At 32.0% G+C, this 57,888-nt stretch overlaps 1 protein-coding gene across 1 annotated transcript; it reads left to right on the top strand.

The window, feature by feature from the left end:
• Nucleotides 1-1,070: 1,070 nt before the first annotated feature.
• LOC143053940 (PAS domain-containing serine/threonine-protein kinase-like) lies at nucleotides 1,071-37,458 on the top strand. Its single transcript, XM_076226752.1, has 20 exons — nucleotides 1,071-1,130; nucleotides 5,628-5,730; nucleotides 12,012-12,261; nucleotides 17,087-17,289; nucleotides 17,886-18,056; nucleotides 19,057-19,197; nucleotides 19,734-19,868; nucleotides 21,913-22,036; nucleotides 22,762-22,916; nucleotides 23,567-23,678; nucleotides 25,241-25,394; nucleotides 25,989-26,998; nucleotides 27,566-27,738; nucleotides 28,109-28,273; nucleotides 28,823-28,948; nucleotides 30,038-30,172; nucleotides 31,036-31,235; nucleotides 35,813-35,946; nucleotides 36,552-36,692; nucleotides 37,352-37,458. Exons 1-20 carry the CDS (start codon nucleotides 1,111-1,113, stop codon nucleotides 37,450-37,452), a joined length of 3,753 nt encoding a protein of 1,250 aa, XP_076082867.1. The 5' UTR covers nucleotides 1,071-1,110; the 3' UTR covers nucleotides 37,453-37,458.
• The last annotated feature ends 20,430 nt before the right edge of the window (nucleotides 37,459-57,888 follow it).

Here is a 57,888-nt window from a genome sequence, read left to right as displayed (position 1 = left end):
AGGAAGTCATGATATATAGGAAATGCAAGTACGGGAATATCGTATCAATTGGGAGATATGTACCCTATATGCAGGTGCTGCTGGAATGTTGCTACTTATAAAATTTAAAATGGAAACTGTTCATAATTGGAAAGCTGAAATCATCTCTTTTGTCGTAAAGTTTTGTTTTCAACTGACCCTCATTGCCAATTTCTAGATGAAAGTCCAGATATGAGGCCGACTTAACTGTATCTGTTGTATTCTTTATCTCTAGTTCGATGGGATAGATGCGTTCAACATAGTCACCAACTTTTGAATTATTTAGTGAAAGAACATCATCTATATAGCGGAAAGTAGAGTTAAAGGATATTAACTTCTTATCTTTTTTTCCGAAGAAGTTCCTGTATGAAGTTAGCCTCGTAATAATAAAGAAACAAGTCGGCAAGAAGAGGGGCACATTTGGTTCCCATCGGAATGCCGACAGTCTGTTGAATTAGAAAAACACGTCCCCGAACCCTACATGTTCGCACCCAAAGTCCGTTCGCACCCTACATGATCGCGCCCAATTTTAATTGGTTTTGTGTTTAATAACTTTGTAATCAAGTTTTGGCAAGTGTATTCTTGCATTATTATATGTGTTGTCATTGTCTCAAAATAAAGTGAGACAGAATCTGTTGGTTTTTTTTTTTTGTGTGTTGAATAAATCTTAATCATGTTTTGGTTAGTGTATCGCTATAACTTTGTTTCATTGACTTGTTTCAAAATAAAGTGAGGTTCTGACTACGTTTTTTTTGTTTGTGTGTTGAATAAATTTTATCATGTTTTGGTTATAATAGTGTATTGCTATATTGTATTGTTTCATTGTTTCAGACTCAAAGGGACCAAGCTGTTGTGTTTTTCATTTAAAATCTTCAATGTTATACTTTATATTTTTACTGTCCCTAAGGATCAAATCACCAACGTAATTTAAAACAACAATCATGATTTTCCAATTATTCAACTGGAATATGAATTAAAATTGGACGCGAACGTGTAGAGTGCGAACGTGCGAGGTGCGAACGTGTAGGGTGCGAAAGTGTATTGGGCGCGAACGGACCTGATACCATCACGCATGCGCATTAAACTCTAAAAATGGCGGATGAATTGAACAGGTAAATGACACTGAACCCAAACAAAGTGTTTAAATCAAATATATTATAATTTATAAAGTTTAACCATCTTCCCATTGAAAACACATGGATAAAACTAGATGATTCTCCATTTATATTCAACGTTTGATCCTTAGGGACAGTAAAAAATAGGTGTCCTCGACACCCGTGACAAAAAACTTGTTGGAACAGACACACAAGTTGGCAGTGAGATATTCCTTCTTTTACTTTAGTGGTCACTGTACTTTATAGTGGATCTCCTGTAGTTGGTGATCGTAATACTGGTATAAAAATTTTGTACCAGTATTGTAACTTTTTATAAAAAAAACCAGCATTACTGATAGTGATATACCAGTATAATTTTGTAGTTGTATTGTTGACTATAGTCGCCGTCACGTAAAATTGGCACCATGTTTTTTGTCAAAATTTTCTTAAATATCGACCGGGTTTACTAAAGATCATGTTTTTCAATTAGCGGAATCAAATATCATTCCAAAAATCAACTACTGTCCTACCTTTTATTGTGTTTGTACTGTATAATCCTGACCTTCACATAATCCAAGTTTAATTTGTATGGTGGAATCCGACATTGTTATTACCGGAAGTGTTGCCGTGGAGTTCCACGTGCTCTCCATTTTCTTGTGTCCTCGGAGCTTTTCGTCATCTTTACGTAAAAAGCGCGGGAAATTGTATCATCAATGACAATGATATTACCGGAGAGTAACGAATGTTATGGAATAAGGGACCCTCATAGAAACTAAGATGGCGGTTATACAATGTAAATAATCTTGAAAAATGTGAAGGTCAGGATTATACAGTGCAAACACAATAAAAGGTAGGACAGTAGTGGATATTTGGACAGGATTTTACTTCCGCTAAAAGAAAAACATCATCGTGAGTAAACGCGGCTGATATTTAAAAAAATTTTAACAAAAAACATGGTGCCAATTTTACGTGACAGCGACTATAGACTATATTGAAGATCAAAGGGAGATTAAAGGAACAAGGAAACAAAATCTAATTTGTGCAAATAGGAATGGGAAGTATTTAGAAGCAAATAAACAACTTCCAAATAAATTTGAAGTCGCCTTTGAAGGTTTTGAAGGACTATGAGAGCAATCTTGCACGGGTCTCACTAATTAGCGACAACAAGAATTATATTAGCGAAAACAAGCGACAAGAAGACTATTTAGCGACAAGAAAACATTTTTTTTTTATTAGATATAAAGAAATTTGTATTTAATGGTTTTTTGAGCTTCTTTTTTTTTATTTTTAAATATGAAGAATATGTACAAGATAATGTATGTATCTGTTTTCATCAAAGTCAAAGTATGAATAAACGAATGGAGATATATATGGAGCAGGCATAATGGAATATAATATTTTGATTCATTTGCTTAATACTATGCTCTAAGTGCACTCTTGTTATGTCAATTCGATACTTTATTTATAGAACTCTCAGCCACGCTTTGCCATCTTTATTATTTAAGCGTGTTTCCAGTCCCCACGACGAGGACGTGGTTCTACCTTGGGGTCCAGATATTATTTTTTTTTTTTAAATTATTTTTAGTCATTATATAGTCATGATAGTAATATGTACATTCCTATCTAAATATTTATACATTTTGTACATGGTGGTCCCATTTTGATAAGCAAACATGTGGAACATCAAATGAGATTAACGAGTCGCATGTCCCCTGTTTTATTGCTACAATAACATCCAATTAACACCTTCAACTTTGTACACGCATCAGACTATACAATTACACGCGCCAGAATATACAATCATTGTAAATAATGAACACCTGTTGAAAACTCAAGATTGTCATTATTAATTTCCTTTCATCTTCAATCAATATGCATAAACATGATAAATATCGTTTAATGAGGCAATAAACAAATAAAAAGATGAAAACAATTACATTTCAATTTTCTTTTCCTCCTGTTTGATTTCAGTTCTTTGTATTTCACAATTTGTGTCAATATTTTCCGGACAATGATGCACAAATAATTCATTTTGCGAGCTTAATATATATTGCACAAAAAGAGTTTTAAAAACAAATTATAAGATAAATAATATGTTCTAAAACACAAGGAAAAGTAATCTCATAATACAATAATTAAACGTAATACTGGCTGTTATTCATAATAGATAAAATATTATGTAAATAATGTTTCATTTTTTTCTATCAATTTTAACTTTCTTGTCGCTAAAATTGTTTTCTTTTGCATATTCTTTTAATATTTATTGCAATAATTAATTTTAATTAAAAAAAAATGTTTTCTTGTCGCCAAATAGTTTCTTGTCGCTTGTCGCTAAAATAATTCTTGTTGACGCTTGTTGTCGCTAATTAGTGAGACCGTCTTGCACAGATACCCCATACCCATGGGTATTTTGAAATGTTGGCAGGTAATACCTGAGGTACATCCAAAGACTCGTGCAGATTTTCATTTTTCCCATACACAATAACTCAATGGAATCTTTTACAAACTACAGTAGTAAATACACAGACAGTCGAGATGTGAAAACTGTCAAAAAATGAGAAAATAAAGGGTGACAGGTAGGTGAAACTTACATGAATGAAGAGATAAATGAAAAATGAACAAATTGATACCCAATTTATATAACTCCAAGGCCGTTAGTTGGCACAAGAAGCGACGAAGCAGCGCATCTATTTTGGACGGGCAAATATCCAGTTTTTGATATGGGACAAGCTCTGACGTCCCACGGCCCCAGCTTGTCTGGCAAAACAGCCGTCAGACGTCAGAGTAATCTCGGACTAGTTTACACCATGAGATTTTCTCTGAGTGCAGACAAAAAAGTGTAATTTTAAAAGATTTAAATTAAAGCCTGGCAGCACCTAGATACATTAAAGTTGTATTCATTTTCTATTTTAACATGAAAAATACTGTTGTGGATTTTGCTAAACATTTTCTTTCCTTGCCACAGGTAGTGTAAAATAAACAAAGTCATGTGAAATCTTTGAGATGGTCCCCTCAGGTAATGATTGTATTGTATCATATTGCTTGAAATGGACAATAGAAATCTACTCACAACAAAGGTGATTTAAATAGTGTAAATGAGTGGACTGTATCAAAGAACACTCAGGTGTTTGTTTATTTCACCATCTTCTGTGCCAAGGAAAGAAAATGTTCATCAAAATCTATAAAGTGTTTTAACTTTTTAAAACATAAATTGGATGCAACATGTTTTCTCTAGGTGCTGCCAGGCTTTAAAACTTTTAAAATTACACAGTTTTGTCTGCACTCAGAGAAAATCTCATTTTGTAAACACAGCTATTTTTGTTAAAGTGTATAGATCAACCTTCAATAGCTTCATCTCCTGTACATACATGTAGTTTTTTTTAATCACTACATCTGTTCCTGCACCGTTTTGTATATAACTAAAATATTAACTAGTTTTAAATAAAAAGGCCACATATGCACCAGTTATTAATCATCTTTATTCAGATGGAAAACTGGAAAACTTAAAGAAGGTATGTAGATTGAAGCTGGTGTGAGGGTTTATAGTTTGGTATAGCTTTAATTAGATTGATTTCCTTGCAGTATTTAAAAGTAAACTGAGATTCACATCTTTAATGCACCTTATCGCTAATCTTCGAAATCTGTGCCGTTCAAACTATTGCTGTCATACAACAATCATGGACAAATAGCGATCAGGTGTATATCAATAGTGTCCTTGGAAAGAAAGTATAATTATCATTACCATTATATTATATTTCCCACTCATCTCAGCTATGATGTTGGCTGATACAGATTTTTTTTAACTTTATTTGTACTATATTTGACCTTTATCATGATCTTTTTCACTTTATTATGGCCCCGCAACGAAGTTGTTGGTGCCATATAGTTTTACCCTTGTCCGAAATTGCGCAATTCCGAAATTCCGTCATTCCGCAACAAACCATTATACAGAGTTTTTTTCTAAATGCCTTCAGATATTGGGCTGATGTTTGGTATGTGAGTTAACCATGATGAGTTACAGATTAAGTTTCGTTCCGTTCCACTAATTTTTGCCGAAATTACGGGCTTTGGACTTTGAGAAATTGTTGAAAATCAGTTATACAGACTTTTTTTCTAAACGCCTTCAGATATTGGGCTGATTTTTGGTACATGAGTTACAGATCAAGTTTAAGTTTCGTTGAAATTACGGGCTTTGGACTTTGATAAATTATTGAAAATCACAGTTATACAGATTTTGTGTCCACATGTGTTATTGAAATTGCAGATTTTTCAACTTTTTGGGACGGGGCCATTCGTGTCGCTTTGACACATCTAGTTTGTACTATATTTGACCTTTATCATGATCATGTTTGTGTACATGTATTACTGTATATACAATGTATAATCTTCTTTGTAATTCAGCTCTTTACCAACATACTGATGATAATGTGCGAGACACTGATTTTACTATATTGCACATGGCCATGACATGGCCTGACATCTTATTTCTTTACAAATATTATTTATCTTTTACAGAGGAAGCTATACAGATGTGTACAAAAAATATGGAGTTAATCGTGAAATTTTAGACACAGATTTTAATCCTACAAGAATGACTACTCCTGAGGTTTTACCAAATGTAAGTGTGTAGAATGTGGCTACTACACAATTTGCAAACACAAACACACTTAAGCTTGTGTGGATTAAAGGGAAACTTCGCAAAAAAATCAAAAATTGATATTATGTTCATTCTGTATAAAAATGCTCAAATTCAAAGATATTAAAGTTTTATTCCGCTAGATAAGCGATCACCATCGATTTTAAATTTAGAGTATCAATTCTCTGCGATCCGCCATTTTGTCTTCTTTCCCGATTAATAAAAACGATATGTCTATAAACCACAAAGAAACAAAACTACAGTAACCGATGTAGTCGTAATTGCGTGTCGATATCTTGTCAATCGTACGGTTGTTTTATCCGACTAACTAACTTGATACGAAAAATATTCTTACTTTTTTTAAATTACCATGGTCTGTTGTTTTTAAACTGTTGATATTGGAATTAGGTGAAAAGTCAAAGTTGAAATCATAAATAAGTGTTCCGTGAAAATTGTTTTCGAAAATCTAATTTGTTCATAATTCTTTAAAGTAATAAACAAATATATTTTGATCTTCCCTCATCTGATCACCAGCATGGCTAAAGGTATTACTTCCAAAGGTATTGTGAGGGGTGTGAGGTGACACGTCCAGGTATTCAAGCGATTTCCTGTCGGGCTTGCAAGTTCATGCATCGTTTCACTTCTGCAGGTATTGATCAGTGTACACGGCTGATAACTTATAACTTATAACTTTCCATTTTGAAATATCAGATGAATAATATACAACTCTGTCTTACTTGTCATTACTAAACTCATACGCTTGTTTATAAATAACATTTCTGGTGTAAAGAATATAAATACCCAAAAAATAAGATTTGATGAAATTAAAATCTATTTAAATATTTTTTCCAAGGGTGAATTTGGGAAAATGTAATATATAGTCATTGTCAATAGTGAAGGACAGATTGGAACAGACCAGAAATATTGATTTAAAAAAATGTACGCACTTGCCGACGATTCGTTAATACGACTGGATAGAAAGTTACGGAACTATAGCGCAATTTAAAATATATACATGTATACATTGAACATAAGAAAAAAACATATATTTTGAATAAATAGGGGTAAAAGTGTTGTAAATAGACTAGTCCACGTATGCCAACAGTATGTAATCATCGAATGTCGATAGACTATTGTATACCAGAAGAAGAAGAGAACCAATTTGATTTAAATACAGGTCGATGTATAACTTTTGCTTTGGTTCATTGAAGCTGTGGACCTAGTAAAATCACAGATTTATATTTCAATAAGATTGTTCTCGAACAAAGGAAGTAATTCGTCATCACAATTGTTATATATGCCACTGGACGAACACTAATTATCCCCAGGGAATGTGAATATTTTGCTGGGAAACTTTTGAGTATCAAAGTTTCAAATTAATTTCGGGATTTATTTTCTTTCTTGGTATTCAATAACAGAAAAAAGAATAAATTACTTGTTCGCTAAATAGGGGTATTCTTGTCAGATAAAAGACTTTTAGTTATATTTAAAAAATAGGGAAATATGACATTAAATTGGTTCTGTCTTTTTTTTAAACATCGTTAAAAAGATGTGTGTCTAAGGTGAACGCCACAAGAACCCTGTAATACTAGTACGAGAGTATAGCATGTAAACATTCCTTCTCAATAATATGGTTGTATTGGAAATCTTTTCATACAGATTGACAACTCATTGTCCGATATGCATGTAATATTTGCCACATGACGCCCATAGTTCTTTCTACCATCATCATCTTATTCTGTGATATTGCTGTAAACATCGATGGTTCACACCCAAACAAAATGGGAGTAATGGACCTTCAGAGCTTCTCCGTGTTATACACTTGTGAAATATATAGACGAAATTTCTGTATTGAAATGAATCTACATCTCACAAACAGGATTTTCAAATAACGATTGTGAGTAATCACCTTACAAACCAATATAAACGTATGGCAAGATATAACCATGAAGGAATTTAGTTTTTGTCAGACGCAAGAACTCATCACTATATATATCATAAACGTATGGTATATATATGCATACAGTTTCAAATATTAAGAACAAGCGGTCGATGTCGATAGTCTGTTTTCTAACTGTTCAGAGTTAGACATGTCACTTGTTCATTCTTGGAAGCCTTCATATTCCCCGTCTAACGATGGGAACTCTTTCTGATTGTGTTGACTATAAATGCTCGTATGGTAATTCTGTCGTTTATCTGTACAAGCGGTTGCATTTCCTCTCCTTTCCCAACAAACAAACGAACGAAACGCCACTAGTCTGATTTCTCTGGAGCTCATCCTCAATGGCTCTTATACGTCAGGAAACTTACATGTATACTAATAATGATTGTTTCAAGAACAACGATGTATGGACGAACTATTATAAATTCGTCAATATCAGCTATGCATGACTAAAATATAACTTTTATTACAACTACTGTATTACTTATTTGGATTAATGACGGCTATCATGTTCAACATTGCACAAATATTATCATAGAATTTTAAAAAAAATCCTCAAAAATCCTCAAAAGAAATAATGCCTTAGCTTAGATAATTGATATTCTTTTCACAAAAAGTTCGTGTAAATAATTGTCAAATGAATTTAATTATGTAAGAATAAAATGTTAAAAAGAAACTAAAAAAAAATCATGCATGTTGTATGTTGTATTTTTTTGTCAATTAAAAACTTTAAAATTGCAATAGTTTTATTAGCATTTAAACACAGCCAGATTTGAATACAAGTTAAGAAATTCCGGTAAAGTCAATGATATCAAACAGATGTACAATGGTATATCAAATTGGGTAATATTGCATTTAGTTTTTATAAAAGATTAAAACTACTATTTTTTGCTTCATATTTGAATCTTTACGCCAATTGCCGCTAAGAAAGTAATCAAAAATTGTTTCCTTTTATTTTTACACACTTTCGGAATTACGAATCTGAATTTTATTTTCAATTAATTTACACAATTTAATTATTGTATCTTTATTCTCATCGTGTATTAAATCTTAGTGTATTAACATCGTGACAGCATACTCTTTCTAATCCTTTCTGTTTATCCTTTCCAAATAACAACATTTATACCTGTGTACGCTTGAACTCACACCTGCGGCTAAATAGCTACAAGGTAAACGAATTGACCTCAAGCCGAGAAATATACAGTGACCTTTACAAAATAATATACACACTCTGCTCACACATTAGTTGCATTGACATGATTATCAAAACAATAACGGTAAATAGAACTGAAATATTTTCAGTTCAATATCAGTAAAAATGTTCAATAAATATTTTATGAAAAAAATCTCAACAATAATTAATTAAATTTATTCAAAAACATTTACTAGAGATAATTTTATAGGAGTTTAATTCAATCAATACAAAACGGTATATGCATATTCATTTTCGTTCATTCTTATATTGTGGTTAATAACTTCGACCATTCGTCAGCTGTGCGCTTTTAATTACGTATATTGTCGATAAGCTATAAGAGTTAAACAGATTTTATTTTTTCCCAGAATTCAATAAATCGGGCTAATACGTCACGACCCACTCGAGAATTCAACCAAAAAAGTTACAAATACTTGATTTTCTCCGTTATTAGAAGGAATATAAATTTAAAACTTTGCAGATGTGTTTTTTATGTTAAGATGAACATAATTAGATGATAAGTAAAAAATCGCGGAATTTCCCTTTAAGTTTTTTAACAATCTGACATGATTGGTTGTACTTCCACAGGATGTCCACTAAGGATATTTGGCCATATTGAGTACAGCAGTGAGAAGATGGAATTTTATTGCAATACAATTTGTTATATTTCAGTCAATAAAGAGCAAGAAAAAAATTATTTTATTAAATTTTGCTAAATAGTCATTTGATAGTGAAGATATCAAAACAAAAATAACACACATTTTACAATTTTGATGCATCTTTCAAACTTATACAAAATGCTTATTACCATAAAACTTAAGTGGCATCACTTGGTTCTTGAGATATGTCACTTTGTAATGTTATATGCAAGCAGGGGCAGTCTGCGACGTTAAGCGGTAGCCCGAAGCCCGTGTCTAGTTTAAATAAGCTCGGACTAGTTAACGTACACTGCCGATAGTCCGACCAGTCTAGTGCATATCTGTGTGCACTTTTTTAATCGTTACCGCAAGGATTTGTATAGTAAGATTGTATACAAATCCTTGGTTACCGTAAGTTATATTAACGCAGAATGTCACCCAACGCCATCGATATTAATAAACTGATACTCTCTTCCTTGCAAAAATTCCGTAAACCAGTTTTGACGGTCTCCCTAATAACCGATTGTTCAAAATAAAAAAGCGCGAAAACGGTCAGTACCACGTGTTTTGAAAATGTCAAATTTTGGTAATTATTGATTGATTTACGCTGAATAGACTAAATAAAATATAATCATAACAGAAAATAAAAAAACATTGAACATTTTTGCGGCGGAAGATATTAATTCGTAACTGTCCGCTTGACATCGTGTGTATTTTAGACGATTGGTTATTAGGACGACTTCAGTGACTGGTTACCGTTAATTTTATGAAGAAGTGGAACCAGTTTTGTTTTCACTTCGAAAGTACACATAATTTTGGTCACAAACATCGTTTAATATACATGGCTTCACTGTCGGAAAGTGCAAGACCATGAAAGGCACCAAAAAGTCCGTCTCGCAAGTCCGACCAAGTTACGGAGGCTAAAAAAATACGAGGATAAACGGGTCCGAGAATTTAAAACTCATTGGACGGACGGTCGTCCCTGACCCTGGCTCCAGTACGAGAATCTAGTTATGTTTTGTAGCTACTGTAAGGAGCAGGGAAAAGGAGTCAAATTCTCAGATCCGGACATCCTGGCATTTAAATTTTTCAAGGGGTGATGCAGATAGGATTCCTCTAGATTTTTCATCTATTTGAAGGTGATAACTGATTATTTATATTGTTTTTTAACCAGAGGATATAGTATGATAAAAATCAAAATGGAGATATTATATAGTGTCTTTAAAAATATTAAGTGGGTAAAATTACTAGATTCAACTGGTGTCAATATATATCAATTAAATTAATTTGCATTGAAGTCTATGGAAAATCAAGAGGATTCTTATCCGCATCACCTCTCAACATTGTTTATATAACACAAATTCTAATCATTGATTGGTCAGTTACATGTTGTGATGTCACTGCAGATCTGAGAATTTGTATCTGTATTTGTATTTGAACAGGAGTTGTTCAGCAAATTGAAAAATAATATGAAAAAATATGAAGAATAGAATTTTAACTTATTGATTTTCTTCTTTTCTTGGTCTGCATCAGAAAAGATGATCTCTTTAACTTCCAAAGTCAAATTTGAATGAGAAATTTAATTAATTTCAACAAAATGTGATGGCAAGGGGTTTATAAATATCTACATGTATATATTTATTTTACATGTATGTCTTAAATTCAAAGAAAAAAGTCTTGAACAGTCTTGTCAACAGTTTTAGAGAAGGTTTTTTTTTTAACGAAAGTAGAATTTTTTATATTACATGGAGAAAAACTCTATATTTTTGAAAAGTTATATACACTTCCAGATACAAAAATGTAACCTCAGAATGCAGGATTTTACATCTAATATTCCAAAATTTTCTTGGGGGGGGGGGCATGCCCCCAAACCCCCCTAGCTGGTTTGGATCACTTCGTGATCCTCACCGGTGACACAGATTTTATTCGGTCCAGTACATATAAATTTGGGCTAGTAATTTTTATTTTTTACTAGCCCATAGGGCTAGTGCTTCAAATAGTTTTTGGCACAGACTGCAGGGGTCCGTGGACAACATGCTCCATATATTTTATTTTTAAAGTTGAAGGTTGAGACCAATATTAATACTTACTGTTACAATGACTATATCATTCTTTGAACATGTCGAGGGGAAAATACATATATTTGGTTGCAAACTACATAATCATGAGTAACATCTGAAAAAAACTTCATAACAGTATAGAAATTAAGATGAAATATATAAACATATAGATTATGCCCTGATTGGTGATGATCTAGACATATTTTTTACCCAAAAAAATTGAAGAAACAAGCAAATATTGATATTTAGTTTTATTGTAATTTTTGACCTTTTTGTCATCTTTGTTAAATCTGTCACTGAAGTTTTGAGGTTTTGATCAAATCTGTCTCATATTTTCATGAATCATTTAGCATTGTAGCACTCAAGATTACAACTCAAATATGTGATAGACAAATTAAAAGTTCATAATTTGTTGGGTTTTTTCTCTTCAGAATTTTAACCATAACTTGCATATCGACAAGGCAGGCCTTGCAAGTAAAAGATTGACATTTGGAACTCCTTCATACCCTTCCCCTCTTGATAGGATAAGAGGAGGGAGAAATGACAGAGCCAACCAGTTTGGTCTCCTGGTTGGAAAAGAAGCATCATTTGAAGGCAACCAGTCTTATCCTAAAATAAACAGGGGCCAGTTATGTTTGGATGAGACCATGATGAAACCTAAAACATCCAGAATTATTCAAGGTCAGTTTTCTTATTGAAGCACATTAAATAAATAAGTCATACAATAAGTCAATTTATGGAAAAACATGATCAGTGTTCTCCCCAGGATTTTTGGATAGCGCTGTGGTAAGCGCGTAATTTTCGACATTTCTCAGTAACTTTATCGCGGCACACGGTTTGTTTGTAATTGATTTGTTAAGTGTTTTTATTATGTCATGCTGTTGATCTTTCCTCTTGTTATGATGTCCTTGTCATGCTCATGGACGTTACAGTGTCCCTTAATGATGCTTTGTTTGTTAATGTTATTGTCTGGATATAGAAGTCTGAAGAGTCTTTTTTTCTCCATTGTAAATTCATATATTAAATCCTCATACTATCTATGTATAAAACAGAAGGAAGAGTCTTTTTATGCAGTTAATCTGCATTATGCGAGCACCCTAGATTTGTGTTCTACCCAATAAATCCTGAAATACTTGCCATTGTTATTATCTAGCTTGTTACTATGTTATATATAACTAATTGAACACTTTTTTAATACTTTTTATTCTGGATTACAAAAAAAATGACCAGAAAAACCTTAAATGATCGTCGATTTATCCAAAAGTTTTAAAGTTACACATAGGAAGTAGTGCTTATTAAAAATCCTTGTGTAGTTCATTATGACTTGTGCTTTTAGCTAAGATGTCAAAGAACAATTGTATGAAATATTTAATCGCCGAAAATTTCTTAAGACAAGCAGTTTAGATTTCCTAAATGACAAAAGTCGTAGGAATATTGTTTGTCATCAATACGTAGTACAACTACGTCAGTAGTCTATTATATAATTCAACTGTTCATGCTGTTGGCGGCAATTTCAAATTAGAAAAAGAAATTTTCGTAGCTTTTCAATTTGGAGGCAGGTGTGCAAATTAGCAGTGGTCCGAGACCTTCCACTTTTGCAAGCGGAATTTCGACTAGGATAGTTGGTTTCTAGCTACGCCCGACGTAGTCGCCTTACATTTGAAAGAAAATAAGAAATTACTTTGCAAACCTTTTCACCATGTTCACCAAAGTCTCCAATTAAACGAGCTAATAACTTATTTTTATCATTATTATTCATGACGGCGATGTTTATTTTGTTCAACCGCTAGCTTTATACAGAAAATTACCGACAAATATTGTATAAATTCGAGTAAAATCGTATCTGATTGACAAAAACAACATTGTAAACACATAACAATGGCGGCCGTGAAGACAAAATTTTACAAAATCGGATCCGATTCCGGAAGCGGATAAGGGTAATTCCGGGTTTGACGATCATTTACAAAATAAATCCAAGCAGGTGAAAAAATACATCTATGCATGGTAAATGAATATAAACACTAGTATTGTAAACCAAAAGATATATGTAAAAGAAAGAAACAGCAGAAACATATTTTATTCAAAAACTAAAAATTACTTTTTGATAAATTTTAATTTAAAAATCCAATACAACGTGACAGCTGGGAACAGTATATCTAACAATATACATGTTCATGGTCACAGTCTAAATTTTCTTTATAAATGATAAATCATGATAATGCATGTGAGATGCTTTTAAAGTGTAAACATATTACTGCAATTTCGAGGGGCTATTTGTTTTTTTCTCAATTTTGAAGGGTCAATTAAGGTAGCTGAAAGTTTCATTCTTTAGTTTCACAAATAATGCAACTATATTATATATACCTTAATGTAAGTAAATCATATGATGGCATTCTTTAGGCCACTCTACCCCCTCCTGTTTGATAATTTGGAACAATGGCGGATCCAGCCATTTTAAAAAGGGGGCTTCCCAACCCAGAGTAAAGGGGGGTGGTTCCAACTATATGCTCCCATTCAAATGCATTGATCGGCCAAAAAAAGGGAGGGGTTCCAACCCCCGGAACCCCCCCCCTGGATCCGCCACTGTGGAAACGTTCGAGCTCCCTACCCCTAAACCATATGTGGGGCAGATCCAGGATTTTAGGTTAGGAGGGGCGCAAACTTAAATTTTTGCTGAGCAGAGCGAGGCTAAAAAAAAATTGAGGTAAAATTATCGGAATTTTCTTTATTAAGCTGAGAAACAACCCATGCTTTGCAAATTTAAGGGGGGGGGGTGCAAGCCCGCAACCCTCCCCCGTCTAAATCCGCCCCTGCATATATTCAAGTATAGGAAAATATAATAAATAAAAAATGAAATATAGGGGGAGTCCCTGGAGTTACCCCACCCTCCCTGTTTGAGAACTTGGAAACGGTCGAGATCCAACCCCTTAACCATATATATTCATGTTTGTGACAATATGAAAAATCAAATGAAATATAGGAAGAGTCGCTAGGGGTCACCCCACCCCTCCTGTTTTAGAATTTAAAAATGGTCGAGATCCCCATCCCTAAACCATATATATTCATGTATAACAATATAACAAATCAGATGAAAGATAGGGGGAGTCCCTGAGGTCACTGTTCACGCTCCTGTTTGAGAACTTGGAAATGGTCAAGATCCATACCCCTAAACCATATATACTCATGTATGGGACAATATAACAAATCAAATGAAATATAAGGGAAGTCCCTGTGGTCATCCCAACCCTCCTGTTTGAGAACTTGGAAACGGTCGAGATCCCCACACCAAAACAATATATATTCATGTATGGATCAATATAACTAATTAAATGAAATATAGGGGGAGTGCCTTGGGTCACCCTACCCTTCCTGTTTGAGAACTTGGAAACCAATGAGATCCCCACCCCTAAATCATATATATTCATGTATGGGACAATATAACAAATAAAATGAAATGTAGGGGAAGTCCCTAGGGTCACCCTACCCCCAGTGGCGGATCCAGAAATATTCATAAGTGGGGCCCACTGACTGACCTAAGAGGGGCCCGCTCCAGTCATGCTTCAGTGATTACCTATATAAGCAACCAATTTTTTTCCCCAAAAGGGGGGGCGGGCCCCCTGCCCCCTAAATCCTCTGCCTACCCCTACCTGTTTGAGAACTTGAAAACCGTTGAGATCCCTACCCCTAAATTATATATATTCATTTGTATGGGACAAAATAACAAATCATTTACATTTACTATGGGCAAGTCAGTCAGACCTCATCTTTGATCCCTGTTGTAGTGAACATTTGTCTGATTCGTGTCTCATAACTTTTGTACTATAGAACACACACTCAGTTTTCTTTCCAGGGAAACCAGTCCATTCATACTATTACATGTTCATACTACGTAAAATTGAACTTCTAGCAGTCAACTAAAACCAAGGTTAACTACCAAGTAGAACAACTGCAATCATTGGGAACTTGTACCACTGCAGACTCACCATAAAAAATATACATTGATATATGCATTGCTTTTGAAACCATGATAACATATAAATTATTTGCCTTAATAAATAAATCATTAGATAAACATGAATGTACTATATATGAATGTTTAATGTTGAGGCAACATTGCCACAGTTTTCATAATTACGGTTGCCTTGGTTTTTGGTTAACTGCCTTCAGCGCTTACAGCGCTTTGATTCTATGATGGATCTACACCAGACTGCCTGTGCCAAGATTTCTTAGCACCATCAGGTAATGTTGCAGAACATGTAGGACCAACAATAAAGTCATTGTCAGCTTCTGTTTGGTTTTGTAACAAACTGTAGCAGTGTACTGTTTACCTTACGACGTTTGACAGGAATTGACACATTTTAGCATAAAGATTTCTCATTTTTATGACCTAAACGTTTTATAATATTTAAATGGCCTCATCCAAGCTGGACATCGAGAAAGTAAAATTTCTCAAGTCGTATCAGCTTGGGGTTTGTTTTGCTAATCATATCCTCTCAAATTGTTATCAAATGGAAGAATTTCTGACTAAATTATAAGTTCGAATAGGGGATAATTAATATTTAAAAGACTTGGTCATTTTCGGGGTTCGTATGGATAGTAAACCCGGCAAATAATTTGTAACAAACCCCTGTGTTTGATCGTTTTTAAAATCATCGTTTGTTCAAAGTTCGTAAAACAAGTTTGTGAGTGACATCGGGAAATGCGGTCAATTCATTTCATCACATTTCATTCATATATGCCTCTATATTTTCTTTAAATTAAAAAAATCGATGTCAATGTTGAAATCTTTGTTTATTTTGATCTTCCAAAAACACCATTTTTGTAAAATTTATTAGACTGGTCCAGTGAAGTTACTTTAATACAAAGGAAATAATTCATTCAAAAATTGTAAAACCAGTCGATCACGTGATCCGAAGTGAAAAATAAGCGGGAAATTTGAAAAAAATTGAAAAATACGGAGAAAAAATATAGCGACGCGGTTGCATTGGATAGCGCTGCGGTCAGTGCAATAGGACAGCGGGGAATTGCAATAGCGCTGAAAAGCGCTGTGCTAAAACGGCCTGGGGAGAACACTGATGATGATTTGACTAAGTACCACATTAGGCATGAATACATATATTGTCATTTTATTACATAAAAATGCATTGTAACTGAGAAAAAAATTCACATTAAAAATAAAAGCAAATTATTGTTCTTTATAATTCTGTAAGTTTAGAGTAAATTGTTTAATGTAATTATTGTGGAATCATTTTTGTTTTAATATGTATTAATTAAATTAATGTCTTGGTTAATATAAAGTTAATGCTTCTATGTAAATATTTTGTTTTTTCTGAGATAATATATTTTGTAGGATCAGCTTGTACTTAATTGCATGGAAATAATTAAAATTTGAAAAATCATGGCAATAGATTGATTAAAACTCTTGCCATAATTATTATATGTTAGTTCACCAGCATCTTGCTTAATGTTCAACTATATATTTATTCCTTGCTTTTATATGTTTCAGGTTCCAAGTTAAATGATGTGAGTTACTCACCAGCTAGGAGTAAAGGATCCTTTCTGAGTCCCCATGATTCTAGTCTGAACATGTCCAATCATGAGAATTGGTCATTCTATAATTATCTTGGTGGTCACTCAACTTCAGCATTCCCAACAACAGTACGGAATCCAAACAAAGCTATTTGTACAATAAATGCTAAAACATCAGAGGTATGTTCAATGTTTTCATAGATAACAAATTTATACTGAATGATGATCAGTTGAAATTGAAGAAATTTTTAGTTTTTGAGTCAAATGTAAAATTGTGTAAAAAAGTATAATTATTGAATTATAAATGGCAGGTTGGATGAACATTTATGAGAAATAAAACTAACAACGCAATAACACTAAAAGAAAAACATTCCTAGTTTTTGATAGGACAAAGTTATGAAACATTGCTTCATAATTCACATTTTATGCACTATGTTCCTTAGTAATTCTCTTTTGATCTCTTCACATCTTTAAACATCTTATACATCCTTGGCTTTCTAATATTCGGCTTTAAGCATTCCTGATGTTTGGGATGCATAAAATTTAAAAAAAAAAACAACGATTTTTGTCCTGCCATTGTTGATATAGCTATTAGAATTAGTAAACAAAACAGAAAAACCCATGAAAGATAAATTATCTTTTAAGAAAATACTGTTGTTATTACTTGTCACAGTTGATCTAAGTTCTTTTATTAAATTATTAAAGTGAACGAAAAATTTTGACATCTATATTGATATTTGTGTCTTTATTTCATAATTTGAGATTGTATATTTTAGATTTTAATTGCCAATGACATTGCCTGTGTTTTGTTTGGTTATGAGTTAGAAAACCTGATTGGAAAGAATTTGAAAGATCTGATAAAGTTAAAACCAAAAGATCAGGCTACCATTAGTGAATCACATTTGGATGAGGCCTCTGGTGAAATGGTCTCAATTTCTGGAAAAGTGGTAGGTAACACTGGTGCAGAATTATGGTATCTCTTTTGCTTTTGCTGATCTAGTCTTTTTGAACCAAGTCTGCATAAAACAAACATTAATCAATCAATCCGACTTCCTACAGTTCAATTACAAGCTAGTCATTTGGAATCAAATTGAAATTTTAATAAGAGTGAGGTTTAGGTAGATATGGTGCCTTTTCTGAGCATTCCTTCAAACCATGTACCTTTTTAAGTTAAAAATAGTTTTACAAAGTATCATTCAATATACAACAAAATCATCTAAAGTTAAAAAATTCAAGCTACAAAAAGAATTAACCCTTTCACCGATTGCTGCCCAGACAGAAGCTACTCTTAGACGATGGCTTCCCTGGCTACTATTACTCAAGTGGGAGATCTTCATAATAAATGTCAATAAAAACTTGTCTGTAGTTATTTGTGTCTTTATTTCATTACCTAACACCCTGTTCACAGTTTTGTTCATGTTTTGATAATTCTTCATAAAATATTAAAATTTTCAAATTTTCGGCATTATCTAGATGAAATTCTCAGAATTCTACTCTTTGACCCAAAATTGTAATTTTTTAACCCAAAATGGCAAAAATTTAATGAGGCTGTACAAATTCCTTACACTGAACGATGTCCATTCCAAGTGTTTTGTACATAAAACGACATTTTATGTCAAAAAAAGTATACTAGTTTGGCTTCAATTCTTCCATATTCTTTCAAAAAAATGTTCCCTCATTTCAAATTCTCGTAAATTCCGTCAATTTCCTCTGATTTTGACACGGTTTTCAACAAATGGAAGTGCCATGTTTACACTTTCTTCCGGGTATTCAACAAAGAAAGATAACTCATGTTTGCACTGTTTTGAACCGGATATATAAAAGAGGTATTCCAATCCTGGTAAAACGGTACTCATCGTCGGCTGTCTGAAGCGTGAATTCCGGTAAACCGGGACTTATCGCCGAAAGGGTTAAGAGCACTTAAACATGTTTCTCTTTTTTTTCTAGGTTGATGCCTCTGACAGTGAAGGTATTGTCATGCCTGTTTCTATCTGGGTACGAAAGTTAAACTGTAAAACAGAGCCAAGGTGTCTGGTGGTTATGGAACCAGTTGAGAGAACTGTTGCCATGGTTACATTTAATAATAAGGTTTGTAGAGATACATGTAGATGTTTACTTATAAAAATTGGAAGATGTGGTATGATTACACATGAGACAAATCTCCACAAGAAAACAAATGACACAGAAATTAAGAACTATAGGTCTCCATACAACCTTCAATGAGTAGCTTGGTAATAAAGAAAAAAAGAAAATAGCTTTATTATACAGTAATGATATTTTTGTGTGGATTAACTGCATACAATATTTTTCATTCAATTACTATATGAGACATAAAAAACATAAGAGCTTTCTTTAAAGCCTGTAAAGAAAGCATTACACCGCTGTACTTTGACCTATAACTGTTTAGTTAAAACATTGTGACTTGGTTGGAGAGTTGCCTCATTGGCACTCATACCACATTTTTCTAGCTAAAGCATGTGAATTTAGTCAAATACATTGAAATAAATGAAAATACATAAAAATTACTTGAGCACTCAGATGTTATGCTTAAAAAGTTTGTAAAGTAATTTTTTAGCTTTTAAATATAAAACTCTGGGGTGTCAATATAATACATTTTATTTTAGGGTGTAATTTTATCATGTGATCACCAGTTGGCATACCTTCATGGTTTTGACTCTCCTGATGACTTAGAAGGTCTGGATATGACACAGTTGATACCATCATTTAATATACCTATGACAGCATCATCTCTCACAAAGGTTAGTTAATGTGGAATAAAATTGAGAATAGAAATGGGAAATGTGTAATAGAGACAACAAACAGACCAAAGAGAAGAAAAACAGTCAAAGGCCATCAATGGTCTTCAACATAACAAGAAAATCACGCTCCCAGAGGCGGACTTCAGCTGGTCCCTAAACAAGAATGTGTACTAGTTCAGTCAAAATGGACTTTATACTATAGTCCAACAAATATAAATAAACTAAAGTTAAAAAAAAACTTACATGAGACTAAACAGTGGCCAGAGGTTACTGACTTGGTACAGGTGTTAAACATTTGATAGTGATCTCAACCCTCCCCCTATACCTCTATCAAATGAAGAAAAATAATATACATTGATTTGAATATTATTTTAGTATTATTTCAGAATTAAAGATATAAAACCAAATATGATTGGTTGCCTGGAAGTCAATAAATGCAAAACTCCTCCCCAAGGAAGCATACTTTAATTGAACCAAGCCTGTGTGTTTTATCAAATAAGTTCTGTTTGATAGATAAATAAACAAAACTAGCTAAAGATGAATATGTATTATAAAACAAGTATGATCAATATCATGAATACATATGTGTATGTAAAGGAAATCAAGCTGGATTATATATTTACTTTTCTATCACTTTGCCAAAATGTAGATTTTACCGTACTATTTTATAAGCTTCAAGCCATGCATAGATTATTATTAAAAAAAATCTACGAGATAAAATTTTGAACTAAAATATGAGACAACAAAAAGAAGGAATGATGGCACTAAAATTTGTTTTCTGTACACAAGTAAAAAATGAAAATGTCATAAAAATTCCATTATAAAATTTTAACAAAAGAGTTATCTCCACTTGTATGGCTAAATTGAAAAAATAAATCCTACAAAACAAATATTGTGTTTAAGTATAAACAGTGTAAAGTTGAAATTTTAGAGAATTGTAAAACATTGAAAAGAAAAATTAAAACTAACAATTCACCTATAGAAGTTAATATATATTACTTATGTCTTTAAAATAAGTATAGTAACATTTTTTGTCGAGCCTTCGACTTTAGTCAAAAAAGCGAGACTAAGCGATCCTACATTCCGTCGGCGGCGGCGGCGTAAACAAATATTCACTCTGTGGTTAAAGTTTTTGAAATTTTAATAACTTTTTTAAACTATACTGAATTTCTACCAAACTTGGACAGAAGCTTGTTTATGATCATAAGAAAGTATCCAGAAGTAAATTTTGTAAAAATAAAATTCCAATTTTTCCGTATTTTACTTATAAAAGGACTTAGTTTTTCTGCGAGGAAACATTACATTCACTCTGTGGTTAAAGTTTTTAAAATTTTAATAAATTTCATAAACTATCCTTGATTTGTACCAAACTTGGACAGAAGCTTGTTTATAATCATAAGATAGTATCAAGAAGAAAATTTTGTAAAAATATATTTCCACTTTTCCGTATTTTACTTATAAATGGACTTAGTTTTTTTGCCAGAAACAAAACATTCACTCTGTGGTTTAAGTTTTTAAAATTTTTATAATGTTCTTAAACTATCCTGGATTTTTACCAAACTTAGACAGAAGCTTGTTTCTGATCATAAGATATTATTCAGAAGTAAATTTTGTAAAAAAAAAATCGTATTTTACTTATCAATGGACTTAGTTTTTCTTTCAGTTAACATTACATACAGTCTGCAGTTAAAGTTTATACAACATTTATTAGATTCATAAACTATCCTGGATTTTTTACCAAACTTGGAAGCTACTTTCAATCAAAAGACAGTATCAAGATGGAAATTTTTATTGATGTTTTTCTTCATTTTGTTGAGTCTGCGATTAACAGCAAAAGTAGGCGAGACACTGGGTTCCGCGGAACCCTTACAAATTTTTTTATAAGTTGTTCATCTGACTGTTTTTGGATCTAAAAAAATGATGCAACTTTGAATTTTTTTTGCTTTTCCTACAATGATTTGATTCCTGTCCAATTTATTAAGATTAAGGATAAGGAATCTTCAAATGTTTAACAAGTTTTGATATATTTCTTTATATTACACAGGAAATTCGTAAGCAGCAAGCAACAGGCAGAACAAAAGATGGAGTACCTTTCCCACTGAGTATTTCTGTTAAAATGGCGTCAGAAATAGAGGATGATCCAAGGAATATACCACCGAATCAACAGGGTAAATTAACTATTTTTTCAAAAATAAAACTGAATTTCAGTGAAAAATATTAACAAAAAGACTGAATGTGCTAAAATAAGAATCTCAGCAAAATTAAATATCTTGGTCTCTTGTTTCCATGATTATATATATCAAAGCTAACTATTCATATGATATTTTGACATACTTTACTTAGGTTGTGGAGCTTGTTAGAATATAGTTCATAAACTTATTCATTTGTTCTGCAAGACACAAATTTGGTCCAAAATAGCTCTAAAAATTTACAGGTCTCAGGTGTACTTGAAAATCCTACTTAAATATAATTGACACCTATAAATTGTGCCTATGGGTAAGATCCTTAAATTCTTGATCAAGACAAAAATGCTTCAAAAATGTAAAGTTATTTTTGCAATTAAGATTATCTTATAACACATGTAACAGTGCCATCATTCAGTTCCATGTCGGTTTCAAGAATTTATTAGTAACACACTTTTTTCCCCAATCCTTTCACTATATGACTGTATTTGTTTATTAACATGTATTTGTTTTTTAAATGAAATATTGTTTATACTAAGTATGTTAAAATTTAACAGATAGATCTGTTATTATTAGAAGAAATTTCTTCAAAATTGTGAACTCTGAAAATAAGATATGTAATTATCAAACTAAGTCAAACATATTTATGTTCTTAATCTTTTTTAGAAGTTTTTAGTGAAAACAATAGAAATTCTTTCTTTCTTTTCCAGATGGTTGCTATGACAACATCTACCTTGGGATTGTATGGGTATTTTCCAGCATCAGTGGACTGATTACATTTTTTCCTGACGGAAAGATACAGTCCATTAATGAGAACTTTTCTCGTTTGTTGTTTGGTTATAGTAGTGATGAACTTATAGGAAAGGTAACTTGTTTTTACAGTTTAGTTATAGAAATAGTTGTGGCAGCAACGTCTGCCTTAAATTATTAGGCTCTAGTAAATTAATAAAGACATTGTAAAATGAAATATGACAGTTAAAACAATAATTCAATGAAACTATTTTTGTTTGGAAGCATTCAAAATCAGGATATAAAGCAATTGAAAAAAGGCACTTTTCATATTATATTATATCTGGTGCCCAAATTCTAACGCTTGATTAGGGTGCCTTCAAAGGGACCATAAAGAAATAAAAAAGATATGGTTTGATTGCCAATGAGACAACTCTCAACTTAAAACCAAATGAAGATTTATTTTATCTGGAAAAGCTCTTGGAGATTATCAATTGAAAATTGTCTGCAATATGAAATATTTACAAGTGGAAAATCTTGAGGTAGTTTAAGTAAGAAATAAAGTTAATATTTTTTTAGTCTACGGTTTATATAAAAATGTTAAATTTTTGATTTTCATGTTCACAAACTTTTTTATCATGTCGCTGTCTCATTGAATGGATGTTAGACTAATATATTTCTATTTGTGACTTACATGCAATTGAAACCTTACATGTAATTTATGTTACATTGTTGAAGACTATTTTTAGATTTGTTGTTGATCCCTTGGTTGTTTGTTTCTTACAGAACATTTCCATGCTGATTCCTGAAATAAGTGAAATCTTAGAAGATAAAGGATTTAGAGCACCTATGGAAGATTTAGGAGAGGATGAAAGTGTTCATATTAAAAAGAAGAAATGTGAGTACTGTGCAAAAGTGTAAGGAAGATCATTTTATAACCTGATACTAAAACAAAATATTAATACAGCAATGCATTCAATAGACCACTTTCGAGTTCATCCGTCACCGGAAAAAACTCGACAATTATGCACGCCTTTATAAACATTTACCAGATAGAGGGGCTCGCCTGTATCCCTGCACTATTCACGTTCATCAAGCGTCTTAGTGATCGTCATTGTGCAGGATAAACTAGAAATAATGATTGTTCTGAAGGTACCTAATGACAATTCCCTATTGACAGCAGTGCTGATTGTCAATTTTGAAAATTCAATTTGTCGAATAATTTGTACAATATAGAATTATAGTTTTCCAACCACTCGCTCAACATTAGAATGGAAGTGACGACGCCCCTAAACGCACAACTAACGTTCACTAAAACCAGAGTTTTTAACGGAAATGCATCGAACTCGAAAGTTGTCTTTTATGACACAGTTTAACCCTTTTGCCGATGAGTCCCGTTTACCGGGATTCACGCTTCAGACAGCTGACGATGAATCCCGTTTTACCGGGATCAGAATACCTCTTTTATATTTCCCACTCAAAACAGTGCAAATATGAGTTATCTTTCTTTGTTGATTACCCGGATGAAAGTGTCAACATGGCGCTTCCGTTTGTTGAAAACCGTGTCAAAATCAGAGAAATTTATGGAATTTACGAGAATTTGAAATGAGGGAACATTTTTTTTGAAAGAATATGGAAGAATTGAAGCCAAAGTAGTATACTTTTTTTTACATAAAATGTTGATTCATGTACAAACACTTGGAATGGACATCATTCAGTGTAAGGAATTTGTACAGCCTGATTAAATTTTTTCAAAATTTTGCCGTTTTAGGTAAAAGAAATACGATTTTGGGTGAATTTTAAGAATTTCACCCAAATAATGCTGAAAATTCGAAAATTTGAATATTTTATGAAGAAAAAATTTTCAAAACATGAACAAAACTGTTAACAGGGTGTTAGTTAATGAAATAAAGACACAAATAACTACAGAAAAGTTTTTATTGACATCTATTATGAAGATCTCCCACTTGAGTAATAGTAGCCAGGGAAGCCATCGTCTCAGAGTAGCTTCTGTCTGGGCAGCTATCGGTGAAAGGGTTAAACAACAAATGAAACCAAATGTAAAATATCTTTAGAAACAAAAAATAGTTATTGCTCTATCATCCCAATTGTTCTACACATGCTCCATGATTCTGTGTGGAGTTTTTATCAGGGGCACAAAAACCTTGAAAAACATTTACTGAATAAAGTATTTTTGTCAATTTTATGTTATGAGTTAGCAAATAGTTGTCAAAGGTACCAGGATTATAAATTAATACGCCAATTGATGTTTGAAAAAAAAATGCACCAATGACTTAGTGAGTGTATAAGCATACTATGGTTCAATTATTTCCTTAGCATCATAATAATTAAGAGATTAATTTCATATGAATTTTAAATAAGAATTAAAAGATCAATATTTCTATAGCTTTTCCTCATTCAACACCCATATATATTTATCCTATTTTGTTGTTATTTCAGTGTTTGAGACCGACAGTAGTGAGGACCAAGGAATAGGTAGTAGCATTGTATCTGGTCTGGCTGGGAGAGTTGACATACCAATGGAAGGTCTAGGTGATCTTAAACCAGGTGTCACATCTACACCCAATAAAGTCAATTCAGAATCTTTTCTCAAGTAAGGATCTTTCCAATAACAAGTGAGAAATATTGAGTGTTGTCATCTTGCAACAAATATATGTAGATGTATCAAAAGATAAAAACAGCTTGCTATATTTGGACAGCTCCCTCAAAAAAAAAGAGGCAGAGGCTCCCAGGAGGACATTCAAAACCCATAAGTGAGGAGAAACTGGCAACACAATGGCAAAAATTTTAGTAGGAAAATATTGTAAATTCCTTACACACTCACCATAATTATTTTCAGTGCTATTTGAACTTACGGTTTAAACATTCACAAGTTTGTAAGTTGTATATTTGTGATTTCTACTTATTTTAACACTCCCAAAATGTCCTAGAATCATTTACAAGCATTTTCAAGTTCTATATGATGAAGATCAAATAGGTTTTTCTATGAAAATATGGCAAATGACTACACATGATTTGAAATTACTTCAGGTTTCAATAGACATTTTCTAACAGTTACAAAAGGGGTGCAAACTATACAGGGCTGATAAGAAGATTTTGGTGTTCGTTATATTCGTTTCAATGTTGAGCTTAATGCTTAAAATACTTTCTTAGTCATTTTAAAATTTGTTTTTATTTTATTTTACAGGAGAGCTCTTGAAACTGAAAATAGTAAATCTATCAAAAATATTTCACCTTTAGCCGAATCTGATTCAATAGCCATCAAATTAAACCTGGATTCTGACAGTGATAGTGATGAAATTATTAAGCCTCTTTATAAATCAGATGTCAGGTCACCTGTACGTTTGAGTGATGTATCTACTTCAAGTGCAGAAACTATACCCACTGCAAGGGAGGTGAAGAAATTCTTTCCTCCTATTGTGCCTGATGCTGGGGGTGAAATTCCATCCACGAACGATCGAAAATCAGTGGAGGTTGAAACGATAGAAAATTTTCCGAATGAAGTGCAATTTACTGATAGAATTGATGATTTAAGTGACATTGAATCTGACAATGACCCTTCTGACCTTAGTACCAGTACCACTGAACTTTTATCTGCCAAAGTAGAATTAATGAAATTAAGATCAACAGAAGATTTACTCAACCAAAGTTTAACTTCGGAACAGTTTGACACTTCAGGTCAAGGGGCATCAGGGGACATAAGCAACAATTGTCAATCGAGTAGTGCAAATAAGGAAGTGACTGATGAGAGTTGTCATGAAAACCAAATTCAAAACAACATTGATTTTATACCCCCATGTGGTGAAAACCATTTTATAGACAGTAGTAGTACAGAATCAGACTATTCGTGTGATGAGGAACGTCCTCTTCCCAAACATATTTTATCTCCGCTGACTGGGACGTCATGGGAAGAACCAGGAACAGATAGTAACTTAACAGACCTTATGCCAGAATATGACTCAAGTTTGGCAGAGAAACTTGGTGGATATTCTGCCAGTAATGGCTCAGATTCTATGCAACTGTCGAATCAGTCTCTGTCATATTCAAAATCACGGAGTCCGAGGAAACATCGTAGGCGGCATGGTGATAGGAAATCAGTCAAAGACTTGCAGACAAGTAGTGGAGTGTATGATAAGAGTAATTATACTGAAGGAAGTTTTGCTGGAGCTTGTGTTCATAAAGATGGTTCACACTTAGGTAGGAATATATCAGTAAAATGTAATATGAGATAAAAGATTTTACCTTTATTCCAGGTTGATTGATCTTGAAAGATTCTGGCTATTCTGTTTAAGTGTACCTTTTTTATGCCTTAATTTTTTGGTATTTCAAGCTTTCAGCCTGATAAAATATAGTACAGAAACATGTGGTTTCCTCGCTGAAATTAATTTCTTTTAATCACACGTCATGTCAAGTGATTGTTTTGTTTGTTTTTGGAAAGTTTGCTATAGCTTGCTACAATAATATACTTTCCTAAGACATCGGCCTCAAACAAGAAGAAGACAGATTATCTTACTATTGGATGTGTGTTGTGTGTTATACCCCTAGATAATGTAGTACTAGTGTTTGAATACTGATTACATTTATTGGGGAGGGGGGGGGGGGGTCTGAAAGCACTTTAATTAAAATTTGATGGGTGGTGGTTATTTTTTTTAAATATCCAATTTAAAAATTTATGTATTTCTCAATTTGCAAATGAAAACATTTGTATGGAAACACCAAAGTAATAGACTTGCTTAAAAATATTAAAATTTACTTTTCTTTCAGGTGTTATTTTCCAAGTTAAGAAAGTAGAATTAGATGATGGTAGTTCTACCTATTGTATGTGGGTGTCACGTGACCCAGAGGATGCACCAGAATATGGAAAATCTTTTGCAAACCTGACGTTGGCCTCCACTTTTAACAGTACAATGGATAAATCTAATTGTAGTTTAGGAGAGGTGAGTGTTATAACAACTCCATTTAAGATTCCGGATCAAGAATAAGGATTAATCTTTCTCTATTGAAAGTTTGATGTCTTCCAACCCCCCATCTACCCCTCAAATAAAAAATAGATTTTGTCAAAAGTTTTGAAATTTTCTTCTAAACTTCTGTGATTTAAAGCTTGCCATATCTTAAACTATCAAGTGTATCATTTAAAAGTATGAAATGGATCCTATCATTTGTTAAAGCAAAATTAGAATGAGAAATAAACAAATTTAAGAGTATCATAATTAAGTAGATGTATGTGAGGCTCTGAACCTGGTATTATAATTTGTAGTATGGCACAGAGGCAAGATCCATTGATTCATTAACTATTTTCTTTTTCAGATGGTTGTGGATAAGAATGATAATGAGGAAAAAGAGGCTGACACTGCAGAGGAAGAATCTCCTGGTAGAGGACTGTATGATCTGAAATATGACACCATGGATTCTATTGGCAAAGGAGCTTTTGGTTTTGTTAAAACTGCATTGCGAAAGACTGATGGGGAGGAGGTAGGTCACTGTTTGATTGGTCAAGCAGCTGATATAAAATAGGAGGTATGGTATGATTGCCAGTTCGACAACTATCCACAAAAGATCAAATTAAGTGGATGCATGCAATTATAAGCAACCATATGGTCTTCAACAATGAGTAAAAGTTATACTGTATAGTCGCCTATCAAAGGTTCTGACACAAAAAAAAATGAAATGATTCAATTGAGAAAGTCTTACCTATAAATGTTGATTTGGCTACAAGAAGGCCTATGGGTCAAGTTGTGACTCTAATAAAAGGATGATTTTAAACATGTGGTATGAAACTGATATGATTACTGCCTGTGAAAAGATAAACATTGCGTCGGAATGTTGTGTCCATGGGGTGACATGTCTTTCGATGTGGACTGTAACCTTGTCAACTAGCATGTATAAAATTTAAGTCAGTGTGTCAGTCTAATTCAAAGCAGGGTTTATATTCATAACACATTTTCTTGTACAGAAATGCATTTAATTTGCCACTCTTTGGTTTTAAAATTTGTGAATACAACTTTTGTCATCATTTTTCAGGTTGTTGTGAAATTCATTAGAAAAAGTAAAGTTCTGTCAGAATGTTGGATAACAGAAAGAAGTGGGGACAAAATCCCTATGGAAGTAGGCCTGCTGAGAAAATTATCTCACCCTAATATTGTATCTGTAAGTCAACTATTGTAGTTTTTCATTTAAATTAACCCTTCACACAGTGATTTTGCTAGCACTCGTCACTTTCGACATAAAAAACTGGCTGCCACGAAATAACCCAAAAGCCAGTGCTGTTAAAATCACCAAAAAAATCAAATCAAATCAAATCCTGAGCATGCATGAAATATATGCCACTAGACATTGGCAAGCAACAATAAAAAATAAGTCAGTTTTCTATTGAATATACAGGCAGAAATATCAGATAAACTCAAAAGAAAGTTATGAAAAAGAACTTAAACTGAATCAACTGGTGTATACTGTACCAGTTATAGTGTATTATGTGTATGTGGATGATCTGAACATTGTTAATAACACACTTGTTTTTGCCCAGGTCTCTAAATATCTACAAAAAAACCACTGTGGTCACTTACAATTTTATTAGGGCTCTGCTAATTAGTTAGAACATAAAAAAGATGTGGTATGATACTCTTCACAAGTTATCAAATGACACCAAAATTACCAACTTTAGGTCACTACTACCTTTAACAATGAGCAAAGCCCATACCGCATAGTCAGCTATAATAGCCCCATAATGAAAAATGTAAAACAAATCAAATGAAAAAACTAACGGCCTAATATATGTTCAAAATAATGAAAGAAAAACAAATGTGTAACACAGCAACAAACGACAACCACTGAATTACAGGCTTCTGACTTGGGACAGGAACATACATGCACATACAGAATGTGGTGAGGTTAAACATGTTGTGGGAACACTGTTTGTTGATGATCACGGTAAAAAAGTAAGTTGCACCCAGACACACTGTGAACTATATGTTTGCAATAAGGTACAGGTCATAATATAAAAAGTAATAAAAAATTCTGCTATGCACAGCCTTCATGATTAACTTTTGAGTCCACAAGCCCGAAGCTCAATTTTTTGAAAATTTTAGTTGGTTTCTGTTGGCTTGTAGAGAAGAATTTTACAAGCCTGATAGCAATTTTATAAGCCATGGCCCTAGGATTTGTGGTTAAGCATGAAAACTGTGCACTAGTGAATTTTCAATGCTAAACTTTGTAACAATCTACCATTGTACATTACAGGTGATAGATGTATTTGAGAATGATGATTATGTACAAATGGTGATGGAGAAACATGGTAGTGGAATGGATCTGTTTGAGTTTATTGACAGGAGTCCTCTACTTGATGAGACATTGGCTAGTTATATTTTTAAACAGGTAAGATTTTACTTTTAACATACCTTGCAGGGGTGGATCCAGCCATTTTAAAAAGTGGGGGGGGGGTTCCAACTTTATGTCCCCTGGATACGCTACTGCCTTGAAATGAAAATTTGCCAATGCTTTATTTCATTTTCTTTGAAGACCAGTGATCTTGGTCTATGAAGGCTCTTTTATTCTAGGTCATTGTAATTGTGTTTGAACTCGAAAATTAAGGGTTGTCTGCCATCTTTACATTGCGGGGGTAAATTTTAAAGATACACGAAAGAACAACAAAAATCACCAAAAATATTGGACAGTATAATAGACCTCACCAACCACCCAACACTGAGTACACATGTACTTATATAATATTTAAGAGAATATTGAAGAGATTTCAACATTGCTTCAATATAATTTGACAATTTCATTGTATATGTAGAAATACTTCAAATCGATGTACTGTATTTGAAATTGTAAAAAAAATATATATATATATAGATAACCCAACTATAATCTACTTACATTGCAGTCTTCATAGAAATCACATGTTCATTATTCTATGAGAAAATTAATTATAAATTAACTGTTAATAGAACTTTGAAATTTTGAAATACTGGAGCTTTTCTACCTCACGAATAGATTAGTTTAGCTGTATTTGAAAAGACTTTTGGGAATGTTTGGTCCTCAATGCTCTTCAACTTCCTACCTTTTTCTGGCCTTCTTAACATTTTTTAATTTGAGCGTCACTGATGAGTCTTTTGTAGATGAAACGTGCGTCTGGCGTAAATATGAAATTTTAATCCTGGTATCTTTGATGAGTTTATTCACAACCTTTGTGTTCTGTGCAGTAATTTCTAATATACAATAATTCTTTATTTCAGATGGTTAGTGCGATATCATACCTCCACAAGAATGGCATAATACATCGAGACGTGAAAGATGAGAATGTGATATTAAACGAGAGTTTTCAGATCAAGTTGATTGACTTTGGTGCTGCCGCCTACCTGGATACTACTAAACTGTTTGGGACATTCTGTGGAACATTGGAATACTGCAGTCCAGAAGTTTTAATGGGAAATAAGTAGGTGTTTTACTGTGGATTCATTATTATTTGTTGAATATCAAATTTCATGGGTACAGGTGAACCACGAAATCAAATAAGATGAAATTTCCAACAAATTTTTCTTAGGTTTGTATGTAGAATTCAGCAAAACCACGAAATCAAATATCCACGGCCATAAAAACTTTGTAATAATCCACAAAAATTGGTACCCACGAAAATAAATGAACCCACAGTGTATAACAATATGTTCAAAATATAGATCAGCCAATAGAACTGTTTTAAAAAATGAAAAATAAATGTTTACTGCACTCTTTGAGGCTTGTTACTGACACTGGCTTTCAAAAATTAGAATCACCATTTATCTGTCTTATAGCAGTAATGAAATATTGTTTCTGATATAGCATCAAATTAGACAGCAGATGTGATAAATTGTAGCTAGACATTTTTGAAGCCAATTAGTATTGATTTTCAATTCGCCATCAAATAGTACATACATTTTGTTATCTTTTTCTCATTTGTCAGCCATCAAATAGTACATACATTTTGTTATCTTTTTATACGACCGCAAAAATTGAAAAATTTTTGGTCGTATATTGGTATCACGTTGGCATTGTTGTCCGAATACTTTTAGTTTTTGCACTCTAACTTTAGTAAAAATGAATAGAAATCTATGAAATTTTAACACAAGGTTTATGATCACATTAGGAAGGTTGGGATTGATTTTGGAAGTTTTGGTCCCAACATTTTAGGAATTAGGAGCCAAAAAGGGCCCAAATAAGTGTTTTCTTGGTTTTCGCACTAAAACTTTAGTTTAAGTAAATAGAAATCTATGAAATTTTGACACAAGGTTTATGACCACAAAAGGAAGGTTGGGATTGATTTTGGGAGTTTTGGTTCCAACAGTTTAGGAAGTAGGGTCCAAAAAAGGCAGGGCTCACACTACTTCAGAATTATAGAGAGAAGTGACTTCTCTTTTTGAAACTGATAGGGAGAAGTGGTGAGATTTGAAAGAGAAGTGCTCATTCGCGCAGTGCGCTACAATGTTTGGATTTTACAATAGTATAAAGGGCCATATGTAAATAATGTTCTTTTTATATTGTTCAATTCATATCTGAGTAAAAAAAAATACAATTAAAGTAACATTTGAAATTAAAAGTTGTTTAAATTTTACTAAGGTTCTTGTGAGAAACTTATTCCAACTAAATATCTAGCACTAAAAAAAAAATTATTTTAAAAAATGTAAAGAAATTATAATATATCATTATTACAATTTAATTTAAAATTATCTTGTGTATGAAATTCAGTGTTTCTCATAAAAAAATATAAAAGTTATTAAGCTGGGCCATAATATATTGAAATTAGTATAATAGTCTCAGAGTTAAGCAACTTTAATCAATAGTTTGAAACAATCCATAAAAAATATAGGGAATTATATACACTAATCTATTAGATGTAACCAAAAGTCTCTTAATGTGTGTGGAATGCGTAAATTTTCCCTTTGGGATCAATATTCTTCTGTCAGCTGTTCTGTCCGTGCGTCCGTAGTAATTATTGTAAAAGTACGAATTTCGGTCATAGCTGGTCCGGTTCAGATCCGTAGTTTAGAAATCGGTCAATGGCGGACGAATGCAAGAAATTTACAAAAATAAACGATGTTTGACAAGTTATTTGAAAAGGAACATGACGTTTTTAATGCAATAAATGGATTAAACATTTAGGGCTGTTCCAGAAAATACTATGTCCCCCCCAGGGACGGCACTTTTTTTTAACCCCCACCACCCACAGAAATAAAATTTAATTAGAACAGCACTCCCTTTGCATTTTGGTATTTCAAATACAACCACCCACATAATATTTAAAAAAATTGCCTTCCCTGGGGGGGACATAGTATTTTCTGGAACAGCCCTTACTGGAGGCAACTTTTATCACGTTTAAATGAAGTAACAAACTTATTTTGCCGCCGAAATTTAGGTTGATGTACGTTTTTGAGTAACAAGCACCGAAACTTGCAAAAATGCATGAAGTGATAAAAAGTTGTATTTTTATCAAACAACCTGCTACACACTGCGAAGACAATGCTTCAACCTCTTTTCTATTAAAAGATAATGAATCGTTTATGTCTGAATTTCTTTAATTATCAATAAAAAATTGATGTTTCATCAACTTGGTAAAAATTGAAAATGTCCGATGACGGAAGCGACTGAAAGCGAGTATCTTCAAGAACAGGGCGACTTGATTTCGCTTTTGGGGTCGGGGAAAGCGAAGTAACGGTCGGCAGGAAGGCGACTTCTTCGCCCAAGTCGCCTGGTAGCGTGAGCCCTGAAAAAGGGCCCAAATAAGCATTATTCTTGGTTTTCGCACTATAACTTTAGTATAAGTCAAAAAGAAATCAATGAAATTTAAACACAAGGTTTATGACCACAATAGGAAGGTTGGGATTGATTTTGGGAGTTGAGGTCCCAACAGTTTAGGAATTAGGGGCCAAAAAGGGATCCAAATAAGCATTATTCTTGGTTTTCGCACCATAACTTTAGTATAAGTTAATAGAAATCTATGAAATTTAAACACAAGGTTTATGACCATAAAAGGAAGGTTGGGTTTGATTTTGGGAGTTTTGGTCCCTACAGTTTAGGAATAAGGGGCCCAAAGGGTCCAAAATTGAACTTGTTTGATTTCATCAAAAATTGAATAAGTGGGGTTCTTTGATATGCCGAATCTAACTGTGTATGTAGATTCTTAATTTTTGGTCCCGTTTTCAAATTGGTCTACATTAACCCTTTCACCGATTGCTGCCCAGACAGAAGCTACTCTGAGACGATGGCTTCCCTGGCTACTATTACTCAAGTGGGAGATCTTCATAATAAATGTCAATAAAAACTTATTTGTAGTTATTTGTGTATTTATTTCATTCACTAACACCATGTTCACAGTTTTATTCATGTTTTAATAATTTTTTCTTCTTAAAATATTCAAATTTTCGGCATTTTCTAGGTGAAATTCTCAAAATTCTGCTCTTTGACCCCAAATCGTAATTTTTTAACCCAAAACGGCAAAATTTTGAAAATTTTTATGAGGCTGTACAAATTCCTCACACTGAACGATGTCCATTCCAAGTGTTTTGTACTTAAAACGACATTTTATGTCAAAAAAGCATACTAGTTTGGCTTCAATTCTTCCATATTCTTTCAAAAAAAATGTTCCCTCATTTCAAATTCTCGTAAATTCCGTAAATTTCCTCTGATTTTGACACGGTTTTCAACAAACGGAAGCGCCATGTTTACACTTTCATCCGGGTATTCATCAAAGAAAGATAACTCATGGTTGCACTGTTTTAAGTGGGAAACATAAAAGAGGTATTCCGATCCCGGTAAAACAGGACTCATCGTCAGCTGTCTGAAGCGTGAATCCCGGTAAACCGGGACTCATCGGCGAAAGGGTTAAGGTCCAAAGGGTCCAAAATTAAACTTAGTTTGATTTTAACAAAAATTGAATTCTTGGGCTTTTTTGATATGCTGAATCTAGACATGTACTTAGATTTTTGATTATGGGCCCAGTTTTCAAGTTGGTTCAAATCAGGATCCAAAATTATTATATTAAGTATTGTGCAATAGCAAGAAATTTTAAATTGCACAGTATTCAACAATAGCAAGAAATCTTCAATTGCACAATATTGTGCAATAGCAAGAAATTTTTAATTGCACAGTATTGCGCAATAGCAAGAAATCTTCAATTGCACAGTATTGTGCAATAGCAAATATTTTCAATTGCACAGTATTGCGCAATAGCAAGAAATATCTAATTCCACAATATTGTGCAATAGCAAGAAATTTTCAATTGGAGTTATCTTTCTTTGTCCAGAATAGTAGTTGAATCAACTTAAATCATTGTTTTATACAATATACAATGTATATTCACTTTTACTACCAACTGATAAATTAAAACAATCTTTACCGTTCATTGATAACAAGCCCTTTTTTTACATTTTAATCTTTTATGTATTTAAATGAGTAGTTATTGTTGCAAACTCCATTAGAAATTTGAATTGAGATCAGTTTTGGAATGAGGGAAAGGAGGATGTGAAGAAAAAAAAAATTGGGGTTGTGGGGTTCAATTTTTCTCACTTCAGATTTCATAAATAAAAAGAAAATTTCTTGAAACATTTTTTTGAGAGGATTAATATTCAACAGCATAGTGAATTGCTCAAAGGCAAAAAAAATAATTTTAAGTTTATTAGACCACATTCATTCTGTGTCAGAAACCTATGCTGTGTCAACTATTTAATCACAATCCAAATTTAGAGCTGAATCCAGCTTGAATGATGTGTCCATACTTGCCCCAACCGTTCAGGATTCAACATCTACGGTCATATAAAGCTGCGCCCTGCGGAGCATCTGGTTCTCATTTGTCAGCCATCAAATATATAGTACATACATTTTGTTATCTTTTTCTCAATTGTCAGCCATCAAATAGTACATACATTTTGTTATCTTTTTCTCATTTGTCAAGAGGAAAAAGTTAAATAAACATGTTCACAATATTAAGGATGTTAATTACAAGATAAAATAATATGTATAAAAAAATGTGTTTTGTTGTAGATATAAAGGTCCTGAGTTAGAAATGTGGTCCATGGGAGTGACACTATACACTTTGGTATTTGGAGAGAACCCTTTCTTTGATGTGGATGAAACAATACAGTGTGTTTTGAAACCACCGTTTGTCGTATCTAGACGTAAGAAATTGATTTATATAACATATTGTTACTTTTGCAATGTTCTTTGTTGGTTACATACTAAACACCTAGACTAGAATTGATTTGGTTCCTTTAATTTTCATAAAATTTTGATAAAATGTTTACTTTGACCCTTTGACAAAAATATAAAAAAAATTAATAAACTTGAATTAGTGGGAAAATTTCATTGGATATATAGCAGTTGACCAATACCAATTTTAGTCATTGAGAAGCTCAATATATCTTTAATAATAGAACAAGATAAAAGTTCAGCTGATTTTACAGAGTAATCTCCCTGTAGCGTTAAATACCACTTGCAACACATTGTTTTAAAATTGATGAAGTCTGCTCAATTCTTAAAAAAAATAAGTGTGAACTTAAATAACTGTTCCACAGTTTCGTATAGAAAAGTTACAGTTTCTCCAATATTTGTTTTTCTTTCAATAATATGTACTGGGTTTCCATATTGTGTCCCCTCTTTCTTTGATTTTATTATTTCTTAATTACAGTCTTAAGAGTGTATGATATAGATAATTTTAAGATTTATAAAGAAAAAGTTGGACACCTGCTATGGTCAGTTCTAATGATTTCATTATTAATTACAGCCTTGATGTTTTTATTGATGGGTTTACTACACCCTGATCCCAGAAAGAGGACCAGTATAAAGGACTGTGAGAAGGACCTGTGGGTTAACCAACCAATAGATATATCTATGTACAAGTGGGAGGATGTATTGCCTAATTCAGGTTTGTTCTACCTCTTTCTAGGAGTTGTATACCCTCACTCTAGGAGTGTTATATCCGTACTTTAGAATAAATAGTTTATTCTCATAAAACCATGCAATTACAAAGTTTGCATAGAAGTTGCTCAGTCTAGTTAGTGTTGTAACCCTGCTCTATGAGTTGATTTTATACTGTAAGCACCTTATCTGTTCGTCTGTTTGTCAATTTCCTCACAATTTTCTCTTGAACTTCTGAACAAAATATACTTTGTTAGCAGCTTGACAAAAAAGATAAGTTGTAACGTATGATCTCTACCAGACACCTTATTCTTATTGGCTGATACTTGGATTTGTCAGTATGTTACAAAAAAATATTTATGCATTGACGTTAATGTTACAACTATCATAATTGCAAAATCGGTGAAAAAAAATAAATCTCTTATAAAAATACTTTGAATTCAGATTTCTGATGCATTTATCATTGTGATAGTTGAACAGTTGACAAGAATGAAAGATTTATTATTAAAAATATCAGGAAACACTAGATTCAAATAATGCATTCAAAAGTTAAAATGTAAGTTTTTAAATATTTGTCACAATTGGCACAATATTAAAAACATTGACTTTACTGAAGAAGAAAATATATATATATAGCTATCCCAATGTATTTTTTTTTATTTACAGAATTTCATGGGAACACTGCATCAGATAACAGAATGGACTCTCCAGACATTCACAAAACACATGAAAAATGGCTTAAACACAGTAATCTAGTACCAAGTTGATAAAAATTGTGCTGATAGAATTGCCAAAATCAAAAATCACCAAATCTACTCATGAAACAGAATATAATAGTGCATATGAGGGGAGAAATTATTTTAAAAAATAGTGCCATTTTAATAACAATTTTGGAAAAATGCTTCACTTCCTGAAAGATAAACAAAGAGTACCTATGGTGTACAAGAGTTGTTTCAGGAATAAATGTATGCGGAGGGGGAAGAACTTTTTATTTTAGCCCATACATAACTTTTTATTTCTAATAATTGTTTAAAATATTGTTATGAAATAACCACCTGTCCATTTTTTTAAAAAGCGCCAACCATGCCCCAATACAATTAATTCTGGAACAGCTAAGTGATTAAGATTATTTCAGAAATTATGTGTGCATTTATCAATGCGATTTTTTTTCAACGAAGAAATTTGTGGGATTAAGTGATACAATTTTGAAAAAGATAGGAATAAAAAGTGTTTTTTTTTATATAGTATGTAAAATGCAAGTTTTGATAATGATATATCAGTTTAAATTCATCTGCATTTTTTTCCTGGGTATTTTAAAATGAAAAATGAGAAAAAATTTTAAAGTAGTTTTGTTTTGAAAGTATGTTTCAAGAATAAGCTATACGATTATACAAGCAAAACAATTGCATTGATAAATGCACATTCATATCATCGTATTTCTATATATAGAATTTATTTTTCCTTTATTTTTATTATTCATTCAGTAAGGACTATATTTCTTTTGGTGGATATTTTTATGAAGATTTTTAATAACGAAACCACCTAGTTAACTATTACTTTTTTCTTCTTCAAAAGAAAGTCTTGAGATAAAAATGATATATCAATATGTAAATTTTTAATTGTAGTTGCTCACTTGTGTGTGAAAATGTATGCACAGTGTTAATAGTAAACAACTACTTACAGGTTAACGTCAGCTTTGAGACAAATTCCTACCCTGATATACCCTATCTTTTTCGGGTAATTAATACTGATAGCGTTTGACATTTTTAGCCGACCAGATTTATCAATTTTACATAGCTTGTTAAGGGGCCATTTGAAGGACGCCTCCGGGTTCGGGAATTTCTCGCTACATTGAAGACCTGTTGGTGACCTTCTGCTGTTGTTTTTTTCTATGGTCGGGTTGTTGTCTCTTTGGCACATTCCCCATTTCCATTCTCAATTTTATTCAGATAAAGAGATACTGTAAATTCAGAAATTATCGTGTGCATTTACTATTGCAATTTTGTTATTTTAGACTAAAATGCAATTTTGATTCTTGCGATATTGAGAAAAATCCTGTTTAATTCATAAAACAAAAATCATTATGCGAGTTTAAATTATTTTGATAATAAATCTGTCGAATTTTTCAAAATAATAAAAACATTGCATTAATTTCTAAATTAACAATAAATTTCTGAGCAATGTTTTGGTGTTACATATATACATTGTAAAGATTTTACATGCAATTTGAAAAAGTTATTTAATAACTTTTTGTAACAGGGTTAAAACATCACATTATTCATGTGATTGTAATCTTGTTTTAGTACTGTTTCGAATTTGAAACAAAGAAATGATATTAAAATAAGTTTTAAATTCGTGAGTTCTAATAGGAATTATGTAATAAATTTCCATGACAAATGATAACAAATTTGTGTATAGAAACAACGTATATATAGGAATAGCTAAAAGTTATGTTTAATAAATCAAATTGGAAAAGAGCACACAGTACAAAGATAAACCAGAAGTTGAGAGTGTTCATTAGGGTTTGAACTAATGAGTTTAAGGACCTGACTAGTCTTAATTTCAAAGAAACTTTTAGAAGAATCATTTGAATAAGAGTACAATTTAACATAGTTTATTTTACCAATGTAAAATTTAATGCAAATGTACTCTAATTATTAGCTTCTAAAATTTTGCATCTGATAGTGGTTATCATATCTGTATATATAGCAACATTAAAAAATAACAATTTTTTCTTGACTTTCAAAAAAAATTATTCCAGGTATATTGGGTTTAAAAAAAATGAGAGTAAGGTATTACATAATACACTTTTGAGGATGAGAAGTCTATAAAAATAACAAGCTTAAAAGGGCATAATATAAACAAAATAATTGTAATGCTAGATTGCATCTTTTACTTTCTTGAATTAAGAATTGTTATACTAAAATATATGTATATGTACATGAAATATAGTTTGAATATTTACATTAAAAATAAACTAATATATTTATCCTATGCATGCTGTAGCAGTCAGTGGTAAAAGGGTCTGCTAGTATATTATTGTCCATTGTATAAAATCCTAGTCACATTTGTGTGTATTTCAATTTTTAATGTTTTTATTGATATAGAATTTTTATATGCTGTGATATTTCCAATATGTTTCCTTCTACTGCATCACAAGACATTCTATGTATTTTGCCTATGGGTTAAAAGATGTATATGATTGCATAATTACTGGTAGTTTTATATTGTATAGACAAGCATTAGGTATGTACTCCAGGTTAGCCTTGTAGAATACTATTGCTACACTATTGTAATAAGACATCTATGTATAGTAACAGACAGCATCCTTAATCAATAAATGTTTATAAGTAACAGCAATACCAGATGATTTCGACTTAATGTCATGCATTTTTTGTTGATGACAGAATTTATAAACAGAAAATCATTTTGAGTTGCATATTTTCAATTTTGCCATTTCAAAATTCTTAATTAGGCTTGCGGGTACAAAAATTTCATCAACAAATCAAACATTTGATTTTTTGATACAAAGTATATTTATTACACTATTAGTTATTACTATATGATATGGTACAAACATCTCCCAAAAAAATCAATTCCGTTTGGCCCTAGAAGACTTTTAAAATGGTTATACCATTGAAAAGGCTGCAAATTGTCTCCCTTTGCTGCAAAAATGCCATATTTTGGCATTAAAATTGAAATATGTTTTTTAACTCATCGGTGACCATTATTTTTTATTATTGTTTTCAAATAAGCTGTTCATAAACTAAATAATTGTAAAATTTAAGCGATTTTTGTAATTCAATTCTTTTTTCATTTCGATATTACCTCAATTTCTTATTTGTTCAACAGAGAAAAAGGAAATTAACAAAAATGTATGCTTCTTTTGGAGGCAGATTGTGAGCTTAAATGAACAGCGACTCCATTTGTTTACTTCATTTTTCTATTAAGTATATGATAAAGTTAATTTATGAAAAATATAGCGATATCCTATATTAGAAAAAAAAATTGATTTATACTCTGTAGCCCCCTTAAATGTGGTTTAATATCAGGGATTATAATGACAGCTTTATGTAGTTTTTGGTTCCAAAAAAGTGAGCTTCTTTTCCTCTCCAAAGACATTTGGCCATTTCTCAATGTATCAGAAGTTTGTGTCAACAGATTGTATAAAATTTTTATAGTTTTTCTTTTTGACGTGAAGACACTGTTGGAACTTGGAAGATTTTTTGTTTAACTTGATGGATTTGAATTGTTCAGTTATTTTACTTCAAAGGCTGGTATATCAAGGGTTGTTAATAATCATATATTTGAATTTTATGTAAAAAGTTATGCAAAGTTGGATAACTAATCATGAATGAATTAGATACTGGTGAAACTATTAAAGTAAAGGTTGTAAGGTTTTGTACTAACAAGTGATGTACATAAAACAATGTATTTATTGTATGTTGTATCAGTATAGCCAGTTATTGCCTTGTGTATATAATGGTGAATAAAACACTTTTTTATTTTAGAGAAACTAGATTTGGTGTTTTGTTTTGTTACTAATGCCTGTTACCATTTGTATAAGAGAGGCGAAAGATACCAAAGGGACCTTCAAATTTACAAGTTGAAAATAAACTGGACAAATGCCATGGTAAAAAAAAGAAAAACACCAAAAGCTTAAAGTCTGAGAAAAATTCTTTAATTTGTCCACATTTAGAAGAAGTTAACTTACTTTTAATTTATTGCTTCCATGAAGCAATTTGCAGACATATTTTCTGTATGCACAGTGACCTTAGCGTGACCCTCCTTGTAAAAATCTGGTTATCGCAATACCCATGAATCTGTCATTTAAATAAACAATTATCTGATTGTACATGTTAAACATGTGCTCAATACCCATGCTTTTTGTTGATTGTTTACTATAAGGTGACAATTGGTAAACTTCGGCTTCAAAACACAGCATTTACTGATCAGTCAAATTTGTTAATTCAGACTGAGAGAGAAAAAAATGACGATAATATGATATATTTGCGTAAAAAATGATAAAATCATGCACAGAGGACTAAGTTTATGATATAAACATGCATTGGTTCAAGATTTAGATAAACATTATTTTTCACCATTCACTCTTTTCACATGACTTTAACAAAAGTACCCCTAACATCATTTAAAAACAAAGACACCAGTAAAAAAAAAACATCATTGCATATTTCTTAATATTAGACCACAATTAACATTTACAAATAACTAGTAACTATGATTTAAATAGATTAAAACAAATTTTATGTATTTTTCTTCATAAACGAGTTCCGAGTCGTACCAAAAATTCTATCCTAGGTTAAACTAATATATTTAGTTTTGGATACAATCCATAAAGGAATCATATATATGTAGGTGAATGATTTGCTGAAAGGCAAAATTTCACATGTTTATATCTCATATACAATATTGTTTAAAATGGGCTTACAAAGATAATGTTTATTGCAAAATAAATTTTTAGTATTTTTAGCTCACCTGGCCCGAAATGCATACAAATGACTTCTTCTAGAGAACCATTAAATGGAATGAAACCAAACATGGCATGAATGTTCCTTATGAGGTGGTGACCAAGTGTTGTTACTTTGTAGCCGATCCATCATCCAAGATGGCCGCCAGCGGGGGACTTAGTTTAACATAGGACCCTATGGGAAATGCATACAAATGACTTCTAGAGAACCACTGAACCGAATGAAACCAAACATGGCATGAATGTTCCTTATGAGGTGGTGACCAAGTGTTGTTACTTTGTAGCCGATCCATCATCCAAGATGGCTGCCAGTGGGGGAATTAGTTTAACATAGGACCCTATGGGAAATTCATACAAATGACTTCTGTTAGAGAACCACTGAATGGAATGAAACCAAACATGGCATAAATGTTACTTATGAGGTGCTGACCAAGTGTTGTTACTTTGTAGCTGATCCATCACCCAAGATGGCCGCCAGCGGGGGGACTTAGATTAACATAGGACCCTATGGGAAATGCATACAAATGACATCTTTTAGAGAACCACTGAATGGAATGAAACCAAAGATAGCATGAATGTTCTTTATGAGATGCTGACCAAGTGTTGTTACTTTGTCTCCGATCCATCATCCAAGATGGTTGCAAGCGGGGGGCTTAGTTTAACATAGGACCCTATGGGAAATGCATACAAAAGTCTTCTTTTAGAGAACCAAGGAATTGAATGAAATCAAACATAGCATGAATAGTCCTTTCCTTATGAGGTGCTGGCCAAGTGTTGTTACTTTGTAGCCGATCCATCATCCAAGATTGCTGCCAGTGGGGAATCGAGTTCATTGTAACAGCTTTCCAATCTTTGCTCCATATAGAAGCATAGACAGGAGCTAATGAAATTGTATGAATTAAGCTATATCAATTTCAGTCAACCTTGCCAGCGATATTCTAATGGTTAGATTATGTCACGTCCATTTGTTATGCAATTCAAATATTACCAAGCATTACAGTAAAATATTTTATTATTTCTGCAGTGTTCGACAAAAAGCAGATTACATGACCTCTTTGACCTTTTTCATTGTCTTTTATTGTTGCTCTAAATTATGTCTCTAATTGAAACAAAAATGTTTGTCTTGTTAGAGATAAATGTTATCAGTTACAACTCACTCCACAAAAAAAAACTTACCAGACCACTATTTGTGCGCATATAAATTAAGAAAGCAGATGCACAAGAAATATGCAAATATTAACAGATATTTTGAAAAGAATATTCTAACAAACATTTTATGGATTTTAACTGAATATTTTATGCTTTACACTGGTAAAGTAGAACATGCAATGATAACAAATTTGAAATATCAAAAAGTTAAAAAACAAAAATACTGAACTCTGTGGAAAATTCTAAACAGAAAGACCCTATATATAAGCATAGGTGAAATAAAAAGTTCAAACATCTTAATGAATGGATTCTTTTATGTCTTTATAAATTATTACTTTTACTGTTGTCTATTTTTGGCAATATCCAGTTGACGTGGCTCGGTACTTAAGCATCCCATCATTGTTATAGTGCTTTGTTAACTTTTTGTCAACTGGATATTGCCAAAAACAGACAACAGTAAAAGTAATAATTTATAAAGACATAAAAGAATACTATAACACCGTAACTAGGTGATAAGTAAACAACTTCAGTACCTAGAATCAATACATCGAGACCATCTTGTATTATTTGTAAAGTTGATACAGAATATACTAGAATATAAACAAGGTCATGGTATCTTTCGATGAATTATTTTCTAAACAAAAACGAGACATTCTTTTGATATACCCTTTATTCATCAACTTTCCGCTCTGCGGTCTAAAAGTTGGGCAGTGGAAGTCGTTTCTGTTGTATCTTTAATTTCTAGTACTGGATCATATATTAATGGAACCGCAGCAGATAGGTTTGGATTATTATGGAAAGAACTTAATCAATATATCTGAATGTGACATTAAATGATTTCTTGTTTTTGACAAGTGTTTGAAGGAGCTATGATCATATGACAAAAAGAAGAGGTCGGTAAAGAGAGGCGCATAGTTCGTTCCCATAGGAATTCCGACAATTTGTTGAAAAAATCTTAACTTCAAGTTCAACAAATATGTTGTCAATAAGAAACTCCATCATACTGATCAATTGCTCCTCTGTGTAGCATGTTTAACCTTTTGTTCACTATCTATTGACATAATATGCCGTATTGTATCCCAAAGCTTGGACTATTATAATAATAGTCACAGCCCAAAGTAATAAATTTATAGTGTAAGCAATTGTTGGTTATTTCCTTTTGAGATTTTTTTAATTTCACACAGGGAATGGTGGTATAAAGGGTGGAAAAATCTAAAGTTTTGATAGAATTAATTTCAGAGAAAGATCGAGATTTAAAATTATCCAGAAGTTTTTTTTTAGAGTTTTTGTTTGTTAACTAGACTTTGATTGGTCCATTCAAAGAAGTCCAATTATGAATTAAGAAAATATAACCCATTCCAAACTATATCAAAATTTCCTTTTGTCTTAATTATTTGTGTATATATGACATCTTAGGATGTACGATATTACTAAATGTTCTCTTTTCTGTTGTTTCTTGGTTCGGAAGAAATCATCCATACTCCTTTAAATTTAGGACAACATGACTGAACATTTATTTTTATCCTTTAAATAATGCTTATTTTTTCTCTTCCTTGTTTATGTAAGGGTACGTTTTAAACAGTAAAAAGACAATAAGGCGGAGAGTAAGGCTACACCATTTTATATTTATTTAATTGTACCACCCTTCATATGGTGATAAGACGGTCAACAATTATGATAACTTTGTACTATTTATATTTTAATACATATATCTGTTAACCATGTTTATCAGGAAATGGTTCATGCAGTCGGTAATGGATACATGTGAAATTTGCACTAAGGATGTAGGAAAGGACTATTGCACAGACTGTGAACAAATTTACTGTGACAATTGTAAAATTATGCATCTTAGGATGAAATCATCGCATAATCACAAGTTCCGAAGCAGTCAGTGTGAAAATCAAAAGAATCCGTTTTTATGTTGTGATAAACATAACTCGAATTATATATATCTTTGTGAAAAATGTGATAAACCTGCTTGCAGACTTTGCGCTGAGTCCATTCATCAAGGTCATTCCATGGCTAACCTTTCTAGTTCAATAGCAGAGAAAACAGAAAATCTTCTTAAAATTTTGAAAACTAATTCCAAGAAAATCCACGAGGCGCAAAATTTAACTTCAAAATTACAAAATGAAATCGCCGTTTTTAAAGACAATTGCAGGACTATAGAAAATGTTGTGAGTGAAAGATCTCGTCTATTACAATCTAAATTATCAAAAGCTTTTTCTGTTCAATGGGATCGTATTTGCCGACATACAAGAGCTGAAAAGACAAACGTTGCAATATTTATAGAAAATGTCAATGAATGCAGTAGAAAAATCGAAGAACTGACTGAATTACATAAGGAGATGAAAAACGAACGAGATATTGCCAATTTAATACAGTCGTTACAATCTCTGGAGCCAAAAATTATGAACATTAAAATTCCTAAAGCGCCAACCATTTCAAATATAAAACTCGTAACAGAACCCATGAATGAAGAGTTCGATGCTAAACTTTATGCTTTACTTGGAACACTAACATTTGAACCAATGTGAGAAGAATGATAGAAACAGGCTATGGTTTTGTTATAAAATTATTTCGGTTTTTTAATTTGTATTGTTTCATATTTTACATGCAAGGGACTTTTCAGCCGACTATATGCATTTTTCTCTGATGAATGATGTACGATTGGCTATATTAAAATGCTTACATCCACTGTAAATTGAACACCACTATAGTATATGAGTGAATATAGCAATCAAAATCGTTAACACATATATACTGCATAATGCCTTTTTTTTTAGCTCACCTGGCACGAAAGGGTCAAGTGAACTTTTCTCATCACTTGCTTGTTGTTTAAAAAAAATATTTGATGTCTATCTAAACCAAACAAGTCTTCAATTGTTTTAGTTTGAAATAATAGTAACCAGAAATTTTAATGGATCGAAGTTAGGCAAAAGATATATGATGGTTTTTTTTTAAATATGTTATAATTTTTGCATTGTGTATATATGTGTATTGTATTGTTTATATATGCTTTATCCCCTAGGGGTATAAAGGTGCATTTCATTAATAAACAAATAAGTTAATAACCTCTCTCTTTCTATATATAGGACACTATGGCGAATATTTGATGTTATCCTTTGAAAGTTGGTTAAAAAACCCGCCGGGATTGGTTGATTAGTGTTGCTTCGAAGTTAGGTTACTTTATAGCATATATATATAATTCTTGTTTTAGATATATTGAAATAATTGTGAAATGGCCCAGTCTGCTATAGAAACATGTGAAATTTGTAACCAATACGCAGGAAAGGATTATTGACTAAACTATTAGCAGACGTTCTGTAACAAATGTAAAATTATGCATTTACGAATGAAATCATCCTTAAATCATGTATTCCGCAGCGGTCAGCGGTGCGAAGACAAAGATGTCCCATTGTCCTTATAATAACATAATTCGGATTATATCTATCTGTGTGAAAGTTGTTATGTACCTGCTTGCAGGCATTGTGCTTCGTCCACTCATACAGGGCATTCCATGGCAAACCTCTCTACCTCTATAGCAGAGAAACGAGAGAAGCTTCTGAAACTTTTGAAAACTAATTTTGATTGCTTGAATTGTACAAACTTGTAAAACACGAGAAAGATATACCACAGTTAGTACAATCGTTCAAAACTCTTGATAAAGATACAATGAATATTCGAATTCCCAAAGTGTCACTTATTTCAAATATTGAATCCGTAACAGAACCAATGAATGAAGATTTCGATGCTAAGCTTAAAAGTTTACTAGGAAAAGTAACAATTGCTCCTCAGTGAATAACGTTGAAATTGTGTATAGTATATGATTTTGACTTATTAGGCATGGCCGGACGTCATTGGAATCAAAGGACAGTCTATTTATTCTCTTCTAAAAAACCCGACTCACTTTCTACTTATACAATTAACACTTGTAATACAGCGGATTCCATTGCGTGTGTAGCCAAAGGAAATATCTTTGGTTATACTGCTTGTTAGCTGAACCGTGAAGTCATTGTTAGGTTAGGTAAACTACCCTACTTTAAGAATAGACTTGTCCGACAGAAAACCAATCTATCTGTCTGTTGGACTATACTAATTCGAAAGGAGGGTAGTATACCTGACCTACTAATGACTTCACGGTTCAGCTAACAAGCAAGCTCACCAAACATATTACATTTAGCTACACAATCAATGGAATCCGCTGTAATACTTTTGATGCACATGTATCTATAACAACCTTGATCAATATTGACAAAGTTGTTTCTTAAGTTTAAATGTCCTGTGATTGATTTTGGAAGCCTGTCTTTTTAGACAGGTGCTCCGCAGGACGCAGCTTTATACGAACGTAGAAGTCGAACCCTGAACAGTTGGGATAAGTATGGACACAACATTCAAGCTTGATACAGCTCTGAATATTGATTGCGATCAAATTTTTTACATAACATGAGTTTCTGACACAAAACAAATGTCAAGATCTTACAAATCTATTGCACAATATTGTGCAAGTAAAGATTTCTTCTTTTAACTTTTCAAAAACTTGGAATTTAAGAAATTTAAAAAAAAAAGATTGAAAACAACTACCGCCCCTCCCCCTTTTTTGGCAATTGATCCAAAAACATTTCTTTATACATAATATACAAGTAGTGTAAGGGAGGTAAATCCGAACACACCCAACATTGCATGTTAAATGTTTTAGAATAACCTCCCTTAGACTGCTTTTAAATTGTCTTAATTGTCCATTGACCAGAAATACCTAGCTTTTCCCCTTTTTTGCCCCTATTTCCGAAACATTGTGAACCATAATCCCCCAAAGTCAATACTAACCGTACCTGCATGGTATGAAAACTTGTGGTTTAAGTTCAGAGAGATTCATACACTTAAACATAATTTATTGTTTGAAAACTACAAAAATGATTATTTTGGGCCCTCTTTTTGGTCCCTAATTCATAAACTATTTGGACAATAACCCCTAAAATCAATCCAAACTTTCCTTTAGTGGTATTGAACCTTCTTGTAAAAATTTATAGAGATCCATACACTTAAACACAAGTTATTGTCTGTAAAACCAGAAAATTGCTTCTTTTTGGCCCTTGTTTGGTCCCTTATTCTTACATATTCGGGCCTTCCCTGTGTTATATGGAAACTTGTGGTACAATATCAGAGAGATCCTAATAGTTACACACAAGTTATTGTCTTGAAACTAGAAAAATACTTGTTTTGGCCCCTTTTTGGCTCTTAATTCCTAGACTGTTTGCCCAATAACCCCTTAAAATAAATCCCAACCTTCTACTTAAGGTATTTAACATGATGGTACAATTTCAGAACAATTGAAATACTAATACACAACTTTTTCTCCTGAAACTAGATAAATGCTCTTTTTTTGGCCCCAAATTGCTTAACCTTTGGGACCATAAACCCCACAATCAAGCCCAAGCTTCCTTTTGTGGTTATAAACATTTAGTTAAAATTTTATTGATTTCTTTTCACTTCTTCAAAAGTTATTCTTCGAAAACAATCCGTCATCGGACGACGCTGACGACGCCGACTTGATACCAATATAGATCAATATACGACCAAACAAAATTTAATTTTTGCGGCCGTATACAAATAATGCTCCAAACTAACACAAAGAATAGGAGTCTAGTTTTGATAACTGCAAGATTACTAAGTTGTTGTTTTCAGATTATAAAATGGCACTGGCTATTTGACCGGCATCGGTGAAATACTGTGGATTCATTTATTTTCGTGGGTACCAATTTTCTCGGATATTTGATTTCGTGTTTTTTTCAAAATACTGCCCACAATTATACAGAAGATTTGCAATTCGTTGAACATATAAATTCATGGTTTCCATATACCAACGAAATCCATGAAAATTGGTATCCAACGAATAATAATGAAAAGTAGAATCACAAAAATACTGAACTTAGAGGAAATCAATTCGGAAAGTCCATAATGACATGGGCAAATTAAAATACAAAACGCATCAAAAACGAATGGACAAGAACTGTCATATTCCTGACTTGGTACAGGCATTTTCAAATGTAGAAAATGGTGGATTAAACCTAGTTCTATAGCGCTAACCCTCTCACTTTGATGACAGTCTCATCAAATTCCGTTATATTTACAATGATGCGTTAACTAAACAGACACAATAAATCAAATAGTCAAAATATGGGAACAGAAGTCACAGAATCCACAGTGGCAATTAGTATTTAGTCGGATCTGATTAAATTATTTCTTACTGGAATTAAAATGTAAGAATAACAATTAAATATCAAAATTTTATATTTATTTTTTTTTGTTACTGTTACTCATATAAACACTTAAACTTTTAACTATCAAATCAAATATATTCTAAAAATCAATATACAGCTCTCCTTTAGAAAAAAAACCCAATCATGTACCTGTATATGACTTAGGGCATTTTTTTTGTAATTTGAAAAAAATAAAAGATGAAAGGTTTAAGCATAATGACAAAATAAAATCTCTTCTCCATCACTACTCCACATTACCAGTTTTTGCTGGACACTCTCTCATTGCCTTAAACTCTTTGCGAACAGAACGAGACCCCAAGACAAGTGGTATGTTTCAAAAGAGGACTGTTACAGCATTCTCGAATGATTCACCTGAATATAAATATCAAGAGTTTGTGACACCATATGCTTGGGCATATATCCTTAAATTCTGTGGGAAGTTCAAGTTCAAGTGGCAATGAACACGAACAAACAAACGTGCATGTTAATGAGGATATTGAAGACATCAACGATGATATAAAAGAAACAGACAATATAGAAAATGATACTGATAATGTTCATATATTTTCGAAAATTCACGAAAACTAGTTTCGCAAGAAGAATGAGTTACAGCTCAACAAGAAGAACACATACTGGATTCCAATTGTTGTGGAGTGCGTGTTTCGCACAAATTACTTCCACCAAATATCAAGAAACGTGGAAGGCCAAAAGGTTTGACCCAAACTGTCATCGTTCTTCCAAAAAGCGTACCCGAAAAAGCAATTATGTACCATTTCATAAGAAATGTTCCAAAGAAATCGGATTCCTTATATAAGACTGGTTTGTTGGAAGCGATTTAGCAAAAAATGCTGTTAATAACAACATTTTAATAACCGAGGAACAAGTGAAAGCAAGACCTAAACTTTTAACTGCCTATTGTTTGGACTCAATTGTAAACATTGATTCAATCAAAAAGTATAGTCAAACAGATGCATGGGAAGCTATTCAGAGCGTATTTAAAGAGAAGGAAAAAAAATCTATTTACATATGTAACATATGCACACATGACGCAGATTCAAAGGAAGCCATTTTAATGTGTAGTTCATGTTTGGAGTGGCAAAATTTATCTTGTGCTAGACTAAAACCACTTCCAAAGGCAAAGAATTGGTTTTGTAACAATTGCAAATGTTAAATCATGTGGCCATTTGAAATTCGCAGCAAACAACTTTTAATATTGTCTGTTTTATGTTTTATTTTTACATAACACTATTTCTATCACATGGCAGGATATTTAAACCATAGATTTTACTCAGATTTGAAAAAAAACTTTTTAATAAATATTTTAGAAAAAATATATTTAATAATGTATATATAAATGTGTTTTCATGTTTTTTATTTTGTAATATAAAGTTATAAATTAATTATTTCTGTAACGTGACGGTACCCAAATTGCACCTATTTTGACAGTTTTCTCACCTACGTTTTTTTATGATCAAGAAAAAAATGTCCATACTGTGTTTATTTTGTAGCCCTATCCTTCTTTATTGTATAGATACACCAATTTGATTTTTAATCCATATTGAGTCATAAAAAATGGGTTTGAATCAACCTCCAAACTATCCATGATTCTGTAATGAGGAGTACCCAAATTGCATCCATGCTTAAATTCACATCGTCAAAAGTCTAATAACCGAGCTTTTGTTTAATTTCTTCAAATATTTTGAACAATTCGATATTAGTCCATGCTTACTCTTCATATTTTACAAAATGGATACTTAAAATATATTGTATTTGCTAATTTTAAAAAGATGACGTTTTGATGACGTCGCATGGTGACGTTTTCGTACATTTTGCTTTTTCAGTAAACAGTCCATCTGTTGATAAATACTGTGAACGTTTTGTGTATATCTAAATATGTTTACCTGTGTTGAAAGACGTGCATAGTATCAAATCATAAAATTACAAATTGATTAGTCTCTAGGAAATCTTGTAAGATATCCGTTGCTATTTTTTCTAAATAGATGCAATTTGGATACCCTTGCGTTACATCTTCAATATTTTATTTTTGATTGTACCGTATTTTTAATGCTGCATATTGTGATAAAATGATTTTAAATTATTATTAAGCTTTTTTTATTCTCTGCTAATCACATCAATGAACAGTTTTATTCAGTGCCGGCAAAATTACATTTTTTCTATTTTGCCGGTGCCGGTCAAATAGCCACTGTCTTTTAAAATACCATTGAAAGTTCATCATCTCATCATATGCTAGCTTTGAGTCTTTTTTTTTAACCCATGATTCCGATCTGTGATGTATGTTTACATAGTCTTGTCTGCTTGATCCAAATTATTGTCACACTAACCTTTTATGTTCGTTGCTTGCCCATTTTTGTCAACTGTAAAGACAAATGGTAGGTTTATATACATATAACACCAGGTTTAACCCATCATTTTCTCCGGAAAATGACTGTACCATGTCAGGAATGTGGTATTTTCCCCCCACTTGATTCGTTGATTGATAGAGGTTGATTTTTTTCAGTTTTTATGGACTTCCATCTTTTTAATTTGCTTTGAAGTACAGTATTTTTGTTAAATTTTTCCAAGTGTAATGTTGAATATATTTCTACTCTTCTGGAGCAATCAAATCATCTCGGTGTTTGAAATTGTGTAACGGCTAGTGTTGTGCAGTCTTTAGTTTTAATGTGGCATGTTTTTGCTATAGTCTTGTCAGTTTCACTTGATACTATAATTGTCCCTCTGATATCTTCAATCTCCTTTTAATAGTGTCTTTTATTGATCAGGTTTGATTGGCAGGTAATCAACTTATACCATAATCAAATAGTAGGATCCTAGATCTGACAACCAGTCGATGAACATTAGAAACTCTTAATCATATTGTGACCTAAGTAATGATGATTTTCCATACAAACATTGACGTCAGTTCGATCTTGTTTCTGCCTTTCGATAACATTCAAAATCTATATTTTAGTCAACGTGCTTGTGAGCACTCAAGGGTAAAGATAACTTTCATTTTGCTATGTGAACTTCCAATCAAAAATTCAATTCTGTTCAGCCAAATTATATATTTTGAATTAATGTTATCTTCATTTGTTCACAATCAAAACACACTTAATTTTGTATCTTGAATAACATATCATTAATAAATATGTCTGTTCATAAAAATGTTTGAAAGAACGACATTTTCTGCATATGATCTAAAGAATGTGCATCTCACTCTGTTGTCACAACTTTCAAAGGTAGCAATAAACTCTGGAAGATATAGATATCAAAGCCAGCTTTTTGATAGCATGAATGCAATCTTTGCCCCCCAAAAAACAAACAATTCATTCTTTCAAACATTTTTATGTTAACAGACATATTTTGCCAGTGAACTGTTTAGCAAATGGCAAAAGCAATGCTATAATGCTCAGAATAACCTAATGTGAAATTTCAGCACCTCCCTGGAATCCATCTCTGCTTCTTGTGAGGGCCTGAATTTCTAACACGAAATAAAACCCAAAACACTTCATTAATCCTGGATTAAGATTGGTGCCCTGTAGAAGAGTATCAAATCAGCAATCAGCTCAATTGTATAGAGGAAGGTAAATCCCAAGTTTATTTCTAAAGATTTGTTAGATATTTATCATTTTCTATGCATTCAGGTATTACTGAAATAACCATAGATCAGAGCAATATAACAACTGAATTATTTGTGTTGAGAATAAACCTGCAGAGAAGACCAGCTCAAACAATTATCTTGTTTGCATGGTTCAATGTCACAGAACAATAGATATAAGAAGATGTGGTATAAGTGCCATCCAAGTCTCAATTTGTAAATGTAAACCATTATAGGTCGTGGTACAGTCTTCAACTCAAAGCATTGCCTTACACCTCACAGCTAGCTATAAACTAAAAGGGCCCCAAACATGATTATATTAGCGTAAAACCATTCAAATGGGAATGATCTTATCTATATAATAAAAAAAAGAAACGAGAAAACAAACACATTAATTTTTCATTTTCTTTATTGTATAACAACAATAAAATTTATTTATTTATCACTTCAATGGTGATGCTATGTTGAGCAGATAACAAATAACGTTTCCATAGTAACAAACAAAGCATTATCATTAACATAAGCCAAGGAATACACTTATATGTATCATATTACATTAATATAAGTTTTTTGTACAAATTAAAAATTCTGTTATATATATATACATTAATAATAATACACAATTTAAAAACACAAATCAAGCAGGGGCTTTATGATACAAGAGGTATTTTAGATAAATGAATAAAATCTATGTAAACTTACTATATTACCTTTCATACAATTTACCTTTTTCATAATTTTTAAGTTAAACAGGAGTTCTTTCCCCTTTTATGTATGATTTTGAGTAGCAATTTTTAGCTCTAAAAATATTTAACAAATCAACACAATTGACACTTGCAATTTTATGTTTTATACACATTTCACATTATAATGTTGCCTTTACTTCATCAATCCTGCGATTAATTATTACTGACAAGTATATACAAATTTTCAGTGATTAACACCTCCTACAAAATGAAGAAATTTGAGATAACTAGCGAATTAAAATATGTGACATTTTTGAAATTGATAAAATGGTAAATCACTGTTTGTGTACGTGTACAAATTGTACATAGCTTTTAGTTGTGTCATTCCACAGTTTATTATTTGCAATATATATATGCATGACATATATAAAATGTAAACAAAGTTATTTTTTAAACACAATGTTTGATAAGAACAATATAACTCCTACCAATTTTAATAAACCATATGCATACTTCGACAATTTATGTCTCTTAAGTGATGCTCAAGGCCAAAATGTTGGATAGGCCAAATAATTTGAATATCCAAAATCTAACTGTAAATGTTGTGAAAAGCAGACCAACTTAAAAAGGACCAAAGTAAAGCCAAATCTAGACAAGTGATCAGAGCTTTGCTGGGCAAGATATTTTCCTTAATTTGAAACAATTTCCACATTTTAATAACAGCAAATTTTAGTAAATATTTTCATGCCTTGTTTTATTAACGAAAAAGAAGTTATGACAATTCCAGGATGAAATAATTAGGGCAGGACAGCACTTTATTGTGTACAAGAAATATTTGAAGCAAACTGTGTTTCCAAAAAAAGCTTTTCGATAAAATTTTGTCAATTTTTGTGTTAAAATCTGATTAATTCTAAATGATAAAATGATCATAACACGCATCTCAAAATTTATCATTTATTTGATGTCATTCTCTATCTTAGAAACTTGTTTTTCTTTCTAAAAATACATGTTAATATGGCATGCATTAAAGAGATCATGGCTGTTGTGGTAAAACAATTATTATAAGTCGAAATGTCCTCAAGTAAAATATTGATAAAATCTGCATATACAAAATTTTAACAATTAAAACAGTAACTTTAAAACATACAAATACATTTTTACAGGAAATAAAGTAGACCTCAAACACTCAACTTTTCACAACATGGACACAAAATAATAAAAGGGCCATACAATTATATAAAGTAGGTAAAAGGAAGTAAAAAAGCATTTTAGGCCTGATGAAGCTTACAATTTCAAATAAAGAGGTACTTGAAATAATTTTATAAGTTCCTTCATTGAGGTTATAATGACAAGTGACATTTCATCAAAACTCATATTTTCAAGCACATTTTCAAGAATGTTTTTAAATGTTTAATAAAGGTGAAAAAAAGTTCACATAAATAAAGAAACAAACATTAAGAAAATCAAGTAAATATACATAATTTCTTAGTGAATAAACTGAAGTAGAGAGCTTATTTCAATGGTTCTTTTTCCTGACAATACACAGACAAATGGATTTATTTGACATAAGTGATTAAAACAATTATGGAAGCAAAAAGAACATCTGTACATGAAAATGAGCAGACAATGATTATTTTACTGTCCAAATTTTCCATGAATTAATTATTATTTGTTGAGTGGTGATTTTAGTTTATTAAAAGGTAGCAAAGAATATTCTTTTTTAAAAACACATACTTTATAATGCCATTACAATTGTTTTTTTCAAATTATGAAATCAAAAAAGAAGTATCTATGAAAATACAAGACTTTCTAAATCTTCAAAAAACTTTAAGCCAGAAAAATTTGCAGATCTTCAGTAATAAAGAGGCAACCCCATAAAATTGAAGGGTTACAAGATAGAAGTTCACATTTTTAATTGTAAATGGGATAAAAGATATTTATATCCTAAAATTTATGCCATACATGAATGCCAATACAATAAAACTGATACTTAATTTTGTGAAAAAAATAATAGAAAATAATAAATAAACTATTAAATTCTGTAATACACAACCATTGAGAAACAACACAGTAAATTAAAAATGTACTCCATCATATGGATACAGGCAAATTTTGTTCATAAGAATAACACCCGAAATTCATTTACCTGATGAAAAATTACTCCTAAATCAAGCCAATACATAAAATGCATGTGCAGACACAATTTGGCTGTTTAACATTCAAACATCCTTATTTTAGTACATTGTTAAAAAAATAAAAATAAACAAAAGACCATAAAATAAAAATTACCCATAATAAACATTTACAAATCTTTAACAAAGAAATCAGAACCAAAATATAACCCATTAATTAGCTTCTTAATTAGCTGGCTTACTAAACATTAGCTCCAATTTTAATTATAAACAATCGTAACAATAATCAGATAATATACATGTATAATATTAATATAATCAGTTCAAAAGTCCACTTTAAACTGCTCAAAGCTATAACACATTCTTCATCATTAAAGCTGCGTCATAAGTGAAGTTGACCTTATGCATGCATATGTATATACATGTACATGCATAAGACTTTGGTTTGATTTTAAAAAAATCAAATAAGAAACAGAAATTGAAATTTTGTCTGTTTAGTACTGTTCTTATAACAACACAGTTTTCAAAGAGTTACAGACTTTTCGTAGGGATTTGTTAACTCAAGTTAGGTGAACAAATGTAATAATATTCATATGTATAAGGTTGATTACTGTCTGACATAGCTCATTTGTTACTTCTTTGAACAATGGTTGAAGTTACACTATAAGTTATAATGTTCACTACTGACCCCTTACGGTTCCATAGAGGGTTAGTAAAATCCATACGGGGTGAGGCCGTAGGCCGAGTCCCCTATGGATTTTACTCACCCTCTATGGATTTGAAGGGGGTCAGTAGTGACCGTATAACGAATTTATCGCACACAGGACTTTTCCTGCTGCGTTTTGTAGAAAAATAAACAATGAAATACAACAACATCAATAGATGACGTCACCATTAACAGTAACACGTGACATCATTAACCCCCTATGAAATTTACTAACCCCCTACAGTCTCATAGGGGGTCATTACGTGACAGCACTAAACCAATCACAACGTGATATTTTACCTGCGGTGCGATAAATTGAATTGAGGCATACATTGGTCAAGTTTACTTTGATATTATTATACACTACAGCTTGAATAGTCCATTTGCCATTTCCTGTAATTGACCCTGTTATTAGAGATCCCTTTATTTGTTGTCTCCCTTATGAAGGACATAAATTTTTATTGACAATGGAGAGCTAGGGAGCAAATTTACATGTGCGTAATGTGAGTAACTTTTATGGTTTTCAAATCTTTTAATAACAATAATTTGTTGATGTTCTAAATACTTTTGTCACCAGGAGTTATTTTTCATGAAAAACTAGTAAAATCGCCGATACATCACTTTAACTTATCATCACTGATCATGCTTTGCATTAGAAAAGCCAATTTTGTCCAGTATAGAACCAGTCTACGATTGACAAAGGGAACTAGTTTGTTTAAAATGTGTGTAATTACAGAATCAAATCCGTAATTGGCAAATGGATTATTGATTTGGTCATTTTTACCTGTGAACTCAACATTGGACAGCTCACTTGAACCATAAAGCCAATGAGACAACTGTTCACCAGAGTCAAAATGACGTGGATACAAGAAACATAAAACCTAAACTTAAATTTAACATTACAAAATAATCATATTTGTTTCATTTCTTATGATGAAAGAAAAAGAAATTGACATGTCAAGAAATCATGTTATCCAAGTGGACACAGATTTCTAATGATACATTTATGTGCAGGTTTAGACAGGTGAAAATGACCAAATCAGATCAAGCTTTGATATATATGCATTTAATCCCCTTCTATTTAACATTTTTTAACACTTAGAGTTTTCAAGTCTCATACTCTCCAAAAAAAAACTACATATACTTTAGACCATAGAGAATCTAGTCATGCTGGTCAACCTTTTGGA

The sequence above is a fragment of the Mytilus galloprovincialis genome, chromosome 12 (genome assembly GCF_965363235.1).
Source record: "Mytilus galloprovincialis chromosome 12, xbMytGall1.hap1.1, whole genome shotgun sequence".
NCBI lineage: Eukaryota > Metazoa > Mollusca > Bivalvia > Mytilida > Mytilidae > Mytilus > Mytilus galloprovincialis.
The sequence above is the reverse complement of the archived record's forward strand: the minus strand, read 5'-3'. Positions and strand labels throughout refer to the sequence as shown.

Bases quoted from the DNA above. Each gene is read 5' to 3' on its own strand.
- LOC143053940 (XM_076226752.1), top strand. From the start codon at position 1,111: ATGGCGGATGAATTGAACAG. The intron at 19,198-19,733 runs GTTTGTAGAGAT...ATTTTATTTTAG, and splicing joins TGGTTACATTTAATAATAAG to GGTGTAATTTTATCATGTGA. The intron at 30,173-31,035 runs GTAAGATTTTAC...TCTTTATTTCAG, and splicing joins CTAGTTATATTTTTAAACAG to ATGGTTAGTGCGATATCATA.